General features: G+C 30.6%; 4 protein-coding genes across 6 annotated transcripts; all 4 read right to left on the reverse strand.

Moving 5' to 3' along the window:
* Nucleotides 1-10,600: 10,600 nt before the first annotated feature.
* On the reverse strand, nt 10,601-13,529 carry LOC112742488 (uncharacterized). The gene is made up of 3 exons (XM_025791728.2): nt 13,254-13,529; nt 12,975-13,151; nt 10,601-10,741 (listed from the first exon to the last, which is right to left on the reverse strand). The coding sequence occupies exons 1-3, from the start codon at nt 13,527-13,529 to the stop codon at nt 10,601-10,603; spliced, it is 594 nt and encodes a 197-aa protein (XP_025647513.2).
* Nucleotides 13,530-26,528: 12,999 nt separating this feature from the next.
* LOC112741935 (protein ROOT HAIR DEFECTIVE 3 homolog 2) lies at nt 26,529-33,064 on the reverse strand. 3 transcript variants are annotated; one of them, XM_025791126.3, is made up of 22 exons: nt 32,566-33,064; nt 32,415-32,481; nt 32,220-32,322; nt 31,995-32,065; nt 31,739-31,802; nt 31,595-31,660; nt 31,261-31,308; nt 31,090-31,152; nt 30,948-31,004; nt 30,576-30,734; nt 30,275-30,343; nt 30,106-30,197; nt 29,745-29,823; nt 29,215-29,380; nt 28,688-28,812; nt 28,331-28,593; nt 28,057-28,153; nt 27,788-27,949; nt 27,602-27,706; nt 27,393-27,487; nt 27,212-27,308; nt 26,529-26,901 (listed from the first exon to the last, which is right to left on the reverse strand). In XM_025791126.3, the coding sequence occupies exons 1-22, from the start codon at nt 32,717-32,719 to the stop codon at nt 26,785-26,787; spliced, it is 2,319 nt and encodes a 772-aa protein (XP_025646911.1). In that variant the 5' UTR covers nt 32,720-33,064; the 3' UTR covers nt 26,529-26,784. The 3 variants fall into 3 exon arrangements, with proteins under 3 accessions (XP_025646911.1, XP_072070143.1, XP_025646913.1); XM_072214042.1 differs by having other exon boundaries at nt 31,995-32,126; nt 32,566-32,833; XM_025791128.3 differs by lacking the exon at nt 30,948-31,004 and having other exon boundaries at nt 32,566-32,861.
* Nucleotides 33,065-33,939: 875 nt separating this feature from the next.
* Nucleotides 33,940-35,928, reverse strand: LOC112740360 (polygalacturonase). Its single transcript, XM_025789108.3, has 4 exons — nt 35,426-35,928; nt 34,851-35,140; nt 34,523-34,751; nt 33,940-34,442 (listed from the first exon to the last, which is right to left on the reverse strand). The coding sequence occupies exons 1-4, from the start codon at nt 35,885-35,887 to the stop codon at nt 34,224-34,226; spliced, it is 1,200 nt and encodes a 399-aa protein (XP_025644893.1). The 5' UTR covers nt 35,888-35,928; the 3' UTR covers nt 33,940-34,223.
* A 26,558-nt stretch (nt 35,929-62,486) lies between these two features.
* On the reverse strand, nt 62,487-64,472 carry LOC112740361 (polygalacturonase-like). Its single transcript, XM_025789109.2, has 4 exons — nt 64,011-64,472; nt 63,347-63,636; nt 63,047-63,275; nt 62,487-62,971 (listed from the first exon to the last, which is right to left on the reverse strand). The coding sequence occupies exons 1-4, from the start codon at nt 64,464-64,466 to the stop codon at nt 62,750-62,752; spliced, it is 1,197 nt and encodes a 398-aa protein (XP_025644894.1). The 5' UTR covers nt 64,467-64,472; the 3' UTR covers nt 62,487-62,749.
* Between the last annotated feature and the right edge of the window lie 7,617 nt (nt 64,473-72,089).

Below are 72,089 nucleotides of genomic sequence, written 5' to 3' on the forward strand. Positions count from 1 at the left end.
TCCTCGGGCGCCCTTTCGAGACACGTCTCAGATACGGATTCGGTACATAGCGAGGACCGTTGTATGCAGGCCATGTCGTCGGGTTACCTAGTGGCCTAAATCTTGCTCTGTACACCCGCCGAACTTGGTCCATCTTATACACATCATGCACATACAGTTTCCAATCCAGTCGCTGGTTGGCGCAACAGGCGAACACATGTCTGCAGGGGATCCGGTCCACCTGGAACTCTCCACAGTCACATCGAAGGCCACGTAGATCAACTGCAAACTCTAGTCCGCTTGGCATCTCACGCACCTCGAAGACCTCATTCTGCCGGTCAAAGCAACTGACCTGAATGTTTCCTGATGCAAGTTGGTTTGCATGCAACTTCGAGGCCACGACTTCGGAGAACACATGGCCAGCATTAATCCGCGCTTCTGCCTCCGCTCTTTTTCTGGTGAAAAGCTCGTTCAGCCTGTAGAATGTTGCCTTGACAAGAGCCGTAATGGGAAGATTGCGTGCACCCTTCAACACTGAATTGATGCATTCCACTAGATTCGTTGTCATGTGACCCCATCGGTATCCACCATCAAATGCCAGTGCGTACTGTTCGCGAGGAATTCGGTTTAACCAGTTAGTGTACGCTTCCCCCCGTTCCCGTAATCGCTGGTAACGCACTTCGTACTCCCGCACCGTCCTCGAATATCCTAGAGAATAGGAAAAAAAATAGATGAATTATAGATGTCAAAAACGAATATTAATGTTTATTTCTGTTATTAAGTTACTTAAATTTCATAAATGGTTACCTATGCTGACGACCAATTTTTGGAGGTACGGTGCCTTGAATTTTTGCAGAAAATTCGACTCTATATGCCTGATGCAGAACATATGAAAAGCTCTAGGAGGTGACCAGGCTCCGTTACTCCGTTCCACAGCTGCATTGATGGATTCGTGTCGGTCGGATATTAGTCCCACACCATCCCGAGTGACAACATGTTGACGCAAGTTACTAAGGAAAAAGTGCCATGCATCAGAAGTCTCTCCCTCAACAATAGCAAATGCAATTGGGACGATGTTGTTGTTGCCATCCTGTGAAACTGCGACTAGTAGACAACCCTTATACTTTCCGTACAAGTGAGTCCCGTCCACCTGGACAAATGGCTTACAATGTCTGAATGCCTTGATGCAGGGGTAATAACTCCAGAATACTCTATGCAGTACCCGAATATGACTGACCAGGTCATCGCCTTGATATGCAGGCATAGTCTCAAAATGGACAACAGCTGATGGCTCCTTATGACACATGGCCTCAAACCATATAGGCAACGCTTCGTACGATGCCTCCCAACCTCCAAATATTTTTTCTACTGCCCTTTGCTTAGCCAACCAAGCTTTCCGATAACTAACCGTATAGTTAAACTTCGACTGCACTTCTGCAATAACCGATTTTACCTTTAAGGAGGGGTCAGCCTCAACCAATGACTTTATTGCTTCTGCAATTGTGATGGAGTCCAGCTTCGAATGATCCTGTGAAATGGTGGCTCTGGTACAAGTGTGAGTACCATTATACCTCCTTATAACCCAACAATACTTCCTGCTGATCAGACTAACCCTGATAAGCCAATCACACCCTGACCCATACTGTGTACACTTGGCATAAAATGTCAACGGCTCAGACTCATACACCCGGTAGTCTACGCTTCGTCGTATAGAATACTCTTTTATTGCCTTAATAACAGCTTCCCGGGAACTAAACTCCATCCCAACAGCAAATTCACCATCTGCGACAATAGGAACTTCTGCCAGGACAACCAGCATGGAAAAAATTTCAATAAATACAAATATGTTTCAAAACCATAATAAATCAATATTCACTGCATCAAGTATGATATAAATCCAACCCTAAGATCATGTTACTGTGTAACTTTTATCACAAATACGGACATGAACGTCAGATGTAAAAAACCGGCCCAAACCGACCGGTTCGACCGTCAACCCCGATGAACCAAATACTAACCGGTCGGTTCTCTAAGTCATTTCGACAAACACACGTTGACTTTCATTTTCAAAATGTAAAGAATTTTATTAATATTTTTTACCCAAAAGCGATAATGTATAACATAAATAATAATAAAATAGTAACTTCTATGTTCTATATTAGTTTAAAATAACGTTATATGTTTTCCAAAGTTAGTAAACACATACTTTGACTTCTATTTTTTTAACTTCTTACTATTTTTTAATTTTTTTTTTACATAGGATCTTATAAACCGGTTCAATGTCTAACACATTCATGACATCAACGCATGCTAAAATAATGGTTAATAAATACTAATTCAATCATAAATAATTCAATAACTAAATAATCCAAACTATTATTTTTTATAACGTACCTGCAGTCATATATTCCGGATACTCCGGAACATGCATGGCTTCCAAGTCCAAAACTCGCATGAACGAAGGCTCCGCAAACGGCATATCGTTTGCGAGTGCATCTGCCACCTCTGTCACATCTGGATCCATAGTTCCGTCACCATGAGCTTCAACTCCATCTGCACCAACACATTCGTAGTTGCTTTCGAACTCTTCTTCACTGTCACTATTATAATCTTCCCGTAGAATGTTTCGGTCAGTCTCAGATTGTTCAAACTCAACATACAACTCGATAAACGAGATTTGAGCCCGGTTTTCAATATACATTGGAAACATCTCCTGCATGCTCGCTTCGTCCGTCACATATCTTGTTTGAAATTGGACGAACCGACCAAATACCGGTAACGGATATCTATATAGAACACATGATATTTTTTTTGCCCTCTCAGAATCAATCTTCTCACATATCAAACCTTTAAGTTCTTCAAACGAAATAATAAAAGGAATAACAACATCTAGTGGATTATCACAAATAAATTTGACTCCTTCAGACGTTTGTAATAAAATCTGACCAAAATAATACACCTTTAGTTGTACTCTGTCACTCATTTCTCCTACTCACAAAAAAAAAAACATAACATTAACTACTAACTTATCTGATTTAGAACAACTATGGAAGAGATTGAGAAAGACGAAACAGAGGAAGCGGCACTGAAGAAGGGGAAGAAGACGGGTACCTAACACTAACTCCTTGCACACTTTTATATAGACCCTTTACTCAACTCGGACCATTCGACTAGGTTAACTTCATTCAAAAATATATTAAACAACCAAATCGGACCATGCGTTTTCATAAACCGGTTCTGACATCCATACCCAAACCGGACGGTCCGACTCCATTCATCTTCAGCTACATGCAACTCGGACCGTCCGAGTTGCCCTACCAACTCAACCTTATCGGAGGGTCCGTTTTCTCCGCACCTAAGGTTTCTTCCTCCCCACCACAACTCGGACCGTGCGTTTTCGAGTTTACGAAATTCACAACAAAGGACTCGGACGGTCCGAGTTCTTCTCCCAAAAGCTGTCAAAACTCTGCCCCACATACATGTCTAGCACCCCTTGATTCCATATGGATGAAAAGCTCACATTCAGACTCCATTTCCATAAAATTGAGCCGTATAAAAAAGACCCATGTAATAAAAGGATTACTATTTATTTTCGTTATTCTTGTCGCGTATATATGATAGGAGTGTTCAACACTCAGGTTCGTCTCGAAACTCGATCCGGACTCCAAATATATTTTATTAAATTTAAATTTATTATTTTTATTCGTTATTTTTGGATCAAATTTAAGTTATGTTTTGGATTTAAAATTTTTTAAAAAAATTAAAATACATATTTTTTAGTAAAATTAATAATAATATATATTTTTATACTTTAATTAATATTTTTATATTATATAATATTATTTTTATTTTAAAATAATTTGTTTAATATAAATATAATATAATATTATTAAATTTAACTTTTTAAATAAAATTTTATTAATTTATTATATAAAATTTATAAATTTATATATATGAATTTTATATTAAATCAATTAAGTTTAATTTAATTTTTTCGAGTAACATTTGGATGGGGTTACAATAGTTTGACCCCGTAAACTATCAAGATCGAAACCGAATTATATGATGTGAGTGAGTGAGAGAAAGGAGGATATGTAGGGCTATATAGGAGGGAAATATAGGACGGTTAAAGCAATATATTGAGCAGTGTCAGTCAGGGAAGTGAGTGAGGTTTGGTCCACAGAGCTAAACACTACTAACACTTTCTCAATGATGGATCCAATAATCCAAAAATAGTTGCAGTTTTAATTAGTCAAAAGTCAAAACTGGTAGTTGGTCAATGACTATATTTGCCTCAGGGACACTATAACATAGCCTTTCCGCTGCCCTAAAATAAAGGACAATTGGACATGCAGACATGCCACTCAATTAACCCCATAACATCATATTATATTCTTTTTTGGTCAGTGTCACTCAATGCAAATTAATCTACATGATTTTTATTCGCTCAAAATAATTTACAATATTTTTTATACGTTTATTGTTTGGCTAAAACTTTAAAATAGGATAAATTTAAGAGTAATTTATATTGATAAAATAAATAAAATTTAAAATTATACATATCTTAAATTAGAATTAGTTTTACATTTTGTTAAGACTAGCAATGAATAGAATAAGATAAAATTTAGGCTCTATCCTAATCTTACTCACAGGTTCAAAATTTTGTTAAAATCCAATTCTACTCTATTTGCGAGTTAAAAATCTCTCAACTCTAATCTTATCCACACTCTAAACATTTTAACCTACCATATTTGTAGAAAAATTAAAATTTTTCAAACAAATATAAAATTCAATCATTTCATATTTTATACAAATTAATAAAATAAAAAATAAATTAAAATTAAAATTAAAAACAATAAAATTTTAAAGAAATTCAATATAAAATTACAAATGACATGGTCATCAAATTTTTAATAAAATTAAAATAACACAAATAAAAATAAATATCTTATCACTCTTCTTCTAACTCTAAATTCTTACAATCTTACTCTTTAAATAACAAATGTTCTAAATTAATAGTTTAAATGATTAGTTTAGTGGTTATTTCGAGTTTTTATAATAAAGAGGTTATAGATTCAATACCCACTTTCATAACTTAACTATACATATAATTTTTAAATATATATTATATAATATATTAGAGGTGCGAGTAGAGTAAGGCATCCCCTGAACCCATACCCGATCCTACCCGCAAGTGAATCCTAATATTTTGATATAAATATAATTAAATTGACTTGATTATGCTATTTACATGTGTTCTTGTGTGCCTCAGATGGTGTATAACTCGTCATGTTTAGGGATTGGGCTCTCCTTCGTCTAAGATGGATGAGGTATATGTCGACTTTAAGAGGAACGGCGGTGGACACCTGTAAAGGCACTCCGACACTTAAGTTAGTAAGAGTAGAAAATGAGTATAATGCAATTCAAAGTGAATAGCGTACCTTCTTACGTAGTTAGAATTTGGTATTTATAGAATGTTACCTCTTCAGAGAGGTTGAAATATTTGCCTGATCTTTCAGTAACCACCTTGGTTTGTTTTTGAGTGAGTTGTTGAGGGCGAGATTCTCTCTAACTGAAAATAAGTCACGTTTATTGTTGTATTTGAATTTCAATTTATAGACATAAATTAGGCTGGGTTATGACTACTGGATCACAGTCTTAAACTTGACCTGTGATATTTTTCAATCTAATGGGTTAAGTATTTGACTTTTTGTGGAACTATAAATCAGAATAGTGATAATAATAATAATAATAGTAGTAGCCTCGAAGTTCAACTTATTGTACTTTGAAAAATGATAATTATATTTGAGAATAATAATGTAAAAAAAAAAAAATTGAGAGTGATTAGGAATAATTGTAAGATATTGATACGGGGATTAGCCCCCAAGATTGACTGATAATCTTGAAAATAAAGTTGGTCAAGCTTGTCTTTTAAAAAGGTGTTCTTCATATAAGTATATTTTTGAATGAGCTCATAGTTAATTGTTTGTTGGATTACCTCTGACTTATATGTATCGGTTTGCTTTAACTGATTCCGACTTATAAATACCGATTTTGTTGGAATTATTATAACTTATAAGTGTCGGATTGATTCCGACTTAGTGGCCGACTTGTTGGAGTAATGGAAAGAATCATTAATTTGTGCAAAATAAATAAAATAGAAAAGAATATGAATTGTCTTCAATAAAATAAAGGAATAATATTTGAAATAAGTAATAAATGAGATGATAGATGTAATTATGACCTACAGTTGTTTTTTTGTTTATTAAGGTCATTAAGATTGTTCATCAAGAGTTGAAAATTGAAAAATGTGATCAACAAATGATGTGTTTAGTGGGGAGGGGGAGGTAGTGGTAGTAGCTTATGATAAATTTTAACAGTTTCTCATCTTAACCCAGCACTTAACTGTTTGTGATAAATCTACTTGATATAATTGCAAGAGAGTTTGCACATTAGAGGCTTTGTATAAGTTTTTTGAAAATATCTAGAAGATGAATAGAAAAGGTCAGTAATATCGTTTTGTACTTTTGTTACTTAGTCTTCTTCATCTTCTTCTGGTCTGTGGCTCTTGTTGAGTTTGTGTTTGTGGAAAATAGGAATGGAAAAAAGAAAGGAAAGGAGAATAGTGATGGAGAAGTGATTGTCGATGAGGAGTATATAATGGATAGCGAAGATCGAAGATCCATATTCTTAGGTGGTTGATTTAGTAAAAAAGTATGTGTCACTGTTTTGTGATGATAAGAGTATTGCTCAGTTAAAAAAATCTGGTTGGGTTAAAAATAGAGAAAACATAAAGGTGGAGTTTGATCTGCATAGTTTATCAGATAGAATTTTTCATAGTGAAAGCTGCTAAAATTATAGACCTGATTAATAGAAAACAAGGTGTGAAAAAATTAGATTTGGCAGAAGTGGAAAAGTTTACTAATAATAAAAAAGAGTTGCACAAGTTCAAAGGGACCGAAGATATGATCTCACTGTGGAGTGAACGCTACCCCTTTATGTTGCTTTCAGATGAGCATGTTCATTCACCCGCAGATATTAATCTGTTTAATAGCGTCGATGATGTAGTTGTAGATCAGTATTTAATTTGCAGGTATAGCTGATCATGATTTTGTGAAAAATGTATGTTCTATATTTGTTAAGACTGAGTTGTATGTACTCTGATGTAAGTGATCAGGACGAGATTGATGTGCATAGGGAGGACCTGAGAGCTGAGCGATGGCTGAAGTAGGGAAAAAATATATGGATAAGCTAATGAAAAAAAAGTGTGTGAGAGAGAGATTTGTATGCTACTATGGAGAAGTTGAGTGTGATGAAGAGAGAATTGAAGGAGATGAAAGAGAGATTGAGTCCCCTAGAATAAAAAGAAAAGATTGGTGAGAGAGAATGCTAAATTTCTCGCAAGGATTGTGGAATTAGCTCTTGAGAAGAAAACTACTGAGAATAGCAAGGTGAACCATGGGCTGAAAATGTTCTCGGTTGGATTTGATAGAGCTGTGGAACAGATTAGGTTTATTGCTCCTACTATTGATTTTGTCGCTATGGACCCATGCAAGATTGACTTGTGGATGATGATATAGAATAGGAAGGTGGAGATGAGAATATAACTACTCCATAGTAGTTTATTTTTAAAAATTGTATATTTTTTGTTTGAATAATGTGGTATGGTTATATTTTATTGATGATGAACTGCATACCCAACTTTATTGGGTGAACTTGTTTAACTTATATATTGTGCTTTTGTGTTGATTTGATATGTGTATGTTTGTGTGATCCTGATAGGGTCAGTTAGGTTAAAATTATGAAATGGATAATTGAGTAAATATTTTTGAATTGTCATTTGTGAATTGAGATATGTTTTGTTGATGGAACCAAGAGTTATGTCTTGGGTAGCATTAGAATTAATGAACAGAAATACATGATTTGTATAATAACTGTTTTATACATTGGTTAGTGAATTTGAATTTGAATAATTGTAGTGCAGTATTACTTGCATTAGTTGGATTTGAGTAACCAATTTTACTGGTCGGTTATTAGAAATAATATAAGGTGATAGATAGCTTGGCTCTTAAGTGTTTGAAAATCGGAGTATAGTTTGATTTTGATTAGTTAATTGAATCACTTGTTATGATTTTGAATATTAATACTAATCGATCATTGGATTAGTAGACATCTTTAGATATTTGTTTAGATTGTGGGAAATATTTATTTGTGGATAGTATCTGAAATTACCTATCAGATAATAGAGAAGTATTAGTTTAGTAAGAGTCGCGATTTGCTTAAGAGCCGGATTATAATTCGATAAGGAACACGTAGTTTGAATAATGGATTAGGATTTTCCTTGGATAAGTCTGAGCAGTTGACTTAATATCAATTAATGTGTAATTTATTTTTCGGAATTTGACTATTCAAATTGTAAGTCCGTTCTAGTACAGAAAAAATCAATTGTAGATAACTCGGTAACGTAAATGCTTTATAAGGAAGTATTCTCAGTCAGAGATTCGGTGAGCTGAATCACATGTATGTGATTGTAAATATTTGTGGCAGAGTAGTTTATTTTGGTTGATTGTGTATGAGATAACTTATAGATCAATTAGGAATAATGGTAAATGAAATTAATAGAAAAAATTGAAAGTAAAGAGTAAAGATGTTTTATTAATGAAGAAAGAGTATATCATTGTATTTCGACTTATGAACTTAGCTGTAATACACCTTTAGGTCAGTCTTATATATTGATTTGGAATTGAGTTCTGCTAGGAGGTTCAAACTTTTTGAGTTATAGTCTGTGTGGCGGTACTGTTACTGAGGTTACTTTGATGGGTTTGTTTTAAAGCGTGCACTATAGCACTCCTTAGCTTCCTTCTGATTGGCATGTACTATTACAATTATGTTGTTTTATATACAAAATTTGACGCAGAAGTGTATAGTAGAAATGATAATACTAGACGTATTTGAAGAAGGTCTATCTAGGATGATATTATACTGACTGATAGTTTATAATAAAATATTGTGTATTCAAGATTGATATATGGAATGATAAAATAGATAAGAATGAAGCAATTCAAGTATATAGAGTAGTGTATACCTTATAAGAAGCTACAATATATTAAAATTTAAAATAAAAGAATTATATAAGCAAGTTAGATTATGCATACACATTGTTTTACTGTGGTATAATGACTTGTCAATTTGATCTGTTGAGGTTATTCGCCTTTCAACTATCTTCTAAGTAAATTTGGAATTTTTTTTGTATTGCAAACAGATGTTTTGAATTTGTCGGTTAAAACTAAAGTTACACATAGTTAGGTGAATTTTTTGGCATTTTCGTCATTAATTATAACCTGCAAAAGAGGGTAAATAATTGGACAGAAAAAATGATAGTAAAGTTAAGTAAATTCGACCCACGGTGAGCACCAAATGTTCTTGCATGATAAGCCTCAGATGGTGTATAACTTGTCCTGTTTTAGGGATTGAGGTCTCTTCCGCCTGAGATGGATAAGGTATATATCGACTTCAAGAGGAACGGCGATGGCAAGCACTTAAGAGTAGAAAATGAGTATATAATGCAATTAAGAGTGAATAGCATATCTTCTTACGTAGTTAGGGTTTGGTATTTATAAAATGTTACCTCTTTAGAGAAGTTGAGATATTTATCTGATCTTTTGGTAACCACTTTAGTTTGTTTTTGAGTAAGTTGTTGAGGGCGAGATTCTCTCTAACTGAAAATGAATCACGTTTATTATTTATTTGAATTCTGATTTATAGGCATAATTGGATTAAGTTATGACTACCAGATCAACATGTAAATTGAATTAGTTTAATTCTATTTACTATGCGTATCCTTTACGAGTAGTAAATCGAATCAAACCATGTATATATTGTACTAATAATAAATCGAATCAACATAAATGTTAATAATTAAGGAAATAATCTCATTTGAATTCAAATAAAATATCAAAAAAATCAAAACGAATAATAATAAAAATTTAAATTGTCTTAGTTCAAATTGCAAAAAAATCTATATTTTTATTAACTTACAAATTTAAAATAAAATAATAAATTATTTCTAAAAATTCATTAAAAATTATCTTTTAACTCTTTAGCATATGAAGAATCATTATTAAGACATATTAAAAAAGTTATTATAAAGTATTTTGTTTCTAACGAATTGTTCTAATACATATTTCCGTAATACACCACTGGTAGTCACATTTTTGCAATATACTACTATTTGAACTATATAAAAAATAATTAATGTGATTATTCATCTTTATGTTTCACCGACATCACATAAAAGGTATCGTTTTGTTGCCTTTTATATGTAAACTTTAACAATTTTTATCAGTATATGTCAAACGATATATATCAGAATAAAAAATTAGTTAGAAATAACATGATATACGTTGATTCAATAAAAATTTAAAAGATCAATTTAACTTGTAAAATTTGAGAAATCATTTTTTTCTTTTTCTTGATAAACCAGTAACGTAAACATTTATGCTGTGTTTTAGTCTTTTAGATGAAATAATGCTAGTGGGCACAGTGATCCTTGTGAAAAAAAATCATTTGTTTTCATACTATTAACTATTATTATGGGAACTAATTTGGGTTGATCGATTGGTCAGTTCACTTGTTCGCTTAAGCAAGTGTCGGAGGTTTGAATTCCGCCTTGTGCATGCAGTAACTCATTGGCTAATAACGGACCCTTAAAACCATCTCCAGTAGAGAATTCATCCCAATCTCTATTTACAGCCCACCTGTCCTAAAAAGTAATTCCACATCAACTTTTGCGTCATAAATAGTAAATAGGAATTCAAAGCATCTCTCTTCCTTATTAGGAGGAACTAACTTTAGTCTCTATTGCGGTCTCACTTAATTAATTAATTAAAGTAATTAAAATTAATATAATTACTATTTCTTACAATAATATTTTTTTAAATTTATAAATTCAAAAATAATTTACTGTTAAAAAAATACTAATATCAAAAAATCATATAGAAAAATAATACACAATATATAATTTGAGATTATACTGATTTGTAAAATTATTTAATATATAAAAAAAACATAGTTAACCTCTATAGTTAACGACAAGTATTGTGAAATTACCATATGTATTCAATCAAGTCCTTGATAAACCACTATTTTATGATATATCTTGTGCTCAATTGAGTGTTTTTATCAATTCTTCGCCTACAACTCATATAATTTGCATGGTTTTACAATTCCTTCCTTATTCTATGATATGTGTAAAAATATGTTTCCTATACTTTAAAAATATTAAATTTAATTATCCTTTATTACCATTCTGTGTGTTAACTAATTTCAGGCTTCATAGAGCAGGAATGGCTTAGAGGACGGGAATGAAACACGCAAAAAATGGGAGGAACACACAAAAAGGAGTTTTGAAGAAAATAGCAGTGACGCGCACGCTTGGACGACGTGGACGCGTACGCGTGACAAGGAAAAACTCCAAATGACGCGAATGCGTGACCCACGCGCACGTGTGACAGACGCCATGTGCAGAAAATTGCAGAAGTCGCCCCCAACGATTTCTGGACCTTTTTTCGGCCCAAATCCAAGCTCAAAAACACATAATAGAAGCCAGAGAATGGGGGAATCAACAACAACAATTTATACAACATTCAGAATACACAATTTTAGGTTTTAGATGTTGTTTTAGAGAGAGAGAGGTTCTCTCCTCTCTCTTAGGTTTTAGAATTAGGATTTCTTTTACTTTATGGTTATTACTCCATTCCAGGTTCAATATTCCCAACTTTAATTTTATGTTCTCTTCTACTTTTAGTTACTCTAATACTTTTACTTGTTAGTTATTTATGTCACCAAATTGGCTTATGAATCTTTCCATGTTAGATTTGAATATTCTATTTAATATAATTTGAGGTATTCCAGATTTATGATTATTTTATTCTATTTATGATGCTTTCAATTTAATTTAGATTTTTCTCCTTTTGGTTTTGGTTAAGTAATTGGTAACACTTGAGTTAACAGACTCAGCAGTTGATTGAAAATTGAAATTCTCGCTGATTGATTTGGATCGCTCTAAAGCTAGTCTTTTCATAGGAGTTGACTAGGACTTGAGGATCAAATTGATTGGTCCACTTGACTTTCTTTTATTTAGTAATGGTTAACTAAGTGGGAGCGATAAACAATTCTCATCACACCTGATAAAGATAACTAGGATGGGATTTCCAGTTCTCATACCTCGCCAAAAGTTTTCTTTATAATTATTAATTTATTTTTCTTGCCATTTAAATTACTTGTTCCCTATTTCAAAAACCAAAAAATATACCCTTTTCCATAACCAATAATAAATCATACCTCCCTGCAATTCCTTGAGATACGACCCGAGGTTTAAATACTTCGGTTATAAATTTTATTAGGTTTGCTTAAGTGACAACCAAAACTTTTGTACGAAAAGATTCTCTATTGGTTTAGAAACTATACTTGCAACACGATTATAATTTTATAAAAATTTCTTTACCGGCAGAAATCAGTTCGTCAGTCCTCTTTCAACTGTCTATGCTACTGCTGCTTATTTTGAAGTTGGATATTTCTTTGGAGAAATTGATGGTATGGTGCAAAATCTTCCTTTCCCAGCTGAGGTTGTGATAAGCTGTTTTCGACATCGTCATACTCCAAGCTTTGAGCAAAATTTTCTGCATAAGTGTCTCATTCATCCTCAACAATCATATTATGTAATATAATACAAGCTCGCATTATGTTTGCAAGTTTCTTCTTTTCCCAAAAGCGTGCTAGACCACCTATAATTGCAAAGCGTACTTGCAACACTCTTAATGCTCGCCCTACATCTTTTCTTAACCCTTCTTGGTATTGTGAAAATAACTTGCGTTTCTCTCCTTGTGGTTTTGAGATTGATTTGACAAATGTGGCCCATTCAGGATAAATACCATCTGCTAAATAGTATCCCATAGTATCATTGTGACGTTATTACCATTAAAAGTATAGTTTACCTCCGGAGCACAGTCATTTAGAATATCATCGAACACTGGTGAACGATCTAACACGTTGATATCATTATTTGAACCAGAAACCCCAAAGAACGCATGCCATATCCAAAGGTCTGAAGATGCTACAACCTCAAGTACTATGGTTGCAACTCCACGATAACCACTCATGTACATACCTTTCTACACCTTTAGACAATTTTTCCATTGCCAATGCATGCAGTCAATGCTACCCAACATGCCAGGAAAGCCACGACCTTCCGCCATTTGTAGCAGGCATCGTACATCATTTGAATTTGGTTTTCTCAAGTATTCATCCTCGAACACCGAAATGACACCTTCAACAAAATTTTTCAAGCATTCAATTGTAGTGCTCTCGCCTATGCGCACATAATCATCTACGGCATTAGCAGTTACGCCATATACTAACATCAATATTGCAGCAGTGCATTTTTGGAGTGGTGACAAGCCCTTTCTCCTAGTTCCATCGACCCTCTGTTGGAAATACGGAGAGTCAGTTGAGAGAGCATCTACTATTCGAAGGAACAGATGTCTTCTCATTCGAAATCTCCGTCGAAAAATGTCAGCATTATACACCGGCTTATCTACAAAATAATCTTGAAAAAGGCGATCATGTTCTGCTTCTCGATCTCTGTTGATCTATCTACGAGGAGTTGGGATAGAGCTTCTATCGGTATCTTCTTCTTCTGAATCATCAAGAAAACACTCATCGATCTAATTATCTATGAGTGTGTTATCTCGCCGTCTTTTTTTTACCATACAAAACCTCATTAAACATATCATCAAAATTTCTAGCCATAGCTTGAGGTATGTTTTAGTATTCCTTTGAGGTGAAAAACTAGATTTGGAATGGAGTTGATGAATTATTGATAGTTGATATTTATGTTGGGAATAAGTAGTATGACCACAATCCAATCAATCACGTGTCAAATAATTTGTTATTGTTATTATATTAAAATGTTAATATAATAAGGTCCTTGATTAAAAATAGAGATTTATCATTGTGATAGTGATCATAATATTGAGAGATAAATCTTTTATAATTTAATCTAAATTGTTCTTGGTCATAGGATTATTAAAAAGGACATTAATAATTCGAAAAGATCAATATATATAATGGTCTTCATTAGATGAAGATTAATAGATCTCATTTATTAAATTATATATATAGATGGTGCATATAGAGATATGCCCATTGAACTGACTCACTTTGAAAATTTCTAATGGTTATAATTACCGTATATTTGTCAATAGGATATTCTCAAGATGAACATGGTAATAGAGTTTCCTTTGACCTGCGACTGTCATAGTAATTAACAATGTATTTATTATACTTTGATTCCGGACACCTAATACCCTAGGGTGCTAGTTGAATGGATATTGGGTATGATTTAAATACTTGTAGAATTAATGATTAGTCAATAAGGAATCCATTAAATCTCGGTAAAGTGTTTGAGCTCTATGATTATAATGACTGAGATGAATAAAACCTTGGCCAAGGGGATTGAATGAATGAAGAAATGAGTTTCTTAAGTCATTCACAGTTTATTATAATAATGGTAACAAGTTAGAGTTTGACAATTAAACCATACTCTAAGAGTTAACCAAGAGCTAAAAAGATGGAAGGAATTATACTTTGTTCTTCTAAGGTTCTTAGTAAAAATATATTACTTCGTACTATCGGGTCGTTGAGAAGTGTTGTTAGACGCCAACCTTGATTAGTAAATTTAGTATGACTAATTTACTACCCGCCTAGTATTGAACCTATAGGGTCACACACTAACGAGTGTTCTAATCTTTGCTGTAGAATTATTTAATTATTATTTTGATTTGATCAAATAAATAATTATATTAATTTAAATAAAATATTATTATATTCTTTGCTAGCACCAAGAATATAATAATAGTATGATAATTGAGAATATTATATGAGATTTGAGAATAATTAGTTATTCTATTTCTAAACTTGAATTCTAAATTTGGATGAGATCTTAACTGATTTTGTTTCAAATTGAGTTATGATATGATTCATAAATTTGAAAGATTCAAGTTTAAAATAACAAGATATGATTTAAATTTGAATTGAGATTCAAATTTAAAATTAGTAACAAATCTCATACTATATATATGTATGCCAAGAGTAGAGGAACATAGTGAATAAAGAGAGAATAACAAAGAGTTTTATTCCTTTACCTCTACGCACACAAATGTATGTGAGCCTAATTCTTGGAGATGAATTTTATGGTGTGCAAAAAATTGCAAGAGGTTTCTCAATTTAGATAAGATGTCCATTGGTCAAGGAGTTGACAGCAAATGTTGGTCTCGGTGTGGATATGCATAGAGTTTTCGTACAATCGAAGAATAAAATTTTTATTAGCGTACACAGGTATTTAGATCTGATCTAAAATATATATTATTTATTGGAATAAAATTTAAGTACAAAATAGATCTTTAGGATTACTTTATTACTTCCGCTGCGTGTTATGAACACATGGTAATTCTACAGTGGGATCAGAGTTTTGGCTTTTTGTGTTTAAATTTTTATTCCTATTTTCTTAAAGTTTGTGAATTAATAAGATTAATTCAAACTTTTTTTAGCATGTGATGCAGTTATTTCATTGAGATAAGTTTCTAATAAATTAATAGTTAATTATTTTAATTTTGATTATTTAATTGTGATTAAATTATCATTCTTTGAAAAATAATAGTTATGATTTTAATCAACTATTTGATTTGATTTTATTTCATCATGACTTTGGTCACGTAAAAGAAATGAGATGCAAAATATCTTTTGTTTTTTCTTATATATATAAGTGTATATATAAAAGTCAAATTTGATTTGATAGTTTTTTAAAGTTAAACGTTAGTACATGAAAAATCAAATTTTGATTTGATTTATGTGTTTTGAATACTATAATATTAGAAATTAGTTTTTCTAATATTCTTGATTATAAAGAGCAGCCTGATAACCAGGAATTTTATTTTTAAGATAATAATCAGTATATACATTTGATGTATTAGGGATTTAATTTTATATTTTGCCTAAACAACCTGGGAATATAAAATTTAATCAATGAGTACTGAAAAAAAATTGTCTAACAATAGAGATAAATCCTAAAAGTTAGGAGATTGCCAAAAATAAATTTATCTCTTGTTTACAAGGAGCAACCTGACAACCAGGAGACTTGTACTCAAAGATAGAATTTATTTATGCATATGATGATGTATAAGGAGAATTAATTTATACTTGAACCTAGACAACCTAGGGGTATAAAATATAATTCAGTTAAATAATTGTCTGACAACCAGATAATTATTTGGGATTATAATTGTATGGGATACAATTTAATCATGTTTATTTGGAATAGGTATGAGTAACAACTGGACAACCAAGATACTCATTTGCGATTCTAAATAATTTTTTCAGAAATATAGATTTCTTAATTTACTTTGAGAATTGTATTTTCAAAGGGTTATCATTGAAATGATAATATTGTCCAATAAAAATGGTGATGGAATAGTCAGTACTTGTAAAGTATCTAAAATATTATTTTACTATAATATGGGTTGTTTTGACAACATGAGTTCTAATTTCAAAAGCATATACCCACTATTTATTACTGAACATCTTGAGAAGATGTATGGTGTCCAAAGTAAGATAGTATGACTATCAAAGATTTTATTTAAACTAGTGGGAGTATTGGGCAATATATTTTGAATTAAATAACTTTAGAAGTTGGAATGCCATTAGGCAAATGGCTTTAGCGAGATTTGTTCTTGCAAGTATTTTTGGAGATTTATTTTATTACAAACAATTTATAATTGGTCTTAATATGATTAAAGTTTGTGATCTTTTTGGAAAAACTCAATATGAGTATTGAGAATGCGAATTAAAATTGCTCTTAAGGGTTGGTTTGACCAATCATAAAGATATTGAGTATTTTTATTATAAGAGTTTAAAGTAAAATCTCTAACATCTAATTGATATTCTATTGAATAGAGAATATGATTCTCTCCATGTACAAATAGTAGTACTCTATGTACTCCATTATGTTTAAGAAATATGAAATTTGATTTAGTTGAGTATCACTGTTTGTTAAATATTTAGACTACGTTTTAGAAATGTTGCTAACAAATTTCTCACTAAATCAGTTTCTACCTATATAAGATATAGAAAAGGGGCATAAGCCAAAACTCAAGAACATTAGAGTTTGAAGATGTCTTATATGTGTTAAGAGATTGCACAACAATAGAATTGATATTAGGTCCGATAAATGAGATTTATTGGTTACCCTAAAGAAATAATGAGTATTATTTCTATCATCCTTCTTAAGACAAAGTGTTTGTGATAAGAGGTTGAATTCTTTTTAGAAAAGAAATTCCTCCCAAAGGAATATAAGGTGAACAAATAGAACTTGATAAAGTCAAGACAATCAAAAAGTTTGATTATACAATATCAAGAGAAACTTTATATTTACAAAAAAAAAAAAAAAGTGGGAGTACAATTACTTTTATTAGAACTGTTTACCACTCAATAGAGGATATACTTTCTCCAAGAAGTATAAAACGTTTGATCGTCAAACTAATTTTTTGAAAAGTAACCAATTTGCATAATGATACAATTCTATAAAGATAGATCTAATGGTTACGTAGATTTTTTATAATCATGCTCAATAAAGATTGTCCTTAAAATAAAATTATACACTATTTTAGTGGAAGATTTCATGTTTTGAGAAAACATGATATTTATTATGCACTATGTATATTTTGTAAAATGTCAAGCACATATGCTCAAAAGCTAAGGTGTTTAAGGTAAAAAAAAAAGTTTTGATAAACACAAATGTGCATTGAAAAATTATACACATGATTGATTGGCTCTAGTACAAGTGGGAGATTATTGTGATAATAGTATGCCCAAGATCCAATCTATCATGATTGGCTCTCGTGCAAGTGGGAGATTGTTGGGAATAAGTAGTATGACCACAATCCAATCAATCACGTGTCAAATAATTTGTTATTATTATTATATTAAAATGTTAATATAATAAGTTCTTTTATTAAATTTAGAAATTTATCATTGTGATAGTGATCATAATATTGAGAGATAAATCTTTTATAATTTAATCTAAATTGTTCTTGGTCATAGGATTATTAAAAAGGACATTAATAATCCGAAAAGATCAATATATATATATATATATATATAATGGTCTTCATTGGATGAAGATTAATAGATCTCATTTATTAAATTATATATATAGTGCATATAGAGATATGACCATTGAACTGACTCACTTTGAGAATGTCTAATGGTTATAATTACCGTATATTTGTCAATAGGATATTCTCAAGATGAACATGGTAATAGAGTTTCCTTTGACCTGTGACTGTCATAGTAATTAATAATGTATTTATTATACTTTGATTCCGGACACCTAATACCCTAGGGTGCTAGTTGAATGGATATTAAGTATGATTTAAATACTTGTAGAATTAATGATTAGTCAATAAGGAATCCATCAACTTTCAGTAAAGAGTTTGAGCTCTATGATTATAATGACTGAGATGAATAAAACCTTGGGCAAGGGGATTGAATGAATGAAGAAATGAGTTTCTTAAGTCATTCACAGTTCATTATAATAATGGTAACAAGTTAGAGTTTGACAATTAAACCATACTCTAAGAGTTAACCAAGAGCTGAAAAGATGGAAGGAATTATACTTTGTTCTTCTAAGGTTCTTAGTAAAAATATATTACTTCGTACTATCGGGTCGTTGAGGAGTGTTGCTAGACACCAACCTTGATTAGTAAATTTAGTATGACTAATTTACTACCCGCTTAGTATTGAACTTATAGGGTCACACACTAACGAGTGTTCTAATCTTTGCTGTAGAATTATTTAATTATTATTTTGATTTGATCAAATAAATAATTATATTAATTTAAATAGAATATTATTATATTCTTTGCTAGCACCAAGAATATAATAATAGTATGTAATTGAGAATATTATATGAGATTTGAGAATAACTAGTTATTCTATTTCTAAACTTGAATTCTAAATTTGGATCAGATCCTAACTGATTTTGTTTCAAATTGAGTTATGATATGATTCATAAATTTGAAAGATTCAAGTTTAAAATAACAAGATATGATTTAAATTTGAATTGAGATTCAAATTTAAAATTAGTAACAAATCTCATACTATATATATATATATGCCAAGAGTAGAGGAACATGGTGAATAAAGAGAGAATAACAAAGAGTTTTATTCTTTTACCTCTATGCACACAAATATATGTGAGTCTAATTCTTGGAGAGAAATTTTATGGTGTGCAAAGAGTTGTAAGAGGTTTCTCAATTTAGATCAGATGTCCATTGGTCAAGGAGTTGACAGCAAAGGTTGGTCTCGGTGTGGATACGCATAGAGTCTTCGTACAATCGAAGAATAAAGTTTTTACTAGTGTACACAGGTATTTAAATCTGATCTAAAATATATATTGTTTATTGGAATAAAGTTTAAGCAAAAAATAGATCTTTAGGATTACTTTATTACTTCCGTTGCGTGTTATGAACACATGGTAATCCTACAATTTATAAGTGTGTCCGCAACAAGGAGCTATTTCTCAACGGCTAGTTTTGCAACGGCTAGTTAATGGCTAGTTTTTTCTTGTCTTAGTTTAAAACGGCTAGTTAACGGCTAGTTTTTTCTTGTCTAAGTTTAAAACGGCTAGTTTTGCAACAGTCACTTTCATAAACAATAACGGCACAATAATATTGACTAATTTAAAATGTTACATCATCTTTTAATAAAACAGACTACATCACATACCAGTAATACGCAATAAAAATAAAAATATACTACTTAACTCTACGAATACAAGGAACCATTAAGTAAACCATTTATTGATTATTTTCTCACATGCGATCTCATGAAGAGCTCTTCGTTTTTCACTCATTGTAGACGTGTCAGCATTAAGTATTTGCATATCCATTTCTCTTTCCCTTTCCTTAGCCATCCTTTCCATTTTCCTTTCCTTTGTATTTATCTCCATTTCTTTAATATACCTCTGAGTTTGTAATTCTTGTTCTTTCATCACAGCTTGAATCTATAACTCATTTTCTTTGATTGCCATCATCTTTTCTCTATGTTCCCTCTCCTCTTCTCTTTCTTTTTCCCTATCCATTAGTTCTTTTTTCTAACATTTTTAATATCTTCCATGAGAGATAGTTTCTTAGCAACCGATGATTTCTTCTTGCTAAGATCTTCAGACATTTGTGCTTTTTTCTTACCCTTTCTTTTGCTCTTCTTTGATCCTTGTGGGCGAACGGGATAGTCCACACCGGTTTCGTTACACAATGGTATTTCTAGATTTGATGACGATGAGTATGCTCTAGTTGCACTAACTTTGGTTCTCTTTGAGCCTCCACTCTGTGTAGGTAGTTGACTTCTCTATTTTTGCTCCAAAGGAAGCATATTCCAATGCCTTTCGAAAGTTAATTTCTGACCATAATGTGTGAAATAAAGTTTATAGGCCAACTCCTTTATATCATCAGCATTTGAACCACTCCTTATGTTTCGACTAGCTTGATCGTAGCAACCAGCAAATTGTGCAACTGCTTTGTTGATCTTATACCATCGTTTCTTACATGCAACTACCCCCTTTTTATGTCAGAGTTGAATTCCACACAATAACTGTGAATTCGACTCCAAAATTTTTTGCCCTTTTGGTCGGTACCAACTATAGGTTTGGTTGAAATATTCAACCATGCACTGATCAACATCTCATCCTCTTTCCATTACCAATGTTAAATACTATCTTGTCTACGATTTTCAAAGTCATCTTCATTGAGTTTGATAGCATCTAATCCATGAGGATTGGCAAAATCTGAATATTGTGAATTCGGACTACATTGTATCGGAGTCTGAGGGGATGGGTTAGAAGAGCCACCAATACCAGATGGGCTATGTCTCGATGCACTGAATTGAGTTGAAAACGGCAAAGATGTTGGAGCAACATTTCCAATAGAAGGATTAAATATGGATATGAAAATAGAAAATGTGGTGTTTGTGAATTTTGATTTTGTGGTTGGAATATAGGAAATTGATTATTATAAGGAGCTTGAAAATTGAAATTAGGAAGATTTTGTGGATTTGGATTTTGAAATGTATTCGATAGTGTGAAGTTTTGATTTGGAATTTGAGAGTTTGAGGTTTGAGATTGTTGGGTAATTGGAGTTTGAGAAAAGTTTTGTAAGTAATTGAAAAAGAGTTGAGTTAGTTTGGATCTATTTTTCTGAACAAAAAATAGTAGCGGTAGAACTTTGATTTCGTAAGATTTGAAAGAAGCTGAAGAAGAGTAGAAGAAAGTGTGAGAATAGAAGTGTATGTAAGTAGTATATATAGAGTAACAAAATATTAATTTATTAATAACAACGGTAATATAGTAACGGCTAGTTTTGCAACGGCTAATTTTATAATGTGGTTAGTATTTCAAATTTCATACATAAAAATAAATCACTCACCAAAAAATTATTTTATAATATGTAAAAAATTAATTTTTTTATGTAAACAAATTTAATTAATTATAATTTAATATAATAATATAAATAATATTTAATATTAATTTAATTATTTATATTAATTATGATTTAAATAATTAATATAAATTATTAATTAAATAAAATTATAATTAATTATTATAATTATTAATAAATTAAATATGATTTACTTATTTAATAAGTAAATTATATTTAATTTATAAATAATTATAACGAATAATTATATACGTAAAGTAATATATATATATATATATATATATATATATATATATATATATATATATTATGTAACGGTTTCTTCTATATGTATATAAAATATTGTTAATTTTATTAATAAAATATTATTTAATTTTTTTAATTTAATTAACACATGTTTGTTTATTATTGGTTATAATTGAAAGAAGTCAAGGGCTTCAGCAGGACTTCATTTGCTTCGGAATTTGTGATGGAACTCATCTTCATTTTCTTCCAATGGTCGATCTCCACTTTTTGTAGACAAATAGTAAATGGGGCCTTCATTTTATTACCATTGGACATATTTTAAATGGAGCTCAAATCTACGACAGATTAGTCTTTGACCAGTTGGGTTGGAGAATAACGTGGACTAAAAAAAAACTATTATTATGGGATGTCCATAAATAAATTAAATTATATATAATACCAGAAATGCTATACACGCATGTAGGTTATTCTTCAATTTTTCTAGGGGTGAGCACGGGTCGGTTTGGTTCGGATTTATGATAAAATTAGAACTGAACCGATTAAAATGTAATTGGTTTGGTTCGGTTCGGATTTACATTTTTTTTGTAAATGTACCCGAACCAAACCAAACCGATTAAGAACGGATTGGTTCGGTTCGGGTAATTGGGTACCCGATGACTTTGAAATTCATAAAAAAAAAAAACCAAATTTTTATCTTAAAAATTCAACTAGTACAATAAACATGTAACATCAATAGAAATAATCCAAACATGTTAAACACCAAATACATTAAAAACTAAACTCATTAAAATCCAAACATATTAATAATGAATAATTATTGTCTAATGGAAAAGTCATATATATATTTTTATTTTTTTATTTAATTAATATATGATCGGGTTCGCGGGTTGTTTCGGGTTCCGCACCCCCAAAACCGATACCCGAACCAATCACTAACAAAAGTTATCGATTTAGTTCGAGTTGGACCCAATTACCCGTTGATTTCAGAACCAATTTAATTGGTTCGGTTCGAATTCAGACGGGTAATTGGGTACCTACTACCCGTGCTCACCCCTAAATTTTTCCATATAGTGGGCACAGTGATCCTTGAGAGAGAAAGCAATTTGCTTTGTCATTTATCTTTTGGCATGAATTTAATCTTCACCTAGTATGAACTATATATACTATCGTCAAAATTTCAAAAGGTATTTTTGGTGGGTTAACTCGAACAATATATCGTCATTTCTGAAGACTAATATTTTATTTTATTCTTTGAAGTTGAAATCATTCAATTACAAAATATAAGTATGAAAAACTTATATGTATAACAATTTTGGATGTATCTCTAGCTAGTTTGAACCTTAACAAAAATTTAAATATTTAATATATACGTCAGACACAACCCAGTAACCCTAGTTGGGTTACTTTCAATTTAATATGCAATTTGGATTAAAGGATACAAAAGTTGTATCATAATGCGTTTTTCACCTTTGATTTCATGATTTCGAAGAAATATTTATCACAATTCACAAGAAAGCATTGATTGTACATTGGCACAAATCCATTTATGATTTATCTGTTTCCTTTTGACCAATTAGATTCAAAGTCCTAACTCTTAAGCCCTCTGATGAATATAATTCTTAATTAGCAACGGAAAAAACTTCCTAATATAAGAGCCACTCATATTGTTTTGGTGCACCAACAACATAGCTTGTTAGTTACATAGTGGGTCGGGCTACTGACAGGAGTTTGAGATTTGTGGTTCGGCTTGTTTTAGATTTGATTTAGTTTGACTTGTTTTATTAAATAGGTCAGGTTTAAATTTTTTATAAAATTTATTAGTTAAAAAAGATTAGGTCATAGACTTTAAAAAATATAAAATTTGTTGGGCTAATTCACCAAAATATTTTTTTGTAAAAATAAGTTATTTTTAGTTTAGACTTTCACCTATCACTATATATTAAACACAAAACAAAGCTAAAAAGAATCAATAATCAAGACTAGTTAAGATTATAATTTTTGTTCAAAAATAAATTTATGAATTATAAATATAATTATGATATGTGACTAATGATTGTTATATAAATAAATTATGTTTTATAAATTATAAATTATAAAATTTAGAATAAATTTAATATTCATTTTAAATTTTTTAAGTTTATTATTTTGAATTTTATTTTACGAAATAGACTTTTTAAATAAGCTCGTATCTTTGTCGGACTTTAAACAAGTCAGACCCAAATTCTGAAAAAAAGCTTATAAGAAATAATAAGTCTAAATTTAAAACATCTACTTATAATATAGATCAAACTCATCCAAACCAAAGTTCGAATCGACTCAGCCTATTTCTACTCCTAATCAAATACAACATTATGATTATGATTGGGTGTTATAGTGTCTTCTTGCTCAAGGAAATAATCTTTTTGTTTTGTCCAATGTTTATGTCCACCGAGCAAAAGTCATTTAGGTTGTCATTTAGCACACACCGACTTTGTATCCCATGATACGATAAGATTCCCTTCAATCCATGTAGGGTAGACCTACTTTTCACATATCACTTGCCCAAATCTAATTCCCCTCTCATTCACTTATATTTAAGTGAGGTTAGAGTCCAATTAGAGAACTAATTATAAATGAAGCTAGAGTCCAATTAGAAAACTAATTTTTGGTATTCAATTTTAAATATTTTTTAATATTTTTGTTTTATTTTTATATTTAGAATTTTTTTACTTAACACTTATCTCTCATCATTGATCATTCTCCTCCGACCATTATTACCATAATACCATCTCTCAATATTACACTCGACGCTATCACTATATTGTCATCATTTCTCATTGTCCATTATTTTTCGATTTCTGTTATTATTACTGCCATCAATTACATGGTCTAAACCTTAAATCATAATTATAAATCCTAAATTTTAAACCCTCTAAAAGGTAAAGGTTAAAAAAGTAATTTTAATACTAAGAAAAAAAGTTAACCAATGTTAATTAATTTAAAAATTGCTATATTCATATATTAACTAGAGGAGTTATTTGCCAAATATGAATACCTAAACACATACAATACAAGATATTTAGAATTTATAATTTAGTGCTTAAGACAATTTGGAGCATCATTAGTCATGAGACGAATTTCTTCAAATTATACTTTTCAGGTAGGTATACTTTAATATGTGATTTTTATTCATATGCGATGTTACTGTAAAATGGATATCAATAAAAACTTTTGATTTAACTACTATTTACTATCTCAAAATTTCTTTTTGTCTAAAAAGAATTAAATTATATATAAAAAAAAAGAATTAAGTTATTTCATTGTTCTGAGTGAATGAAAAGAAAGACAAGATCTGAGAGATGGCGAGCATGTTATTTTATGCATAATTTAAGTTTAGTGTTGATCACACTTTGTAATGATTTTATATTATTAAATTTATTTAGGATGAGAAATATAGTTTTTGTTAGTTAAAGTGAGTACTTTAACAATGAATGCTTTCTTTACAACGGTTGCAAGGCATGAGGGGCATGTTGATAATGCCATGATGATAATCAAATTTGACTTTGTAGAAATTTATATTAGTGGTCCCTTTTCTTAGAAATGAATTCCTCGCTAGCCATTCTACTAGCAAAGAGGCCCCCTCTTGTTTCTTGTCGCTATATTTTTAACTTGTTGAAGCAAAGTGCATTATATTGCTAGATCGAAAGATTCCCATTATAAAAAAACACACATTAAAAAAAGGAGGGAATTGCTATTTAAATAATTAAATAGCATCAAAGATATGGAAAAATAATTCAAATTATCCTCAATATTATCTTTTCTATATGAATTTTTCCCATGTTTTTGTTATAGTAGTTATTGGTTGTAAGGTTGATTTTTAGTTGTTTAAATGGTTAGTAAGAGAATAATTTCTTTGTATTGATAAGTCTAAGTAATTTTAGGTTGTCAATCGACCAATAAAATATTAGAAGAAAAATAATAGAAAAGAATGATCAAATGGGTAAATATTTAGAGTTTAATACGTAAAGAAAATTTATAAAATTATCATCAAATAGTATTTGTTGATTTGGATAACCATTCGAACAGTAAACATGAAAGTTAGTTACTTTTTCAATGTAGTGTGTACAGAAAATACATCAAATTATTTAACATAAGTTGGTTGGTGACTTTTTGAGGGTCCACTTGACTCTCACTCTCTATAGCATGCCTGTTCATATATGACAGAACAATCAAGCATGGCCAACACGATAATCGTGTTTCTTCATATATGCACTCCTAAGGAACAAACATTTAGTGCAGACATGGCTTACCATAATCTCCTGAGACAACAATAACCCATGCATTCATCCTCCTCTCCTGTAGGTTCCGAGTGTTCATTTCTTGATACACAAAAGACAACTCTCCTTTTTCTACCATCCATTAATTATTCCTATTATATAGAGTCCAAATTTTGTTTAATCCATTTTTTATTTTGTATTTCAATATATACTTTATACCGATGAATGATTTGGTAATTAATGTTTTGTACATAACTACATATAACATGGTGATTTTTATTTACGTTTAGATACATGATTAATACTCGTCAATAAAAATGTTTCACTCAATCATACTAAAAAAAACTTTGGTTTTGTTAAGAAACTAACTTTTTTTTTATCCAATATCAACCAATATATATTAACTAATTATTGACCGAGAAAAAATTAGTTTCCCTTTTCCCTAATATCTTTTATCCAACACAACCGTAAGAGGTCGTTGCCTAAAGTTAGTTACTCATTAGAACTCAAATAACTGTTTATTTCATTCTACATATGCAAACTATAGCACAAACTACTGTATATATACAGTAATACAAAATCTACCACGTAGAGAACTCATATTTTGGAACCTTTGTGGTGTTTTGCCTGTGAGTCAAGTTTGTATAGTGAGAGTTCTTTTACACTAACAAGACCATATCCTATGATCTAACCTTAGAGATTTTGTCATGACTACACTAATAAGTAATAACTTATGTATGAGTCTCCAAAAGCACTCAAGAATTTCTCATTCCTTCAGGCGATGTAAATCCTTGAGCATCTTCAGTGAGACGTTTCATAAGGTTCATAACAGCGGGAAGAAACCTCGATGAAATCGATAGTATCCCAGCAAGCTGCAATTTGGCAAAATAAATGCTGGTCACTTTCCCTAGTTGATATCATTGCCATAGTTGGAATATGGTTCCAACAAATTAAACTCAATAATGGCAAACATGAATTTCAACAAGTCAGCTATACTTGTTCTTATCCTTAATGAATTTTTCCTCTATGTGATGTGCTGCTATGTATGAAAAGATGGCATGACAAGCAATCTTATAAGTTTAGCTAGTGCGTGTATTTGTGCACATAGCATTGTTATTCCATGAATTCAATAAAGTAGACAGAAAAACAACCATAACAAACAGAAGTTTCACTATTACTCACAGTGCCATTTCGAAACTCTCCTTCTATATTCATGTTCACCCAAATGGCCTTCCCAAGTACAAAGACAACAAACGTAACCAGCAAGTAAAGCGGATTTCTGTTTCAAGTAAAACGTTAGCAACTATTAACAAAAATAGTTAACTTAAAAGATAGATTTCAGGTTATAGGAAGTAATATTTACTTTAGAAGCAGCATAAATTCATTAAAACCAAGAACAACCATTGCCAGTATAGCCCAAGCAGGCGGTAACCAATTGTTGTTTCGCTTGTACGCCTCCTGAACCCACAACCGAAAATCAGGAAGGAAATGAAATAGCATCAATGTTAAAGAAAGGAACATGAACATAAACATAATCATAAAAGTACAACAGTCAAAACCTTACTAACTTACCTGAGCCGAAATAGCTTGAGCAACTGTATACTCTGTCTCTTTCTGGAACTGCCTCCACAGAGACTTGCATTGCACTGGAGTGAGAAGTGTATCTTTTGGAGGAACCTACATTTGTCGTAGTTTTGTAAATATTATACTGATGGTTATAACATTATCAGAGAAGAAAGAAATATTATTATGTACTACCTCCTCCCATGTGCTTGAGGCCAGTGGATCAGTAGAAACTCCTCTCCTTGAAGATGCAACAGAAACAGTTCCATCCATGAGAGCTGAACGGAGTATACTGTCAATTTGATCTGGCCTCTCATCCAAGCGTATGGCAGCCATATCCGATAGAAGGTTAAGGGACTGACAGATGGTAATAAAATACATTTTATATGGGCCAAGCGACGAGTAATTTCCAATATAATTTCAAATTTAAGCACAATGAAACAATTGGAGTTTGCACAAATTACCACTGTGCGAGCTTCCTGTGTAATAATTTTAATATCTTCCTTCCCAGTCCAAACTCTAGGGATTGAATTATTGTCATGATTGAAGACAGTAGAGAACCTAAAAGATACACCAAGAACCAACAAACCAACAAATTAATCCAACATATGAATGCATTAATTCATCTAAGAGAAGAAAATTGTGTACGAGATATGATGTATAAATACAAACCCAACAGCACTCACCAAACATACCAAATGAACAACACGGATGAGCTTTATATAAAACAATCTTTACCTATCTTTCATGAGAATAAGAATCTTCCCAGCTTCATCTCTTGCTTTGTTCTCCACCAGTTTTCTTGCATAGTCCCTTAAGCTTTGTTGCATTCTTTCAGTTGTTTCTTCATCAAGCTCAAAACCAGAAATGGAAGACAGAAATTCAGATACAACAGCTTCAGTCTCACGTTTAAGAAGTTTTCGAATTGAAGGCCAGGTATCCTTTTCCCCAGTTTCAAATATGCACTCCACAGGATCAACCAAGGCCTTGGCCAGTTGTTCCTGCGAACAAGATACTTGTACTTTAGTGTTGATAGAGATTACATGCATCCAAAGAGCTTAACCAGTTAAATCTCCATTATGGCAGCAATATGACCTCAAAATTATTCATTATTGCAGATAATTTTGCATCGCGCACAGACATAGCATGTGAATCAATATCGCGACGAAGTTTGTCTCGCACTCTGGAAGCATCCCAGCTAGCCTGTCTTACAGCAGCATCTGGGGATAAAAAAGCAATTATTAATATTAAAATCCAATCGTTAGGAGCGTGCATTTTAGTGATAGTATAAAAAGTTTCACGTTAACAAAGTAGAAAAATAGAGAGCTAATATAAAGTATGTTCATATAAGAAATATTCATAAACACTAGAGAAAAGAAACAGAAAGCATACTCAGCAGTTAGAACTAAAAAGATGGATCCAAAGACGTAGAAAAACTAAAACTCAATCTGTTAGAGAAAATATGAAATTAAAGAATTGCAGAAGTTACCAAGAGATTGTGTTTCAAATTTAAAGGATTGATTTTAAAATTATAAATCAATAAACTGAATATAAAAGTTAAAATTTTAAATACTATTCAAAATTTTTGGTGTATACAGTACTATGCATAAGAATTATGTTACCAGCAGATCCTTTGTCAAACTCAAGCATAGATGATCGAGTCCACATGCGAACAGCGGCAGCAAAACCTTTTCCACTGTTTAGTGATTGTTCCAATTTAATCTTGAAACTATCTAGAGCTTTAGAACGTAGATGGCCCAACATTGTTGAATAGGCAGGGAACACAAACTGAAAAGTTGACAATAAAAACAATATAAATCTTACTATACCACTCATGGAAGCTCAAAAACACAAGTATATTTCCCACAAGGATAAGTTAAATAAATCCAATATCAGATCACTAACATCAAAGCGTTTTTAAATTAACTATTCAAGATTTTAGGAGAGATGGTTTCACTATGACCAATCTGTAAGAGTTCATATTAAATGTGTAAGCTGGTAATACTGTAAGCAATGCATAAAATATGTTTATTGGAACATATAAATTATGGAATTGTAATCAGCACCGGGCTGCTGCAAAAGTCATCTGATTAGATCAAAACTGAATTAAATAATTAACTCAGAATAGGACTCTATGAACAAGAAGCCTCACATCAAGTGCCTTGGACAGCAAATGCTGCCGTTTTGCATTTCGCACACCTTCATCAAAGAACATTGCCTCTGCATCATATCTGTTGAGAACATGTTATCAGCAATATCTAGAAAGAAATATAAAAGTTTTAGAAGACGCAAAGTAATCCAAAACTATGATATGGAAACTTCTCCATCGACAAAACAGAGGATCTAATGACAAGTTGGACACATTACCAACTTCTAATTCACTGATATATTTTTTCTTGCTTTTACAGCAGATATATTTTTTTACTAAGGTACAACATAAAACAGCAAGTCAAGTAGTTATTTAACATAATTTTATCGACTAAATACTAAATTTCAACAGAACTGGATCTTACTGTGATAGATAGGCATCAATAATTGAGCTCAGCTTTTCCCCAAAACCACGTACTGGACCTTGTTGAACAGCTTTCTCCAATGCCAACCAAACCTAAGCCAATTCATTGCATGATATTAGTTTTCAAGAACTTCTTATGCAACTTACAGTAGAGGGGAACGGATGAGCACCTTATCAGAGCACAAGCGGCTAAACTTTTCATCAGCTATCTCTTCACAACGCACGGTGGCAACCATCACCTTTTAAATAAAATGGTAATATTTAAAACCAATGCACAATGACATGACATCCCAAAAATTAGATTTGTAAGGAAGTAACCTTGTCTTGAATGCGAGAAAATAAAGAGGTATCCACCTTTAGATCAATAAATGTGCTGTAGTCGTTATCTGTTAAATAATCTAGCAAGGGATACCTCTCAAATTTGCAAAAAAGCCCATTTTATGAGTTTTTCCAAATAGGATCATAAAAAACCTTATGAGCTGGAAGATCAAGATCCTTATTCTCTCGTATGACTTTCCATATATTCTGTGCACTAATAGAAAATCCAGAAGCTGGCACAGCACCACGCCGATCGCCAGCAAGACCTCCAGGTGATATAGAATGAAAGAAACGCTTCCGCAATTGAGCAACCTGTACGACAAAGGAAAGAATCTTGCGGAAGAAGTCCAAATAGATTTCGGAATTTCAATATTTTCATTGACAGTTATAGGCCGAACAATGTCAAGAAGAACCCTTGACAATGTTTTGAAAAAAGGATGAATAAGAAACCATTCCAGCACAAGGTAAATGCAGTATGCCTTTACAAGCTACTAGAACCCATGAACTGTCCCATAAAAAAGGTACCTCTGTTATAAATTTATCCTCCTTGTCCTCATAGCTTGACAAAGCAGTAACCTCCACCTTCATTTCAAATGATTTATCATACATATGACAAATTTCAACAGTTAAAGTGACACAAGAGCTGGGGAAAAGAGAGTCTTCTTACATTAAAGAATTCACTAAGAGGAGTATTTTTATGAGCTTGTGGTTTTGGTACTGCATCCCAAATCTGTGGAATAGATATTGATGTCACAAGATAAATTAAAATGCCGCTGAAGAAAAAGAAGAACCATAGGAAAGAAAAATCTCAGAAACTTGGAAGAAATAAAATTATCACCTTTTGGATATCATCTCTTAGAATAGGCTCCAGATGCTCAAATGGGGTCTTCACAGATTGCCAGAAAAATGATCAACATCAAATAAAACAAAGAACTACGGGTACATTCTCATGCATCAAGGACTATATATCTAATAAACCGTTCATGCAAGAGACCACTACTCTACCTTGTGAAAAATTCAACTTTATTTAGAAGAATGGGAAGCAATTAATGATCCTAAGACTAATTGATCATAAAGGCTTGATCCCTTGTCAAGGACAAATAACTGTTAGGTTAAGGCTCATGAATGGTTTCATATATGTAGCATCGAGAAAGGAAAATAGTATTATATACCTTTGTTTTATCACGAATGACAAAAAGTAACGTAGTCTTGCGCGGGCTGAATAAACGCATCATGGCCTACAGATAAAAGAAAAGACTAAATTGTATAAAACTAAATATCAGCTAGAGGAGACTTCTTCATGGCTGCAAAGCTACCTGAAAAACTGTTTTCAAAAGTGGTTTGTTCGCAGCATGTTCCCGGCCTATATCATGACACCACCTGTGAATAAGAAGGAGTCTTCAACATTGAACAATAATTCAAAATGAATTCAAGTTTGTCTAGCCTCCAAATTTCTCATATTTTTCACTTACTCTTGAATCCAACTACTACTTTTAAGTTTTAACTCAAAAGGAAATGAGGAAAACAGGATTTGCAAAGATTGCTGTATGTACATTTCATGATCAGACTTACATGTTTATCAAAACGACGTCAGATATTGCCAAAGCAAAAAGAGCACTCTGTTTCTCAAAAGCGGTATCATCCTGTATGTTAGGTTTAAAACCACAAAAACAGGAGTGATGGAGTTGTGGCATGCATGATGAGCTCCAATACAAACATGTAAAAACAATTATTCATAATCTCAATGATATATTGTGGTGATTAATAGGAAGATTCTGTTAAGAGAGAATAGATTACCTCACCCCTCTCTCTTCCATCAGTACCCTCTAAATCCATAGCAATTGTGAATGGTTCAATCCCAACACATTTGGCTATCCAAATCCCCTTGGTCGTTTGAAATCTACAACAACACACACGATATTCAAATTCAATTAAGAAACGTTATTTGTACTCATGTCTCTATTCAATAGCTTGGAGAGATAAAGAGCTAACCTTCCCTTAAATGCATCCATCTCTCTGAAATTTGTGTGGAAAAGATGATTGAGTAAGGTGCTCTTTCCTGCTCATGAGTCGAACAACGAATTAATGAATGAATGATGAAAGTTGAGAAAATGAGTGAATGAAAGAAGAGAAAGTAGATTACCGCTACTTTGAGGACCCATGACAGAAACGACGGCATAAGAAAGGGCACAGTGAGAGAAGTTAGTGCTGGTGATGAAGCTGTGGAGGCCATCAACGTTGAAGTTACCTTTCTCATCGATGAGTTGAGTGCAACAACAATCATCTTCTTCCTTCATCGTGCGCTATACCGAACAGTAATCAAAATCAAATTCCAACTTGAGAAGAAGAAGAAGAAGAAGGAATGGAAGCAAAGAAAAATTCTTCATTCTTTCCTTCCCCCTCTCTGTCTTAAGCTTGACGTGCTTCCTTTTTCCTTTAACTGCCACGTCTACATCCTCAAGCTGTCACTATTGAGTATTGACTACTCTCTTTTTTCTTGTTTTTACTTCCATTTTAGGAAACATTCTATTCTATCCTATATCCTATAGATAAAAAATATTCAATAATTAAAATCAAAATTTAAAACAGACTGAAACGACATGAACCCCGAAAATACAAAGGAAAAACCAAAAAAGCTTAACACTTAACAGTGGTGGATGCTGTGTGCCTTATACATTGAGTTAATACGAAAATATGTAACCAAATTTAAGTCAAAAAGTATAATATACAAAATATAAATAAAGTATATAAGCTAAATTCAAATATTTCATATTAATATAATTAATTAATATTAAAATAAATTAAAATTGAGCAACTTTTATGCAATTACTAGACTTTTTATTAAATACAGTATATTACTTAAAGGAAAATGCGCCAAAACTCTTTTTAAAATCGAAAATGATTAGTAACCAAAGAAAATCAGCCAAAAACAGCCTATTTAGCATTTATTAATTGTTGCGACAATTAATTAATGCTAAATAAGACAAGTTCTAGCGGTTTTTTTTTTGTTTACCTAGTATTACCCTTTTAAAATTTACTCTCTCCGTAAATTTATTAAACTATCTAATTATCCACAATTATAATTGAGTTTTTCGTTTTATTTTCTTTTTTTGTGAGAATAGAATCCAATTGTTAATCAAATATAATTCGTGTGAGACTAGGTCAGAAAGTATTAATACGCTTGCCATGTATTTTAATTGTACATTGCGGTGATTGCATTTCTATCTTTCTGTACCGCTTCCCTTATCAAATCCACCGAAAACACTAACATGCTTCCATTCCCATTTATGTCATATTAATAAATCATTTTGATGTTCAGTTGTTCACCTTCTTCACGAGCCAGCAAAGTCTCTACTTAATTTGAATAGAAACAAATTTAAACATGAAAATAAGAAGAAATTCCATATAATAAAATTATATAAATATACTTGGGAAGAAATACAATCACGCTACAAATAAGTATATGATGCATATCTCCTTTCTACGGCCCATATCAATTTGTATGACCAGGCTCCGTTTCAGCCCAATGGGCTTCACACAAACGCCACGGGCCCATACAATGAACCGGGTATTTGTACTAGAAGATGATGGGTATACCCAGTAAATAAAAAAACTATATTATAGTGAATAGTGAATTAGTGATAGCGATACACTTTAAACTTAATTATATGCCTCTCTAATCCTTTGAGTTTATGACTATGAGGACAATTAAATCGATAATAATAAGAATCTTAATAAGAATTTTCTGTTTTTCTCCGTAGAGTTTTTAGTGCATTCTTCTCTAGCACATTTTACTTTAATTTATAAACAGTTCTCTGGTTGAACTGAACCCAACGTGGTTCCAGCGGCATGGACGCAAGAAGCTTGAGCAACTTGGTTCTTGTAGGTGAGCTTCACATTTTCCAACTTTATGCCACTGCATGGGTTCTTTGGACTACAACCAAAATTCACAGCTACCTCTGTCGCTGATGTTCCATTAATATTTTTGTATGTAACATCACTGATCTTCACTCCAGAGGCCTATAAAGAAAAACAAAATCAGTCTTTTATATAGCGTAGGCCCAATAGGCCCAAAAAAGACTCTGGATTCTGGAACTAACCTGACCGGGGCAGCCCTCGTTGTCCGGGCAGTAATTCTGGTCAATGAGAATGGGATTTTGAGCGTTGACCATGATTGCGTCTTGGAAAATGACGTCTCTCACAAATCCTGTGCTGGGTCTACCCCAACTCTTTATTCTTACTCCGTTTTGAGTCCCGGTGAATGTAACCGTTTTAACCGTCACATTTTGTACACCAGCCTCCTTCAGTTCCTTTCCCAAGCTCCCAATGCTGTAATTAAATTCAATTCCATCAACATTAATTCATGGAATCATATATACATTATTATTCTTAGTTTCTTATTATTACTATTGTTCTAGCTATTATTACCTAATTCCATGGCCAGGACCACATGCTATGTTTTCAATCCACAAGTTTGTGGTGCCAGGACCGATGGAGATGCAGTCGTCGCCGGTGCGGATCTTGGAGCTGAGGATAGTGACGTGGGAGGAGCCTTGGACGTGGATGCCGTCGGTGTTAGGGCTGTTTCCTGCGGCGGTGACAGAGACGCCTTGTACCATAACGTTCTGGCATACGTTGATGACTATGTGGAACAATTGGCTGTTCAATGAGCTCAATCCACTAATGAAAATGTTGTTGGAGTTGCTGAACAGCAGTGTCTGTATGTAACACACACCAAATCAAATTTTCAAATGATCTGAATTCTGAAGTAACACATATAATGGAACAGCATTGAAATTGCAACAACAAATTCAATATATACACCAAATGAAAAACTTATTTAACATTATTACTACCAACTCTTCCACTTAGTAATAATTAATATTTAGTTCACCACTTCAACTTCTAGCAACTACAATGAGCAGTTGCAGAAAAAGAAAACCGTTCCACTTCAGAACCAAATTCGTTTTTTTTTCATGAAATTACTTAATTAAACAACGTACCGTGGCTCCGGATGGGCAGCTACCCTTGCCGGAGTTCTTGCAATTCCAGAGGGCAGTGCCTTGGCCATCAAGCAAGCCGCCGCGAATGGATACGCCGTCAACGTGCTCGAACACTATCCAGTTGCCGTTTTTTCCTAAAATATTGTAATCAGAGGGAGCTACCAAGGTGCCCTGGATCTCAAATGAGATTGCCTTGTTGGCACATTGGCCGCTGAAGGTGATGCTGCCAACCAAGAATCTGCCTGGCGGCACCACTATGGAAGCAGGCTGCGTCGAGGCGCATGCCTGGGCCCAAGCACCGGTAAAAGCCTTGGCAGAGTCCGTGCGGCCGTCCGCCTTGGCTCCAAAGTTGAGCACATTGAATGTGGCTGCCGCAGCATTTGGCATACAATAAAGTAAGATCACAGTAACAAGAAGAGGAATAATAATAATAATGGGAGTAGATTTTGATGCTGGGTTCATTTTGTTGGAGAAGGAGTTTGTTCTTTGAGAGGGAGATTTGAAAGAAGATGTAAGGTAGTGGGAAGGTGGAACGGTTTGCGAGAATATTTATAGCTCAGTATTTCGGTGCATCCTACTTTGCGGACTGTGGGTTAGTTCTCTTTCATTTTTCTCATATGCCTTGTGCTTTTTGTTTTGCAGAGTTATCCTTTAAATTTATCCTTTAAAGTTTAAACAGTTTAATTTGAAATACAAATTTTGAAAAACAGTTGGAGTAAAATTAAAATTTAAAAATTCAATTTAAAATTTTTTAAACTTTAACACATCTCAAATATTCCTTAAATATTTCAAAACACAAATTTTACTCCATTCAATCTTTTTTCATTAATTAGTTTAGCATATTTTTTCTAAAAATATTTTTAACGTTTTAAAATAAAATAACTAATAATAATTTAATACTATAAAAATTTGAAAATAAGAGAAAATTAAAGAATATAAAAATTAAACTAAATTTCAATAAATACAATTTTTTAAAAAATTAAAAAATTAGTAATTAAAATTATCGTAATTAAATAATTAAATTTAGAGAATAATATTTTAAAGGATGAATAGTATTTCTTTTTGTTTTGGTATGTACTCAATATATGACAGTGTAAAAATAACTTAACTTGACATAAAATAAATAATAGTACCAATAAAGCAATGGAGAATTCTGCAAATCTTTAATCGTTATCTCATCATCATATTATTTTAAAATAGAGTACATTTAGAGGTCAGATATATTAACGTAGGGCATTCTAATGTCATATATATATATATATATATATATATATATTTTAATTATTTAAAAAATATTATGTAATTAATTATACATTATTAATATTTAATAATTATTTATATTAAAATTTGTTAATAATTTTAATATTTTATTTTATATTTTTTAATTATTATTATTATTTTATTATATTCTAATAAGTCAATCATTAATAATCGATAATTTAATAATTTTAATTTTACACTAAATTATATTCTAACATCAAATATGTTAATGTAACACTCTTTGATACCAGTTTAGATAGTTTTTCTTTTCAACTTTTTTTTAACAATATTATATAATCAATTATATGTAAATTAATATTTAATGATTAATTATATTAAAATTTATTAATAATTTTAATATTTTATTTAATATCTTTTAGTAATTATTATGATTTTTTTTTATATTTTTATAAATCAATAATTTTAATATTTTATTTTATATCATTTTAAAAGTTATCACAATTTTTTTATATTTGTGTGAATATTATATATAGTATTTTATTTTATCATTTATAACCATATATTTAAGAGTCAAGTATGCTAATGTGGCTTGTTTTAATGTCAGTCTATATATTGATGCTATTTTTGAAAAATATTATCTACTAAAAAATTAGATTTGATAATATTTAATGATTAATTATGGTGAGATTTGTCAATCATCAATATTATATTATTATTATCGTTATATTATTCTACAAGGGTTACATTTTGGTTATAAATATATTTATTAGAAGTGGAAACGATGCTAAATTTATTGGGTCAACCCGCGTAACCCGCCAAAAAAGATGGGTTGGGCTGAAAAATTGGGACCACCAAAAAAACAAAAGCTCGCCTAACTCTCTTAGTTTTTTTTTTTTTGCAAAGGGGTATTTTTTCAATTTTTTTTTTTGCCAAAACACAACTTCTTCCAACCTAACTTACAAGAGTATGAAGATAAAAATTGAGTGTTTTGGATTATGTTTATTTTGCTTTGGAGACAATATTTATAATTATATTTTGGATGAAAACTTGGTTTATAATTATATTTATTAGATATTTATAATTACAAAGACTTTAATATTTGTGAATATAAAAAATATATTTTTTATGCTTTTAAAAATTATAAATTTATTAATATGATTGTGAAATTAAATTATATATATTATTTAGTAGGTAATAATAATAATAAAAAAAAAAAAGCTTTGGCGGGCTTAACCTGTCAGCCGGCAATTAAATAGGGCGGGGTAGAATTCTAGGACCGTCTTATTAGGTGGAGCAGGCTTCCCCACGTGACGTATTACATTATGGTGTTAATTTGCGTATACTCTTTTCTCAACCATTTTTTTAAAGAGATATTATGTAATCAATCATATACAAATTAATATTTAATAATTATTTATATTAAATTTGTCAATAATTCTAATTTTTTTTCTATCTTTTTAATATTTATTATTATGATTCTTTCTTATATTTCAATAATCAATAATAATTAATAATCATCATTAGATTATTTTATAACGAATTATATGCCGACATCAAACATATTGGCACATTCTGGTATTAATTTGAATACCTCTTCTTTCTCAATTAATTTTTAAAAAAATATTATATAATTAATTATACCCAAATTAACATTTAGTGACTATTTTCTCTACTTAAATTACTACTACTACTACTACTTATTATTATTATTATTATTATTATTATTATTATTATTATTATTAATGACTCAAATTTATGAATGTCCTGTTCAGCTTGCATCAAACCAGAGAAATTCAATATCCAAGTTTTCGTTACTGCTGGCATTAACGTGACATATGACATGCATGTCAGAGTTTCAAACAATGCAAGTGTAAGTATGCTTAAATTTAAAGTCTTGAGTTCAAAGTTTATCCACCAATGAATTAAGCCACCATCTCCTGTTCAATTATTATTTTTGAGCTAATCAGGGTTATTAACTTATTATACGACCCAATTTTTCAAAATTTGTAGTATTCTGTGTGGTGCACTTCTATGTTTACTGTATATAAATTACGTGCATCTCAAGTTCTCAACATTCTCCTATATGTAGCTGCCTTTATGCACAATAACTTATGTCAACAGATTTGAAATTTTGGACAATATCATTGAATTATGTAATGACGATCAATTGAAGCATGCATAAAGCCTAGATAGCTGGATTCATTCACTTCATCGATCTATTGCAGAAAATAACTTCAATTATAATGCAAGATTTATTAGTTTAGAGTTGTATATTTTTAAATTAAAGACACCAATAGTCACCAAAAATTGATAGTCACCAAAAAAAAATTAAAGACACCAAAGTAGAAAGGACACTTAAATTAGTTTGTAGTTTTCCTTTTGTATTTTTATTTGAGAAACGAAAAAGTAAAAAAGAGAAATTAAAATAGAAAATAAGATTATTGGTTTTTCTTTAGATCGTTCACAAAAACGAGATAATGTCCAAAAAAAATTTCAGCTCACCCCTTCGACATTGCCATTAGGTTAATCTAAAACCCAATACATACAAATTAAAACTCAAAATTTCAGCAAACATAAACAAAACAACATCATTCTGTTATGTATAAACAAGAATATCAAAATTTAGTTCATACAAAAAAGAAAAAAACTAAAAGTATTTTGACGATACATTTTGATATTAACCATGGAAGATTATTTTGTACTTTTGAACGAGGACTTGGCAAACCCCAAGCGGAATTCAAGCACCAGTTATAATATTTAAGAAGAAAATAATGGGCCATATGACCATATCTCACTCATGATTACGTACATCATCAGCATCTGTCATGACTCATGATATTGATATGATTTTTATTCTAAATGAAAGTATATGGATAATTCATGTATAATAGCTAGTAATACAATAGCTAATAATCTTCACCCATATGCATGATCACAGCAATTATAAGTACAAAACTTGCTCCATATATAATTGTCAAATAAACTTTTCTCTTGTAACAGCATATCGATTACCGATAATTTCTTTGGTTTTTTTGGTTTTTTTTTGTTTTCTACTATATTCTCTATTTCGGCAGATGAAGGACTAATCTATGACAATATTGAACTCCATTTAAGAGTTTGTCTTTGCCAATGAGTTGCTGCATGCGCAAAGTAGAATTTGAACCCTTGACACTTACTTAAACAATTCTAATAACAACCATATTTTTATACATATATCAAGAGTATTTGGTACATAAATAATTTTTTTTAAAACATATTTATTATTAATTAAATTACATGACACTACGTAATTAAATGTATATATAATAAAATTATCTTTAATATACATAAAAATGAGGAGTTCTAGGGAGCTAGTAAATTTTGTAATTTGTATAGCCATTAATTAGCCATTATTAGTATTTTTAATGATGTTGAGATTATATTTAATAATATAAAATTGTTTACTTTTCTTTTACTGATTAAGGCCCAATTTTTTTTTGGTGACTAAATAGAAAAGAAAGAAAAAAAAGAGACAAAACTAAATTAATTGGCTAGGGTCATATCTAAATCTATTAGATGTTGAACCTCACTCCATGGTTGGCTCCAATTCGAGTGAATGTCAGCGACTACTTTAGCCATACAATCTGCAATACTATTTGCAGTCATCTGGATTAAAAGAATAGAGACTCTCCAATTCCAATTCATAACCTCATGTATATGCTTTGCTAAATCCCATTCCGGAATATCCTTACCCATTCTTTGGTTTACCAAGAAAAGAGCTTCTAAACAGTCTGTTTCACAAATAACCTCATGAAATCCACTCTCCCAAGCAAGAAGTAAACCTCTCCAAATTGCATACAATTCAGCAAAAAGAACACTGCACACTTCGACTTTTCCAGTGCAACCTTTCAACCAACATCCATCAGGATTGCGAATGATACAACCAAAACCAGCATAGCCAAAAGGAACAAATCAACTAGCATCACAATTCAATTTAACAGAATGAACTGGAGGTGGAACCCAATGCAAACAAAGTGAAGGGATTAAGGCGGTAAATAGCTTAATTAAGTTACTTTTAAAAAATAGCTTAAACAATAAATGTTTAAATTAAAAGTAACTTATAAATAAATTATTTTGTATTTGATTTTTTATTTCTAAAAGTGCTTATTTTAAGAGAGAAGTAATAAAAGCTTTTTATTATGAGAGAAGTCATTTTTTTAACTTCTCCATAAGCACTAAAATAGTTTTTTAAAAAGCTGCAATTTAATCTTAAAAATTGTACCAGATATTAATACAATAATACTATACATTTTCATAAATTAAAAGTAAAAAAAAAATAACTTATGAACTTATCCAAACGAATTCTAAATGCTAATTAAATTTTAATAAAATTGGTTCGACAGACTTTTTCTATAAAAATTATATTTTTATTATTATTTTTACATAAAAAAGCAACATTATATTGTAAATTTGGATTAGAAAGGAGAGAACATGGCTGCGTTAACATGACATGGCGACTGAGAAATCAATTATTAATGGTACGAAAATCATTTATTCGTACTCAGTGCATCAACGTGTAACTGGAAAAGTTACCGTGATTACCGTTCAAGTATACAGTGCTTTTGTTTTTTGGTAATTAGTTTGGTTACGTAGTTTGATTCTTTAATTAGTTTCTACATTGTTCCCAAACGTAACGCAGTTTCTTTCTCTAAATTTCAAACTGAAACTGTGCAACTCTTCTCGTTAAAGGGAAAAGAAAAATAAATTAAGAAACTCTATGAAATTCTCTGTTTCTTGTGAAGCCAGTCATGCAAATTATCACGGACTTTTTTCCTTAACATTTTCAAAGTTAAGTTATAAGGCCATCATTTAGTTTCATTCTCATATTTCATAATCTTACAAGTGTCATTCACACACTTTGTCAATGGTATCTATGAATAGGCACGGATTAAGAGGAAAAATTTATGATGAGTAAAAATGAAATGAAAAAGTATAAGAAATTAAATTTTAGTTAGTTAATTAAAAAAATTCTTTTTTTTAGTTAATTAAAAATATTCTTTTTTTTCTTTAAGAATTTAGTATTTATGACTTATAATTAGTATTTAGGGTTAAAAATTTATAATTTAGGTTTTTGAACGTGTAAAATTAAGTAATGTTAGGTAACTAATTTTTTTTAAAGTCAAATGAGTAATTCTTTTAAATTATTTTATTTATTTTAAATTTTAAATTTTAAATTTTAAATCATTAGTCCTAAATTATAAATTTAAATATTAAAGTTGGTTAATATTAATGATCAAAAAGTTATATTTTATATTTTTTAAATAAATAAAAAATTTTAAAAAATTAACTGATATTTATTATAAACAAGTTAACTTCCTAGTATAATAGTATTATTCAAACTAAAATTGTACGTGTGTTGTTATATATGTATAAAAGGTTATTTCTGGATTTAACAAATATAATCAAAATGACCATTTTTAAAAAATGTGGTACGTATATACTTATATATCTTATGTTACACGAAGCTAAGCTTGTCTTTTGCTTATTGGTTTAATGGAAATGATTCATGGTTTTTTTGTCTGAAATAAAATAAAAAAATTATTATTTCTCTAAATTTAATTTTTTAATTTTAATTTTTTAAATATGACCTCTTTTTTAGAGTAAGTTCGTCGCAACCCGACGAACTCTATATTTTTTTAAAGAGTTCGTCTAATTTTGGTGAACCTTCCTTTTAAATTATAAAAAAAAATGACTAATTTAAATTTTTAAACTTTACAAAGGACAATGACAATTATTATCGTCGTCTCAGTAGACAGGAATAAGTCATATTTTTAATAGAAAATAACGTTTTTTTTTAATTTATAATAAAAAATTCTTGTTAAATATATTTTTTTTTATTTTTATAGTTTGTTGGGCTGGGGAGTACGACAAACTCGTCTTAAATAAAATCGTATTTATTTAAGAAATTAAAATTAAAAAATTATGTATAAAAAAATAATTATTTTTTATTTTATTTCTCAGAAAAAACATGATTCATGTGACAACAGGGATTACGGACTTACGATTGAGCATATGAAGATAGTTTTAAAGTACAATTAAATCATTTTGTAGAAAGATATTTATTTTTATATTTATTTAATATAGAGATGATGATAATATTTTTTTAAAGTTACAATAAAATTAATGAATTTTTTAATTACTAAAAATAAAAAATTTTAACTTTCTTGAAAAAAAATTAAAAGCACACTTTTTAATTTTTTTTATACATTATAAACTATATATATATATATATATGACATAATTATTTAATAAATTGTGATTTTTTTTAATAGCTTTTAAATTTGTTGTACATGTTCTTTTTTTCATGAAACCACTCAAAAAATATTCTTTTGTCAAACAATATTATGTTATTGTTTTTACCATGCGAAACGATTAATAACCGTTAATTACTTTATTATTAATTTGTAAATATTCTTCGATCCTCTATTATTTATAAAATTTAAATACAAATATATACATAAAAAATATGTTATTAAGATTAAATATTTTTTTAGTGTAAATTTTAAAGTTATAACGAAGTAATAGGTGTCTAATCGATTAAACATATATTTTATATGCTAGTACCAAAAATCACATATTACTTATACTTTTAAAGTTTAAGTGTCTATAATTTTAAACACTTATATGATCTTATTCTCATCTTAGTTTCATAAATATTTACAAGAATTGTAAACCCCGAGTAATTAGTAAATAACTAACCAATAAATTGATTATTAATCAAGTGATTAGAAAAGGGGATCTGATAATTTAATGTGATAGAGAAAATTAAAACGAGAATTTTAACACTAATTTTAAAAAATTTGACCACAAATTAGGCCGAACAGGTCGAACCGAATGAACCAGGCCCAAGTGAGCCCAAACCCACCTAAACACCCATGTATATAAGCTTGCTTCAGCCACCTCGTTCCCCAAATCATTCATGAAACACGATTAAGCTTGAGGAGAGCAAGCTTGAAAACCTAACCCTCTCCCAATTTTCAATCTCACATAACTTTTGATCCGGAACTCCGATTGACGAGCTGTTAGTGGCCACGCATTCGTCTCGGAGTCCTCTTCATTTCTATCCGAAAAAATGGAAAGAAACTATGTATATTGCGCCCATTTTCCTTCCCCCTTTCTGAATTCACGTTTTAGTGTGGGTATTGAGTGATTTTGGTGATTTTGATGGTTTAGGGATACTTTAGCGGTGGATAATTGTTGAGTTTTATCCAATTAATTTGTGGGTAAGGTAAGAAATCATTACTTTCCCTCTAATTTATCAATTTCATGAGATTAGGATTTTGAAGATTTGTATGTATATGAAATTGTATGACATTAGGTTGTATATATGTGAAATTGAAGTCAAATTGGTGAAGTGGTATACTTGAATTGGAACTTTTGGTGGCTGAGACCTATAGCACTTGATTTGGAACCTTGGAGGCTTGAATTGAGGTATTTGAGATTGGGGAGAAATGGGCCAAGGTATGGTTTTGGTTTCTCGTATTTAATATGTAAGGTTTTGTAAAAACATAGGCTAGTTGACCATAAGTTAGGTTAAAGCATGTATGTATGTTAGGAGTTAGTAATCTTAATGAAATGTCACGTTATCTTGAAATTGGGTTGTTGATTGGCAATTATGTTGAGGATTGATGAGAATAACTAATGAGAATTGTGAATTGTGATAGTTGACGAGGATATTGAATGATGATGATGATAGTAAGATGATTTGTGAATTGTGTTGTATTGGTTTGTGAAATTGTATATGATAAAAATGCTAGTAATTGGGTATTTACATGTGATGGAAGAGATGGAATAGGTATAAGATTATTTTGTACATGATTAGTGCTGATTTGGGGTGTGAGTTATTGGTTTTTGAAAGAAACTTGGTGAAAATAGAGGTTTTAGATTTGTTGAGAAAAACTGGTTTTTGACCGAATTTCGGCAAGCCATAACTTAGATTTCAGACCCTCAAATGGTCTCAATCTTGTTTCATATAAAAAATTGGGTCCATGAAGTTTACGCCGTTCGAAGAACGGATGAAAAATGTTTTACAACGAAAGAGTTATGCCCATCTGAAGTTTAGTGCAAAAAGTGAAGGATGGTCTAGAGTAATTGAATTGAGATGTTAATAATGAGATTAGGGATGATTGTGTGTGGCCGGAATGGTCGAGATGTATGAGTGGCTGGAATGGTCGAGAGGGCTAGGTTTGTGTGCGATCCCGCTTGCTTGTTAACTTGAAAATGTATTCAGATGACAAGTTGAGGACAAAAGTTCCCTCTCTTGTCATGATGGGATGTGGGGAAGGTAGAAAGGCACTCTCCTTCACATTCTTTCTCCCACATTCTTCTCTGGTTGCAAGGTGGAAAGGCACACTCTTTCGATGTGGAAAGACACTCTCCTTCGTATATCCTCCAGGAGAAAGTGGAAAGGCACACTCCTTCGATTTGGAAAGGCACTCTCCTTTGTTTATGATCCTCCTGGAGATCCGCAACCTAGAGAAAATTATCTGGGTTAGCTACCAGATGTGTCGGGTTCTGGAAATTTAACTGACACGTGAGCTCACGGCCAGTAGGACAGGCATGCATCATGTTGCATTTGTTTGCTTTGTTTGGGTGTGCATAATTATTTTGGTTTGCCTATCTAATAAATTCTATTAGACTGATAACTGTGATACTTGTTGTAATTGTTCTTTAAATATGTTTGCCTTGTATTTACTTGTGTTTGTGATTGTCTTTCTGTTTTGAGTACCTTGGTGGTGGACAAGTGATAATGATGATTTGTTTTGAATTGGGCCGGAGGCCGGGTTGAGTTTATTTGGGCTGGAGGCTGAGATGGTTTGATTTAAGCCATAGGCTGTGACTGGTTGGGTCAGTGGTAAGGGTTAGAGTTAAATGAGACAGGAAGTAAACTGCAGGGTTAGAGATATATCGTTATTTGGGTACCTTAGAGAGTTTTACCAAATTTATGGTTCAGTTTATTCCTTTAGGTTTTATAATCTGAGTGTCGGCGTTCTAGGATTGCCTCTGACTTTTTCGGGACCTTATTTATTATATATGTTGGCACCTTAACTATACTGAGAACCCCCGGTTCTCATCCTATACAATATTGTTATTTTTCAGATGCAGGTTGAGAAGCACCACTCTGTATTCTGGAGACTCTGATGAAGCCAAGAACTCTTGGGACTCAAGGATGTATTTTGTTTATAATTATATATGTATATAGATTCTCCACCTTGTATTTTATGTTTGTCTCTCTTAGAGGTTGACTCAAAGAAACAGGTTGTCATTTTTTCTGCGTTGGGTGTTTTTGGGATTCTCTCATATATATGTATATATATACCTATATGCTCTGGCCGGTTTGTCTTCGCGAACCGAGTTGGAAGCTTTGTTAATTATATCTTTGACACTCTCTTTTTATTATTCATATACATATCTCTTACGTGTCTTTGTACGAAAGTTTTCGTTTACGTGAGCGTTACGACTTTTGTTTTAAACTTTCCTTCAAAGGCTCCTAGTTATTAACCTTTTCCACTATATATATATATATATATATATATATATATATATATATATATAATTTTACTCTTAGAGGTCGTAATACCTCACCACCTCTGTCTTATGACTTAAGCATAAGATTTTGTGTGGTACGGTGTTACAAGAATAAAACCTCTAAAATTCTCGATTGAAGTGACATCACTTCTATATTTATATAGGTAGAATCCTTTAATAAATATTATTATCATTCCATTAAGAGTTTTAACTCACCCTCCTAATTTATTATAAATAGCACTAAATCCTATAACTTAGTACTCCAATTTCTAAATAACTTGTTATTACCCATTAAACCTTGAAACTAGTGGTCTACTATAATAAGGTTGGGTTCTCATCATTTAACAACAATATGTATTAACCCATTTTAGCATGCAGTAGTCTTTTTGATTTTATTCCTTGACAAACCTTTAGTCAAAGGGTTTGCTAAATTTTTTTGAGATCTTATATAAGTACTGATAATTATACTATTATCTATTAGTTGTCTCATAAATTCATGTGTCAAACTTATATGTGTAGACTTTCCATTATAAATCTTATTATATGTTCAAGAGATGGTTGATTCATTATCACAGAAGATTGAAATGGTTGTCATCTGCTGTGGCCATAGCTTTATAGCATACAGCAAATTTCTTAACTTTTCTCCTTCTTTACCTATGAAGGATAAAGCTACAAACTCAGCTTTTATAGTAGAATGTGTAATACATGTTTGTTTCTTTGAGTTCCAACTTATAACTCTACCACCTAAGGTGAAAATCTATCTTTAAGTAAATTTATTATCACTAAGATTTGTAATCTAACTTGCATCGGAATAGCCTTTTAAAACTGCGAGATAATCACTATAATGTAATCTTAAATGTATGTTTTTTCTTGAGATAACAAAAAAATCTTGTTATAACTTTTCAATGTTGATTGCTAAGTTTTTCTGTAAATCTTGATAATTTATACACAACAATTATTATATCAGGTCTAGTACAATGTATTGCATACATTAAACTTCCTATAGCACTAGCATATTCTAATTATGTTATAGGTCTTCTCATATTTCCTTCTAATTTAAAATTTGGATCAAAGGGTGTATTGGATCATAGGGTGTATTGCATACTTTTTCATTACACGAATTCCTTCTAAATTTGTTCCGATGATTAACATATCATCAACATATAAACAAATGATTACTCCATAAACTTTAATAAATTTTGAGTAAATACATTTATTCGCACTATTATGTGAGAAGCCATTTGATAACACTACTGAATCAAACTTTTCATACCATTGTTTAGGCGCTTGTTTTAGACCATACAAAGACTTAATTAATTTACAAACTTTCTTTTTATTTTTGGGTAGCACATAACCTTCCAGTTGCTCCATATATACTTCTTCATTAAGATATCCATTTAAAAAAGCCGTCTTAACATCCATTTGATGTATATAAAACTTGTGAATGAATATTAATGCTATAATAGTCCTAATAGAAGTCATTCTTATCACAGGTGCGTAGATATCAAAATAGTCTAGACCTTCTTGTTGTCTAAATTCTTTGGCCACTAATCTTGCTTTAAAAATTTGTAATAAACCATCAATGTTATACTTTCTTCTAAATACCCACTTACATCCTATAGGCTTTTATCTTGGAGGAAAATCAACTAAGATGCAAGTATTGTTTGATAATATTGAGTCTATTTTATCATTTGTTGCTTCTTTCTATAAAGCATAATCCTTTGAAATCATAGCTTCTTTGAACGTTTGAGGATCACCCTCTACATTCATCACAACAGAAATCTTGTTTATCACAGATTTTCTAGTTCCTTCTACCGAAAAGGTGATAGCCTGAGAAAAAATAAAATCTAGACTCAAGTCCTTTTCTTTTCTCACTCTCAAACTCTTTTTTGGATCAATCAATTTTTTTGTTTCTTAGACATTTATTATTTTGATTATTTATTTCTTGTGAAACATTAGTATCATTTTGAGAATATTCTAAACTAGAAGTTGAATCATTGATAAATTTATTTTTAATAAATTCGACCTCTCTTGATTCAACAACTACATTAGACGCTAAATCTAATATCCTATATGCTTTAGAATTTTGAGCATATCCTATGAAAGTATTTTTTATGGCTCTTGTCCCAATTTGATTTTCTTTTGATCAGAAACTGAATAAAAGACTAAACATCCTCACAATTTCAGATAATTCAAATTAGATTTTTTTTCCTTTCCAAATTTCATAAGGAGAAACATTTGTATATCTTGATGGTATCCTATTATGGATTTGACATGATATTAATAATACTTCATCCCACAAATTGTAGGATAATTTTGCCTTCAGTAACATTGAATTTGTAAGATCCCAGATTTTAAAAAATTAAATAATAAATTAATTATGATTTATTTTATTTATTTAGGATATTAATTTCAGAAATTTTTATGTTGGTTGTATATTTTCTTATTATTGATTTGAAAGCTTGAGTAATTGAAAAATAATGAGGGTTTTAGATATATGGTTTAATTTGAATAATTAGATTTTGAACTCTATTTTATGATTTTACAGAAAATTAATTTGATTATCCCTAATTATTGAATTAGAGTATTTATTTGAAAATAAATTAAGTTAATAATTAAATAAGTATTTTTATAGATATTATTATTATTGGATTAAATTTGGTTTCAAATTATTACTCTACCCTCCTAATTTTATTAAAATTACCTCAACTACCCTAATCCTAACCCTAATTTCAAAACATACACAAAAATCCTAATCTCCACCGTCACTCACCACCGCCATATCCTTTTCCTATATACTCACTAACACAACAGCAGAAAAACAAAAGGAAACAAGGAAAGAAAGAAACAGTGAGGGCTTGAGGGAGAGTGACGGAGAGCTGAGAAGGGAAGAGAGGGAGCTTGACTTGAGCCATGTCCATTTCGCCGCCGCCGTCGCACTGCCGTCGTGGGAGGAAGCTGCGCCGCGTCATCGTCGAATCTAGAGGGTCGGCGTTCGCGGAAGGAACCAAAGGAGGGAGACGAGCACGAGCCAAGAGAAGGAGGAAGAACGCATCGCCGTGCCTTCCGTCGTCATTGTTATTCGTGCTCCGTCCCCTCGCTCCACGCCATTGCATGTCGCTCCCGCCGCATCCAGCCATCACCGTTCAAGTCCAGTCGCCGTTATCTTGCTTCGTTGTCGCCAAAGGAGGGGGAGCCGCGAGGAGCGTTGCTGTCAGGACGAGCAAAACGCGAACAGTGAGGAGGGAAACCCGCCGGATGAGGAGAAGGTTGCACTGCCGTGCCTGGCTGCCGGAGAACGGCGCCAAGGTCACCGGGAAGCATGTCGAAGGTGCTGCTGTCCCTATCCTTCCTTCCTAGTGGTCCAGGTTGAGTTACTGTTGTTGGCTGGTGCCTTTGTGGTTGTTATCGTTGTGGAACATAGTTGGAGTTGATGCTGTTGTTTTCGGGCCGAGGGTAAAAGGTTTTTTTTAACGCGTTAGTTCGACTAACTGAGGTAGGAATTTTAATTTAAAATTAACTGTTTTAATTTATGAATGCCACGGAAGTCTAGTGGGTAATTGCAAATGATTTATGATTGTTTGGAATATCTGAATGATAAGTTTGAGTTGGACTTTTGATTGAATTTAATGAATATATGTTTGATTTCTTGATTATTTGAGAATGCTGAAAATTTCGATTATTAGATAGTTGTACTGAAAATTTGTTGAGTTGTGACTACTTGATGAGAGTTGGTTGAAATATGGATGTGAATGGCGATTTATTTGATATTACTTGTTAAATTAAAATATGATGAGTTAATTATTGAAAATCTAATGTTTTGATAATTAAGGAATTGAGTTTGGGTTGTGATTGTGACTGGTTTGCTTGATGGTGTTCTGATTAACCAGAATTGATTTTGAGAACTGTTAAATGATTCTGTGATTTATGGAAATTAGTGATGAATTGATGAGATGGAAGTTAGATTGATGGATTATGTGTGAATTGCGAATTGTGGATTTTCTGATTGATTGAGAACCTTTTATTTGATACTGGTTGCGAAAAGGTAGATGAATTGTTGAGAAAGAGGGAATCCGTAAGGATGGTTAAGGCCGAATTTTAGAGGAAATGCTGCCAAATTTTTTATAAAACTCTAAGAATTTATTTAAAGTGTTATTTAAAAGTAAATCTGATTTAAGAATATTATTTGATTTCGATTTATTACGAAAAGAGTTTTGTTTTCAAATCGATTTATTAAGAAAAGTATAATGTTTTAAACTCAATCTTTTGAGAAGGGATTTTGCTTTAAGTTATGTTTTAAGTTCAGTTTGATAAGAAAGAAAAGAAGAAGAACGAAAAGTAAAGGAAAGAGAGATAATTAAAAGAATATCTGCCACAGGAGAGCAGAAAACAAAGACTAAAGGAATATATGAATTAAAGGAATGTCTGCCACAAGAGAGCAGATGCCACTTTGTTTGGGCCTTAGTGCCAAATGTATAGTGGGGACGCCCATACACTGAGAACTGTTTTCCAGATGTAAGCACATTGAAAGTCACACTGTATGCGGCCTAGCCGTAAGACTTATATAAGCACACTGTATGCATCTGGAAAGCCATATCTGGGACTCGTTCCCGGGTAATGTCGGGAGCGGGTAGGCAACCGACACATGAGCTCATGGCCTGCATTAGGAATAGACATGCATCATGTTGTTTGCAAATTTGCATTTGGTTGTATTTGCTTATATTACTTATCTATGATTGTGCTGTTTGACTTGTTTGTATATTGGTTTGAATCCCTTACTTGTGCTGTTAGTTCACGGATGTATTGAGGTGAGATGTTGTGGTTGAGAAATGATTATGTGGCTGAGAGATGGTTAGTATGACTAATTTTGTGATTAAAATCTGTTTTGAGTTTAGAAATTTAAAGAAAAGTAATTATTTATCTAAAGTAGAAATAAAAGTATTTTCAAAGGTTTAACAAAATAGTTTTACTAAGTTAATTATTTACATTAAATTCATTACTTTTACGGCATTCCCATTCTCTACTGAGAATGTGTGGTTTGTTCTCACCCCAAAATCTTCCATTCTTTCAGTGACAGGTTCGAAGATTCAGTATAAAGCTGCAGACAATTAGTAGATTTACTTGTGATACCTGTTGTTTTTATAGAGTTCCATCACCCTTGTTGCTTTAACTTTTATTTTATCCAGAGGGATAGGTATTGTATTCAAGTTTTATATTGAATTCATTTATATAGCATTTATTGTTATTAATAATGATGTGATTTTAATTACTAAAAATAATTTTCTGGAATTTTCTATAAAACTGAAACGTGATATCGAACTAAAGGCTCAATATTAAATAGCTAATAAAAAGAAATTAGAGTAGTAATACTTTATTTTTAGTACGATCATGACGTGCTAAAAATTAGGGTGTTACATAATTAACCATATCTACTAAGGTACGATTTTTTCTTTCTGCCAAACCATTTTGTTGTGGAGTATAGGGAGCAGAAGATTCATGCACAATACCATGTAGTTCACAAAAGTTTTCAAATTTATTAGAAAAATATTCTTTACCTCGATTACTACAAAAAACTTTTATTTTCTTATCATGCATATTTTCTAGTTTCTACTTCCATTTTATATTTTCTAAACATTTCAAAAATTTTATATTTATTTCTAAGTAAATACACATAAGTAAATCTAGAACAATCATCAATAAAAATTATAAAATATCTTTTTTCTCCTCTAATAATATTGCCATATAATTCACAAATATCACTATGAATCAATTCTAATAAATGTGTATTTCTTTCAACTTTAAAAAAAAAATTTTAGTAATTTTGAATTGTATACAAATACCACATTTTCTATTAAAATTCTTGTTACTAAGATCAATATAGTTATTTTTATTCATATATTCAATTGATTAATTTAAGTATGCTAATTTACTATGCTACAAATCACAAGAATCAACAACATATAAAAAATATTCACTTTATTAATACTAAGTTTAAACATGTCTTCAGTACAATATCCTTTTTCTATGAATATATCATTCTCAAGTAAGATCACTTTATTGGATTCTATTACAACTTTAAATTCTTTCTTACATGTACAAAAGAATAAAAGAAACTATTTTTTTTAAATCCGGAACGTAAAGTATATTTATTAAACTTAATTTCTTTCCAGATGTAAAATTCAATTCCACAGTTTCTTGACCATAAACTTTGGTTGAGTTGTCATTGCCCATCAAGATTTCTCTATTGTTCACTTCTTTATATATTTTGAATTGGTTGCGATCATTACAAACGTGAACAGTAGCCCCAAAATCTAACTACCACTCAAGTGATTTTTCTTATGTTGCCATGTTGAGTTCTGTAACCATTCTAATATGCATATTTTGTACTTTTTTTTTGCAACCATAGTAATTAGATCCTTCTCTTCTACTAAGTTAGTCTTTGTTGCTTCTTTTTTTAAAAGCCTACATTCTTTGATGTAATGTCTTTTCTTATGGCAATGATAACACTCTCTTTATCTCTTCTTGTCTTGTTTTAAATCTTTTGAGAATTTTCTTTTCTTCTTATTGGTGTTGTCTTCACCAATATGATTCACTTTAAAACTTTGAGAAAGATACACAACATCACGTTTTTGAGTTTTCTTCTCTATACGTATGTATCTTAGTAATTTCTCAATTGTGAAGTTCTCACCAAGATATAAAAGTTTATTCCTGTAACCATTCCAAAATGAAAGCAATTTTGAAATAATTACTCCAACTTGTAATGATTCAAGAATTACTACTTGTAGATCTCGTAGTCTACTTACAAGAATTTGTAATTTATGAATTTGATCCATAATAGGCATAGTATCATTCATAATAAATTCAAAATATTTCATCATAATAAACTTATTTTTTCCTTATCGTTCAGTATTGTACTTTTCTTCCAAAGACTTCCTAATCTCTAATGGTGATTGAATTGACATGTAGAAATCATAGAGTCGGTCGGATAAAATATTGAGAATATGACCTCGACATGCAAAAGTATCTTTATCACGTTTCTTCTTCAATTGAACAATCTTTCCTTTCTCTTTCGGTGTGAAATTTTCAACAGCATCGACAATTGGTGTAGTCTTTGGGTCAATCACATATGCAAGATTGAGAATCAAAAGAAGAAACATCATTTTGTCCTTCCAACGGCTGAAGTTTATTCCATCAAAGCGATCCAACTTGCACTAGAAGAAAATAAGCTTTCTGCCACGCTTTAAAAGCGTGCCAAAAAGTGCAAAAAAGCATGCCGATAGTTTTTCGCCACGCTTTTTGAGCTATCGACACGCTTTTGAAAGGGTCACATCTGCCAGTATGTCGGTTGCTCTATTGCCACGCTTTTTTTGTTGGCACGCTTTCATCTCTTGTCATGCTTAAAAAGTGTGGCCATAGGTCTTAACCTATAGGTACGCTTAATAAACGTACCGAAAAGTGCACATATTGTCACGCTTTTAAAACGTCCCAGAATGTTTGTTTTGGATACTCTTTAAAAGCGTGCCGATAGGAAAAAATATGGCTACACTTTTTAAAGCGTGGCGATAGCCAGTGATACGGCCACGCTTTAAAAGTGTGGCGATAGCCTTATAAAATTAAAAAAAAAATCCTTTTTCTTATTTTTACCTTCACCGCTGCAAAATATAAATTTTTAATCCTTTTTTATTACCAAATCTACAAATATAATATGCAATTTTTAGTACAAGATAAATCAAACAATAATTAGTGACATATAATTTTTGCGATAATTGTTTTATACATTAAAAAACTAATACTCAAATACAAAATAAACCTCGAGTTCGAATTCCAAAACTAAAAAGTGAAAAAAAGAACAGAAACAATACAACTTAAATTCTGTTTTCTTTGCTGTTCCTCCTTCCTCTAGCCCTCTTAAACTTCCTTCCCTTAGATCATACATAATTGTTTCTGGAACATGTGTGAACTTTTTTACCTACAAAAAATAATTCCTTGAGCTAAACGTTAGTGGTACTACACTAAATTGCAAATTGTAATGTAATATTCTAGAACAACAGTCACAAGAATGGTAAAACTAGGAATAGTGTTAAGACATACTTGGCAAAGTCATCTGGCTTCTTGCTGAGACCAAAAGGATCATAACCATAGTTGCATCAACAAATATCAAAGAAAAATTAAGCAAAACAACTCAAAGTTTCACAATGTTTGTGATTCAAAAGGGACAAGCTAGAGAAGAATCCACATACTCTCCGGGCACTTCTCCAGTCAAGTATGGTAGATCGCTCTAAGAGACCCTCTGGCAAGAAGATCCTTCCGTCAGGACCTGTCACCAAATGGATGCAATGATCAGAAACTAGTTTCCTACCTTGAATTGTACAACTAAAGTATATAAAAAAATTTTGTTAGTTCATTACAAGAACTTAATTAGGACTAATTAGGAGATTATAGGTTATAACAATAAGTTACCCTCCTCTTACTGCTAAGTCAAACTTTGTTAGCTACTTTGGTTCTCTCAGTTTATTTACAAGCAACAATGGTGACATAATTCCTTCAAGTAACTGACATTCTCCTAAAAATCAAACCAGAAAAGACGAACTTACTCCCAAAGGTAAGCACGTATTTCGAGCTGTCGAGGAGATCCCTCAATTTGCTTTCGCTTGAATTATCTTGGCTAGAAACCCTATGAGAGCTGCATTGACCTAAACTTGTTAATGAAACATCATTAGAAGCTGTAACAAAAATGAAGATGGCAGTTAATTCAAATAGAATTAAACCTATAAGTCCCTACATTATATATAATTTACTGTGACAAGTGATTTATGAAAGATAAATTAAAAAAAATATTAAAATAGTATAAAATATTATAAAATAGAATAAATGATAGCTATTTTGCTATTTTCTAATATTGCACATTAGTTAAAACAGCAGAAAACAGCAGAAATCATCCAATAAAAAGCAAGAGCTAACCACTAATCAATTCAATAAAACAGCAGAAAACATTCAATAATCATCCAATTTCTTGATCACAAATTAAAACAGCAGCACGGCAAGAGATAATCACTAATCAATAAAACAGCAGAAAATATTCAATAATCATCTATTTTACAAATTAAACCAGCAGCACAGCAAGAGCTAATCACTAATCAATTCAATAAAAAGTTAACAATAGAAAACATTCAATAATCATTCAATTTTCTTGATTGATTTCTAAATGGAGCATTTTAAAAAAAATGAAGATGGAGCACAACTGAGCACTAACCTTCGAGCAGCACGGCAAGCAGAACCGCGAGAGAGAGAGAGAGAGAGAGAGAGAGAGAGAGAGAGAGAGAGAGAGAGAGAGAGGCGAGCAGCATGACAAGCAAAACAACAAGAGGAATTGCGAGCTGGCTAACACAACGACGAACCTGGTTGCGATCTTGAGTGCGAAGGGTGGCGACGGTGAGATAGATGGCGGCGTGATGGAAGTTAGGGATTTTTGAACCTTTCAAGGAAAAGCCATTCAAATTTAATCTGCCTAACGTAACCAGTTCCATCCAGACCTAATTAGTTCTCAAAGTTGCCAAACACTGCACTCTAGACCAAATTACCTAATCACATAAACATATCAAGTTTTATTTAATAAAACTACATTTCCATCCACACTTATTCGAGTCTTGAAGCAATGAAACCCAATTGAAACCAGATTCAGTTACACAAAAACCCTACTTCTGTCCACAAGATATTTCTGCAATCACGAGAAACTCCTAAACTATAAACCATCACAATTCACTCTGCAAAATTACATGATCACGCATACCACATTTACAAGAACAAAAAGCATATAAATAAATAAACAAAATAAAAACCAAAACCAACATGAAGCAACGGAACCCTCTTCAAACCTTAAACTCACAACATAATTCATATGTAATTACCCACCACACCATATTACTACAAAAACAGGAATATTGAATTCTTGACAGCAGTACCTTGTGATTGCCGTTAGATCGGAGGATGAGGACGGAGGCAGAGGCGGCGCTGCCGACGAAGAGAGAAGTGACGGCGAAGGCCTTGACAGGCGAGCAGAACTACGAGAGAGAGGCAAGCAGAACGGCGACAGGGACGACAAGCAAAAAAGCAAGAGGAATGGCGAGCTGCCTAACACAACGACGAACTTGGTTGCGATCTTGAGCGCGAAGGGTGGCGACGATGAGATAGATGGCGGCATGATGGAGGTTAGGGTTTTCTGAACCTTTCAAGGAAAAGCCATTCAAATAAATAAATAAATAAATAAATAAATAAATAAAGGTGAAATATGACAGCAATTTTCATAATACTCACGGTTCAAGCATCCAATAGCTTCGTCTCTGAAATTTTTCATTTTTTTCACCATAGACATAGTAGCAATGCAACACGTCAACACTTCCCACCTAAATTTGATTGAAAAATGCCACAACCCCTGCATCATATAATTATTTGAGAATATAAAGACTTGATTATACACAAACTCCAAACTCAAGAAACTTTAAAGCTTACCTTCAATTTTTCATGAGCTTCTTTCATGGTTTTTCCATGTTTTTTCTTTCTCCAATTATGCTCATCCTTTTTGAAGCATCTCAAAACTGTTTGATCAAATAGAAATAGTGAACCATCTGCAATAATTAAATGCAAGTCATGAAGTAACGTTTTCAAGATCATTTAGCGAAAACTATGAACCTAGAGATGAACTGAAATCATAAACCCTAAAGCAAAATTTTATGCTAAACAACAAAACACTATTAATAATTCCAAATACCATGTGAGCTAATAAAGTTATGCAACATGAATACATATGCTCTTTTGCTACCATAAATGAGGGAGAAATTATTTACCAAATTTACTGAAGTGCCTTAATCATTGTAGTGAAATTTACAGGATCCATTAGAACACTAGAACATGAATACCTTAACTTCAGATATATTTTTTGGATAGAAGACTTTAACTTCAGATAGTGAGCAACTAAAAATATCTTTACAGTAGAAACTAATTCAACTACATGAATAACATGAGGACTATAGTGAAGGTCAGAAAAAATACTACACAAAACAATAATCAACCGCCTTAATATTCAAAAGTTCTAATAATAAAAAATAACATCCCTAATCAGAAGTTCTAATAATCAAAATCAACACTTTTACCCCTAGTCAGAAGTTCTGATTATCAAAATCCTTATTCTCTAATCAGAATATCAATTCATTATAATAATTAATTATTTACCTGAGAAGAAAAGAAGAGGACGATCGAAGAAGAGAGCAGAGAAGAAGTGGTGAAACTAACAGAGATGAAGAAGGTGACCAAACCGAGCAAAAAAGCATCAGTAGTCACCGAGAAGCTGGTATCTCAAAAACGTGGTTATAGTTACAGAGACGCAAAAGAGGAAAAAACACAATTATAGGCAAGGAAACAATCCAAACTCAAGACTTAAAACCACGCTATTCATTTTTACTATTGCTGGATTAAATAAAAATAAAAAATAAAAAAATTGTTGGATTTTTAGGTGTAATGCTAAAAAAAAAGAAGGAAAGAAAAAAATTGGGGGAAATATAGGGTTCCAAATCTGGCAAACCTTGTGGGATTGAGGGCTCGCTCTTCGTTGAAGCAAGATTGGTCGGATCTCAACGACGACCAGTGCAGCAGCAGCAGGCGTTGGCGTCGCAGGCTCTTCAACATGGCCTTCTCATGGCCCGCCACCCTCCGCATCTCCCTCTTCCTCCTCCTCATCGCTGTCGTTGTCACCGCCTGCTTCACTTTCCCCATCGAAAAGGTATTCATCCAATCTTGATTTCTTCATTTCCATTTCCATGTTTTGATTAACGCGCTTTTATCTTTGGATATTGCTTCTATTTTTATTCGAGTAGCATTTCTGAAATGTGAAATGTTGAGCTAGCGTTGTTTGTGGCTGGATTGCCTTTGGATTTACGTTGGTGGAAAATTAAGAAAATAATCTGTTTCTGGATTCATTCTGAATCTTTTTACGGTTTTGTGATTTGCAGATGATGAAGGACTTTTTTGGATGGGGATTGGGAAATTTTGGGAGGAGAGGAAATTGGAGTCAAAACGGCATAGTTTGGGAGGGGGTTTCTCAAAAAAAAATTGAAAAACTGTGAACATAGGGGAGGAAACTCTATTGGCACGTTTTTGTACGGTGCCAGATTAAACACAGGATAGCCACTCTTTTCAAGCGTGCTGATTTTTCTCTGTGGCCACGCTTTTCAAGTGTGGCAAAAAAGCGTGGCCAAATATCAAATTAGTGGCCACCCTCGTAAAAGCGTGCCGATTTCTCTCTATAGACACGCTTTTCAAGCGTGGCAATAAGAAAGCGTGGCCAAATTTCAAATAAGTAGCCACCCTCGTAAAAGTGTGCCAATTTTTCTCTATGGCCACGCTTTTCAATCGTGGCAAAAAAAAGCGTGGCCAAATCACAAATCAGTGGCCACCTTCGCAAAAGCGTGGCAAGAAAAAAGTGTGCCGACAGGCCTTTTTTCTTGTAGTGTTGACAAACTCTTGATTCATGACTTTGAACGTGGTGTTTTGATCTTGTGCCATCTTCAAGTAATATTTCTCTAAATTTGTTAGGTATATAAAGATAATTTTATGGTACGATTAGATTGCTTTCTTTAAAGAGATATTTGTCCCTACACTTAATTCCTATAGTAGGGTTGATGATAATATTCTCCAAAAAAAAAATAATAGAACCAATAAAATTTTTAATTAACAATAATAAAAAGATTTTAACTCTCTTGAATAATTAAATTAGAAGCACACTTTGTATTTTTTTTGTTGCACACTTATATATATATATATATATATATATATATATATATATTGTATGAATAGTAATTAAAAATCACGTAGCTTTTTAATTGTTGTACTTTTTTTATTGAGTTTTAAATTAACAAATATATCTTATCAACGTATATGTTGTTTCTTTTATAAAACACACTAAAAAAATATTTTTTATCAAATAATACAATAGTTCAATATACAAAATATTACCGTTATTATTTATACCATGTTAAACGATTAATAACCGTTAATTATTTTAATAATCATCATCATCATCATCATCATCATCATCATCATGAGTATTTTTCACTAATAATTACATGCAATCAAATTCCTGCGTGCGTGAATAAAGCTACCATTGGCGACTTGACGTACGAAATACAAAAAGGGTAAGTTGTTATAATTAGTACACAGCCCTAAACCCTGTTTCAGGGTTCCTTGTTTTAGGCAATCAATTAGGGCCTGTTAAGGAGATGCTATATATATATATAGGCCACGTGATTCACGTTGACCTTTAATTTTCATGCATGCGCATGTATTATATCATATATCTAGCCGTAATTTACACTGTGTATAGATAGATATAGATAGGTTTAATTTAGGTACATGATAATCTTTTATAAGTTCAACTGCAATCAGCACCACATGTTATGCCAATTAATGATTAGTAGAGTAGTAATATAAACCTATAAGAGATCTAAGTTGTATAAAAGAAGCAACGAAGTATGTATGTCAAACTCAAAACTATCGATGCATGCATGTATCTATGCAATCTAGGCTCAGTCACGTGAATATTTTTCTTCCTCTAATTTCCAAGTGCCAACACACGAATTAACACGTGCGCTTCTGAAAGTAAGTTTTGCACCATTCGATTCAAAGTAGGATGGATAATCTTATTATTCGAATAAAAAATCTTATTCGTACAATAAAATTAACTACTAAAATTAGTTATTAATATATTTGTGTATAAATATATGTATCATTTAATTTACTTTCAACGTGTATTTATATTTTACCATATATTTTATACTGATGATTGATTTTAGTATATATATAATATAATTCTATTCGAATATATACTTTCTGGTAAATACTATTTTAATATTAATATTTTTTAATAACTAATGTGCATTATTTTTATTTTATTAACTAAAATAATTTAAATATATATTGAAATTAATAATTATTGTATTTTTATTCAGAGCTCAAAGAATAATTTTAATTTCATAACCGCCGAAAGCACATGTATGTTACGTACGTTGGGGTCAATTTAGATGCAACGTCAACGATATCTAATTCATATATGTACGTACATAGATTATAGACTACATAGTAATATGATATGTCGCTTTCGCGCTGTAAACATCAGAATAATACTATATATTTAAATATTTTTATTTTAACTAAGTCTAATTAAATTAATTTAATATAATAAAAGTTAATTATAATTAATATTATTTTAAATTTTATTATTTAATTTAGTCAGATTTAATGTATAAAAAAATTTAAATGTGTAACATTATTCTAGACATAAATCAATACTTAGGAGACTTTGGTAGGAAGTTAATAACTAATAACTACTGTTACGTTTTATTCAACTGAATCTGTCCTTTTTGGCAAGGCAGGCCTACTCTTAGTTACGTAATTGACCTCTTATTAGTGGATTGAAAATGCATGGTTAGCACATGGTAGATCTCTTCTCATTGCAACCAACGCAATAAGCTCATTAAGCTGCATGTGCCCTGTTAACTACCCTTCATGTAAAATTTTGTAATCACGCTAACAATTGAGTGATATATATTATTAATAATATTTAGTAAAAATGGAAAATCAGTTTAAAGTAGTTTAAAATTATTTTATATATTTTGTATTTTTAATTATCATATGTGATTTATTTTGTATCAATTAACCATATTAAATATACACAAAAATTAATTACTAATGTAAAATCAATAATTAGTGTAGAATATATATTAAAATATAAAAAATACATTAAAAAAAAGTTAAAATATACATATATTTATATATAAATACATAATAACTAATTTAGTGGTTGATTTTTAGTGTGTATATTATATTTTTTGATTTTGTATTTCTTAATTATTGATAGAATAATTTTATATACATATAATTATAAATAATAAGTTAAATTAAGTAGTTTTGAATTATTATCTCTCTAATATAATTGATATATTATTCACCAAAATCCAAAATTAGTTGACGTTCGTTTTTACAAAAATATTATATGCACATTAAAATCAATAATTATATATTTGTGTATAAATATATATTTAATTTAATTTATTTTTAATATATATTTTATTTTGATAGTTAATTTTAATATTCACCTAGTATGGATGAAGTTTTTACGATTATATATATCTTCAATATTTTTTTTGTCTATATTATTATTTCTTTAGTTATTTGAGACTCTAATAGGTGCGCTCGTCGTCAAAATTATAAAGAAAAGAAGAATTTGAAGCTAAATTATTGCAATTAATTATACACATTATGTCAAACCATTAACAATTAAAGGGCATAAGACATTATGCACATTAGATTAATTCGACAATCTTGATTAGTCAAAAGTTTTTTTAAAATCAATAAAAGGTATGTCCCTTTCAATTTTATATATTTACAAAAAAAAAAACTCCATTTCTATTTATACATTAGTACTCCTAATATATATGTTTAGTCACAACATTTTTTTAACTAGGATGAAAAATAATAGCTCTTATCAAGAGAAGGTCTACACTCACAATAATAGTCAAACCAAAAATTATGTTTTCACATATATATTGTTTCTTAACTCCTTTCCTTATTTGTCTATCAATGCTTTGGTATATTGTTGCTGTTGTTATTGTTGTTTCGTCTTGATCTATTGTCCTCATTATTATCAGTATGAGTAAATACTCGATCGGTATTCAGTAAACTACACTGAAATCGGTAGTCAAATATTTTAAATTAGATAATTAATTTTCAATAAATTTTTATTATTTTAGAAATTTAAAAAAATTATACAGTAAAATGTTTTTGAGTTATAATCAATATAATATCTAAAATTGGCTCAAATAACTTAATTAAATCAAAATTGGTAGAAGATGCGACAATCATGAATTTATCTGTTACTTCCTCAACTCACGTAGAAACTGTATCTCCACTCTTTTGTATTTCAACATAGTTACTAGGATTACTTTTAAAATGACCGTTTTATTTTATTAAGAAAAAAGTTTGACCTCGATTAGATACTTAGTTTTGTATTAGAAACATTAAGAAGATTGAAATCACTAGAAGCAGTGTGATCAATATCAATTTGCTAGTAGCTAGCCAATATGATCAATCATAATTACATTTTTATTTGGCCTTCATAAATGACTAAATCTATCAAATCAAAATAACAAGTTATGCATTCTAGATGGTAATAACAAGAAATCAAAACCGGATAATTAAAGCCACCCAAATCATGTTGTCATATAAGTGGGATACGCCCTTAGCTTCCTTTATCATTCATAGAAATAATAGGAATACACATGAATTTTGTATATAACTTTAATTTTTTACCGTCCATACTAATAGTAATTCCTAAGGCCAGGCTACACTACAACTGGGGTGCAGTAAAACGCCACAGGCTCAAACCATAAAAAGAAAATTAGAAGTAAAAAAATATTGTAATAATGCACTGCATGGCTCTAATTTTTGTCCATGAAATTTGTAGTGTTATGATCGATTTGAAGCAGTTTATGATAAGCAGCTCTGTGGTTGTTCTAAACCCAATGCATCTCCAGATGCATGGACACAAGAAGCTTGAGCAGCTTGGTTCTTGTAAGTGAGCTTCAAATCCTCCAACTTAATGCCACTGCATGGGTTCTTTGAGCTACAATCAAACTTCACAGCTACCTCTGTTGCTGATGTTCCATGAATGTTTTTGTATGTTATGTCACTGATTTTTACTCCTGAGGCCTACCAAAAACAATTTTATTTGGTGAATGGATATAGAAAAGAAAGAGTGGCGATTGGCGGAATTAGGGCACTAACCTGACCGGGGCAGCCCTCGTTGTTCGGGCAGTAATTCTGGTCAATGACAATTGGGTTTTGGGCATTCACTATGGTGGCGTCTTGGAAAACCACGTCTCTGACGAAACTGTTGCTGGGTCTGCCCCAAGTCTTGATTCTAACACCATTTTGAGTCCCACTCAGCGTAACCGTTTTAACCGTCACATTTTGTACGCCAGCCTCGTTCTCATCCTTTCCCAAGCTCCCAATGCTGCAAATTTCAACCATCCATAAGGAAACAAATTTCTGATATGTAACTTTCGAGAAAATGACAAAAATGACCTTATTCCATGGCCTGGACCGCATGCTATGTTTTCGATCCACAAGTTTGTGGTGCCGGGGCCGATGGAGATGCAGTCATCGCCGGTGCGGATTTTGGAGGTGAGGATGGTGACGTCGGAGGAGCCTTGGACGTGGATGCCGTCGGTGTTAGGGCTGTTTCCGTCGGCGGTGATGGTGATGCCTTGTGCTTTTACGTTCTGGCATGCATTGATGACTATGTGGAACATTTGGCTGTTCATTGAGGTCAATCCACTAATGACAATGTTTTTGGAGTTGGTGAATTCCAGTGTCTGAAATAAATACAAACCAAATTCATGAGTCATTTCAAATCATCTTGATTGTGGAATGGAATTAGCTAGCTTGTTTACTTTATATTAGCAATTAATTAATATGTGTGCCTATAGAAAAAATCCCCGTGCTTTATGGAGTCAACTCCAATAATAACGTATTCAACATATACGTATTTAATATTGTTCAAAAATCTTATTTGTTACCTATACTTTTCCTACTGAAAATTTAAAAGACTATTAATTTGTAATATTCATACTTAGTTTTCCTTTTGCCACTTACAAGGAAAATAATGAGATTTACCGATATGATGATATGATAATAATTCAGGCTGTAAATTAAATTAAATGCAATAAATTAACTAACATAAACATACCGTGGCTCCAGGCGGGCAGCTACCCTCGTTGGAGTTCTTGCAATCCCAGAGGATAGTGCCTTGGCCATCAAGCACGCCACTGCGAATGGAAACGCCGTCGACGTGCTCAAACAGCAGCCAAGTCCCTTTGTTTCCTAGGATATTGTAATTTGAGGGTGCCACCAAGGTGCCCTGGATCTCAAATGAGATTGCCTTGTTGGCACATTGGCCACTAAAGGTGGTGCTTCCAACCAAGAAGCGCCCCTTTGGCACGAGTATGGAAGCGGGCTGGGCCGAGGCACAGGCCTGGGCCCAAGCACTGGCAAAAGACTTGCTGGAGTCAGTGCGACCGTCCGCCTTGGCTCCAAAGTCAAGCACATTGAATGTGGCTGCTGCAGCATTCGGCATACAATAAAATAAGATCACAATAACAAGCACAGGAATTATAATGGGAGTAGCTTTTCGTGTTGGCTCCATTGTTCTTTGTTTGTGGAGTGGTGAAAAATGGAGGAGTTTGTGAGAGTATTTATAGATCAGAGGCAGAGTTAAGGATCTGTTTCTTGTGAACAATAATCAAATTAATCAAATACATAATTGGAAGTTCCATCAAATATTAAATAAATAAATCCATAAAATAAGGTAGAAATTAATTAATTAAGGAAAGAATATATATCAAGTCAGAGGAAAAGGCTGCGGCAGAACTTTGGTTTTGGATTGGCCAGAGAGAATCCTCAATAATCAACAAGTCTGTCTTTGTCAAATTCACCTTCCCCTTTCTTGCGCTGCTTAATTATCTTTTCCATTACATTTCCCACTTCAAAATAAGTGTCTTTTTTATTTTTTAATTCATTAAAAAATAAAAAGAGTATTATCCACTTATCTATTTATCTACTTAATATACTAAAACTAATTTTTTTTAACTAATAAAAATGAGATATCAATTCTTCATGAATTCTTTTTTTTTTTCAAAATAAAAACACTATTCTCTTGTCTAAATTTATTTTAGAAAAATATCTTAATTATAATTATATTACAGTTATATTATAATTAGTATTTAATAAATAATGCATAATTATACTAATTTAAAAAAATATCTTTATTATAATTATATAAAATCAATCTATCTATCTACTTATCTATTTATCTACTTAATATACTAAAATTGAATTTTTCTTCAACTAATAAAAGTGAGGTGTCAATTTTTCATGAATTCATTTTTTCTCCAAAATAAAAATACTATTCTCTTCTAAATTTATTTTGAAAAAATATTTTTATTATAATTATATTACAATTAGAATTTAATAAATAATACATGATTATACTAATTTAGAAAAATATCTTTATTATAATTATATAAAATCAATATTTAATACATTATCAACTAATGAAAGTGAAATATCAATTCCTCATGAATTCATTTTTCCTCCAAAATAAAAACACTATTTCCTCTTCTAAATTTATTTTAGAAAAATATCTTTATTATAATTATATTACAATATTACAATTATATTACAATTAGCATTTAATGAATAATACATAATTATACTAATTTAAGAAAATATCTTTATTATAATTACAATTATTCTCTACATACAAGTCATTTACACATATAAGTCTATACAAGTCATTTACATTCACGCGCCCTGCACGTTCTTCTTCTCCTGACACTTCGTCTTCTTCTTCTTCTTCTCATTTTTTTCGTTATTTTTCTCTTTCGTTATCATCATCACCAATGCCACCTCCTCCTCCTCCTTCTTCTTTTCTTGTTGGACTTTTTTCTCGTTCTTCCTTTTCCTCCTTCTCCCCCATCATCTTCATCATCATGATCATTATCATTATAGCATCGTCGTCTTCTTCTTATACGTATCGTCGTTATCGTTATTGTCATTATTGTTATCGTTATCGTAAAAATTTTGCTATATTGATGACATTGCCTCATCTAAAATTTTTGCCATAGAATTTTCTCAATTTGTGTAATTGCAGCAAATTTCGGGATAAAACTAAGACATTTAGGTGTATTGTTTAAGAATTTTCGGTGGATTTGTACCGATAAATTTTACATAATTCAAAACTCTTTTTCGGTGGATTTGTACTGATAGATTCTTCTTTTGCCAAAAAATTGTATAATAATATTATTTTATAGATAGCAAAAATTTCAATAATTTATTTATTAAAATATTTGAAATTGTATTGTGACTTTTTCTAAAGATATATTTTTATATTAATATAAATTAAATTAGTAAATTCTCTTTAATTTATACACATAGAAACTGTAATTTCTTATATTATTCATTCATTTGTCCTTAATTTAGTACATTTAATTCAATTTATTTTCAAAGAGATGTTATTGGACTCTTGATCGAAAAAGAAGAACTTATATCATGATCAAAACAAAGAGAAGTGGCCAGTACATTGAGGTTGATCTTCATGATTTGCAATATGTAAAATTTTAATATTTCACAATGAAATATTTTTTTTAACAATTATCTTTTTTATGCAAAATTTTTTATCTTTTTCATTACATATTACTACTTATATCTCTTAATTTTTGCTTTCATTTAGAAATGAAAAAAAAAATAAGGTGCATATTATGAAATCAATTTGTAACCCAATTACTCAATTACCTACGTGATCACCAAACAACCGAATACATAATTATTCTCCAATTTAAAAATTTTAACAAAAAACATTGGTAAGCATATTAGTTTAACTTTTTATTTATTTAATTTATTTATGTTATACTTATAATCATATTATATGTATCTTTACAATTATATCTTTTTTAAAAAATACTCTTAGTATTAACATATGATATATTAAATAAATATTTTAAAAATGGCTATAACCTACTATACAAATAAAAAAGTAAACTAAATAGATATTACAAAAAAATAATTCTATATGTTCTGTATATTGTGTTGTGTTATGCACTTAACTAAGCTATCTAGGTAATTTTTTATTTCGGGTCTCTTAGTAATTATTTTCAGAAGAGTTTTTGAATCCACTATAACTATTAATTTAATAATTGCTACTTGTTACAACCAAACAAGTAAGATCACGGATACTTGGAAGATAACTGTACGATGAATGTGGTATATAGAGAAGTTTTTGAGAACTTATAATGAAAAGATAATTTCTAAATCTCTTAGTCAAATTTATTAAAATTTATTACTAAATTAAAAAAATTAAAAAATTCTAGGTACTAATTGGTGTTATATTCTTCTTCCACATTTACATCTTGAGGATATTAAAATGATCATAATGTTATTTTAGGTACATGTTTCGCATGCATTAAAGGAGAGTATTGACTTATTTTTGAGTGATTTTAAATTATTTATTATTTATTAAAAAAATTTGTACATTCGAATTTCCATTAATTTATTATTGTTTATTTTGAGTTAATTTTTATATATTTTACTTGACAGTAAAATATAAATATTTGTTGGTGGGTATATATGTCTAACTTATTAAAAAAATAAATTAATAAAAATAATTAATAACTACATTAGAGTTTATACATTTAACATCAAATTAAAAAAAAAATTTAAACACATAATATGTTATTTTTTTATTAATTAAATTATTATAATTTAAATTAATTTTAATAAAACAACTTAAAATTATAATTTTAACCTTATCACGCGTGTATGACATGAATTATTACACGTGTATATTTCTTTAATAATGATCAGTTTAGATTAAGAATAATAAAGTCACAGTTAGTACTTAGCTGAGTTCTTTAAGCATCTAAACTCTAAAGATGCAGTTCCAACACTAAAAGTATATGTCAGTGAGAACTGAGGAGGTTCAAACCCAAACCCTTCGGAAAATTTCCAATGCAAGAGAATTTGGTTGTTACTGTTTGCAACCTTGCATAATAGTAATACCATGGGTAAGTTTAAAAAAAAAAAAGTAGATTATTAGGATTACACAATTGAACATGGAAGAATTAAATTGATTAGGTTGACTATTTCTTTTCCCCTTAATTGAACTTATATTAAGAACTATATTTATTAGAAAATTAGAAGTAGTTTCATCTTAGATAAGAAAAGAAAGACTAAGCCACCGCCGTTATAACGTGACATGTCACATAAAGTTTGCCAAGAAATTTGATTCATTATTCATATGTAAAAAGCCTAAATTAAGCCATCATTTCGTACTCAATTTTAGGAGTTGATGTGGTGCATATATGTTTAATTAATGTAATAATTAAGTGGGTTGATTTAATCTAGCAAAACTTCAATGCCTTCTTCCCTAGTCCGGTTTTCCCTCCACCCATATTACTATTGTATTGAAAATGTTATATATATATATATATATATATATATGTCTTGAGCTATTTTATTTCAAAACATCATTTGTTTTCGGAATATCTAAGAAATTCTCGTATTAGTCAACTATTCATTGCGCAAACAGCTTATACAAAACTAGATTACAAAATTATATTGGAGATTCACACTCATCAGAATCAAATACAACTCGAGTTTTTCTCATTTTTCTACTAATCAAAACATTATTATGCTATATATTATAATAAGTAGGATAACTAACTACCTTTACGAAAAAGTAACTTACAATAACAGATTTGGGACATATATTATTATGCTATTGTATTGGAACATGCATGCATGCATGAACCTAGGATTATTATTCATTCACTTTTTCCATTTAAAATAGTAACTTAGGTTGCAATATATATCAACATATTTCCCATGGATAGCAAGGCATTCAAGCAACAAAGTATTACAAGAATAATATATACATCAAAATCTCGTGAAATTAGAATAATTTTTATGTATTTTTGTTGGTGTATGACAATGACATATATATAATATTCACATGCATGTTATTTCAATTGTATGTATGAAGATTGCCATATATGGTTGTAGAGACAGAAGGCGTAGAAAGCGGAGAAGATATCGCTCTTCATGTGACATGCCAAATCTTTCTTCACTCCTTTCTTTTCATATCAACCAATTTATTTTCTGCTTTTAGGTACATATTTTTTTTTTAAAAAAAATAATATATACAAGGAGAGAATGAAGAATTCTCATAATATGAGAATTCTAAAGAAAAAAAAATATGAAAATTAAATTAAATTAAAAAAAAAATAATTCTTCAATTTATTGAAATAATAACTCAATCAGACTGCAACAAACCACTCCTTGTTGATTTCAAGTCAAAATTCAAAATATCAAACTTATTAGCTTGTTGCTATATATTGGAATTGATCGAAGTGCCTAGTTACAACCCTGAGCCCTGTTTCAGGGTCTTTCGATTTTTTTTGCAATTATGGATTATTATGGATTATGGATATGGATAAATAATAGGCCATGTGATTTTCGTTGACCTTTTGAAGCGCATGAAATATATATTTGAACTATTTATAGATAGATAGATTGGTTAATTTAGGCACACACGTGATGTTCTCTTATAATAATGTCCAAATGCAATTGATATATAAATGGTATTAGTTGAAATTCATTCCTAATCAAGTGGGAACTTGAAACAAAATTTTGGAGGGTCAAATAAAAAATAATTGTCAAAATATTTTTTTATATAGATCTCATTTAAAATAAACTCGTCTAACCTCATCTCTCTAGTTTGGGTGATACTGTCAAATTTAAAGCCTTTTCAAGATCTCTTTCTAAAAAGTTAAAGTTAAAGTCATCAAATATAACTTTTTGAACTTTTGAAGGTTATATCTCACTTTCTTCGTGATTCATTAAAATAGAAGAACTATCTACATGTGTTGATATTGTAAAAGTTATATGTTCTCCTTCTTAAATATTAGCATTCCTCTTAAAAAATGTATCAATTCTTTGATTTTTCATTATTATTTTATATAAAAATTTGAATATATATCCTGTAAAATATATAAAGAAAAAGTTAGAAGGACAAATATTAAAATTTATAATATTTAATAAATTTTTTATCAATTTATACAAATACAATAATATTAATACTTATTGAATATTCTATTATTTTTTATCATATAAAAAATTAAATTAAATAAATAGTAAAATATAAAATAATATTAAATTAAATAAATAAAAGATATCTAATTTTTTATATTTGAACCTAAAGATAGAGAGAGTGTTATTTATTGAACTTATTAGATACTTTAAGTCATAGTAAAGTATTTAAGTCAATTGAATTATTTTTTATCTTTTGAAAAAGTACTACTAAATTTTTTATAAAAAATTTAGGGGACCATGGCCACCCCTTATCTGAACTAAGCTCCACCACTGTTCCTAATAATTACAAAGAAATATGCAAAAAAATATGGTAGGGTTTGAATTCAGATATATCTGCAGATGTTGGTCTAAGATATACCTATAACAAAGAAATATATAAGTTTAATTTGAATTAATTAATTCATAACTATGCATGTACAACTTTTTCTTCCTTTCGAATAAACTACTAAAAATATATTTGAATTATTTTTTTATTCACAAAACTGTTTTCAAATTTTGTTATTAATAAAATTATTCTTAAATTATTTAAAACGTAATAAAAATATACACTTATAAATTAAGATATATTTTTTATTAACAAAACATAGCTAGTGATACAATAAATAAAATTTTTATGTGACAAGTGAAATTCTGAGGTTGCATTGACAAGTGAATCATCTCGTTTTTTTATTGATAGAATGTGCCTCTCGTTGAATGTTCTTTTACATGTTTTTAAATTATTTAATAATATTTTTATTAATAATTAAATTCAAAGACATTTCTGTCCGCGTCAAAATAATTAGGATCGTTTATCCTGTTGAAAATAATGTGGTTTCACTGTTTAAGGTTAGAGAAGATATATAGATGGATAGAAAATGGGTTTTATAACCGAAAGCGCGCACACACATATATATATATATATTACTTTGGTGTCAAGACTTAATTTATAGACCGCAGAATATAATATATTAAAGTCAATTGCGTGCTATAAGCATAATTCAATAACGGAAATAAACTGTTAATGTTGTGTAACTGTTTTTACAACTGAAGCTATCGTTATTTGTAGGGCATTCTCTTACTTAATATTACTTAATTGACCCTCCTATTGTGCAAACTAAAATGCTTAATTAGCACATGGGGATTTCTTATAAGGTGAGGTCGTCCGTACCTAAAGATTGCGGTTTCGAATTTGTCGAAATGCTCAAATATCTACTAGAATATAGACAAGTATTATCATGTGGATCTAACAAAAATGAAAGCTTTTAAATAGAGTTAATTATCTCTTGAAAGATTGGACAAATGACTTTTATAAAAGTATAAAGCATTATTGTGCTAGTCTATTGAGTGAAATGTTTTAATTTTTATTTAACTAGTGTTCTCATTATTTTAAAAGTCTATTTAAGGGTCATCTTATTAAATAATTAAAAATATTTTTTTTAACTTAAAAAAAATAGATAATAAATTAACTATTTTTATTAATCTGGCAATACATACAATATTAAATCTATTGCTTTTAATATGTCAGATTAAATTTTAATAATTAATAAATATTTATATATACACATTATATTTTATCATTTTAATTAATAATAATATATAAGTTTATATATATAGTGTAACACGTAGTTTTTCACATAATTAATTTTAAAAATTTTGTGATGATTTATCTATTATTATTTGTGATTGAATTTTAACACTAAAATTGTAAGACATATAAAATCTGGCTAACATATACGAATCTGATAACACAGCAGATTCTTATGTGTAGTATATATAGTACAAAGTCTACAATTTTATAAATTTACTCAGAAGTAGGGCCTAATAACTGATAGTATTTAGACCTACTAAAAATTTGGTCGCTACATAATTATAATATTCATATTTGTTAAGGTGTAATTTTTTTATTTTTATCATATCTAAATTATAATATTTTTGTTTATTTTATTAAATGAATAATAAATCTAATTAAATTTTTTATAATAGCTAGATAGAAGACATAAACTATATATATATATATATATATATATATATATATATATATATATATATATATAATTGATAATTGATAATTTTTTGTATATAAATTATAATTTATTTATATAAAATTATAGATAATGTTATGTCATTTGAGCTAATCCTATTT

The sequence above is a fragment of the Arachis hypogaea genome, chromosome 14 (assembly GCF_003086295.3).
Source record: "Arachis hypogaea cultivar Tifrunner chromosome 14, arahy.Tifrunner.gnm2.J5K5, whole genome shotgun sequence".
Taxonomy (NCBI): domain Eukaryota; kingdom Viridiplantae; phylum Streptophyta; class Magnoliopsida; order Fabales; family Fabaceae; genus Arachis; species Arachis hypogaea.

What these genes read in the sequence shown, in the direction of transcription:
- LOC112742488 (XM_025791728.2), bottom strand. Translation starts at nt 13,529, where the DNA reads ATGAGAAGACATCTGTTCCTTCGAATAGTAGATGCTCTCTCAACTGAC. An exon ending in GAAAACCAAATTCAAATGAT is followed by an intron (nt 13,152 to 13,253) that starts GTACGATGCCTG and finishes CTAAAGGTGTAG; the next exon opens with AAAGGTATGTACATGAGTGG. An exon ending in TAAATGACTGTGCTCCGGAG is followed by an intron (nt 10,742 to 12,974) that starts GTAAACTATACT and finishes ATTACTTTTTAG; the next exon opens with GACAGGTGGGCTGTAAATAG.
- LOC112741935 (XM_025791126.3), bottom strand. Translation starts at nt 32,719, where the DNA reads ATGAAGGAAGAAGATGATTGTTGTTGCACTCAACTCATCGATGAGAAA. An exon ending in GCCGCTTGTGCTCTGATAAG is followed by an intron (nt 30,198 to 30,274) that starts GTGCTCATCCGT and finishes GAATTGGCTTAG; the next exon opens with GTTTGGTTGGCATTGGAGAA. An exon ending in TGCTGTCCAAGGCACTTGAT is followed by an intron (nt 29,381 to 29,744) that starts GTGAGGCTTCTT and finishes TCAACTTTTCAG; the next exon opens with TTTGTGTTCCCTGCCTATTC.
- LOC112740360 (XM_025789108.3), bottom strand. Translation starts at nt 35,887, where the DNA reads ATGAACCCAGCATCAAAATCTACTCCCATTATTATTATTATTCCTCTT. An exon ending in GGTCCTGGCCATGGAATTAG is followed by an intron (nt 34,752 to 34,850) that starts GTAATAATAGCT and finishes ATTTAATTACAG; the next exon opens with CATTGGGAGCTTGGGAAAGG. An exon ending in ACGAGGGCTGCCCCGGTCAG is followed by an intron (nt 34,443 to 34,522) that starts GTTAGTTCCAGA and finishes TTTTCTTTATAG; the next exon opens with GCCTCTGGAGTGAAGATCAG.
- LOC112740361 (XM_025789109.2), bottom strand. Translation starts at nt 64,466, where the DNA reads ATGGAGCCAACACGAAAAGCTACTCCCATTATAATTCCTGTGCTTGTT. An exon ending in GCTGCCCGCCTGGAGCCACG is followed by an intron (nt 63,637 to 64,010) that starts GTATGTTTATGT and finishes TATTTATTTCAG; the next exon opens with ACACTGGAATTCACCAACTC. An exon ending in ACGAGGGCTGCCCCGGTCAG is followed by an intron (nt 62,972 to 63,046) that starts GTTAGTGCCCTA and finishes TGTTTTTGGTAG; the next exon opens with GCCTCAGGAGTAAAAATCAG.